Here is a 71,537-nt window from a genome sequence, read left to right as displayed (position 1 = left end):
CTGAGCAACTGAACTGAGCTGACTAAGAAATATATCAAATCAGATCAGATCAGATGAGTCATTCAGTCGTGTCCGACTCTGCATTTGGTGATCTAGACAGTAGGATGGCAAGACTCACTAAACTAGTTTCACAGATCAGAAAACCAAGTAACAACAAAGAATACAGTGACTTGACCACAGCCAGGCAACTGGTTGGGAACATTGTTGCAACCATGATCTAGGTCTTCTAAGTCCCATTACAGTGCCTATTGTAACTATTTCATTACTGCCTCTTCCTTAACTGCCCACCCAAGGAATTTAAATAGGATTATTCTATTTAACCTCAGACCTCTGGGGCATAACCTTCAGGGTAATATGAAGGTCACTGTTCCAAAATCTCACAACCAGGTTTATCCATTTACTGTTCTGTGGGAATAATAGAACCCACCTGTGGGATGCACTTGGAAGGAGATAAGGCAGTGTGGATGTGAAAGTCACTCAGTCATGACTCTTTGTGACCCCACGGACTGTGCAGTCCATGGATTTCTCCAGGCAAGAATACTGGAGTGGATAGCCTTTCCCATCTCCAGGGGATCTTCCCAGCCCAGGGATCGAACCCAGGTCTCCCGCATTGCGGGCGGATTCTTTACCAGCTGAGCCAGGAGTAGGGAGTATTACAAAGGGGCCTCCATTTCCCTGCCCTCTGGGGGCAGGTTTCCCTTTAGAAGAAGCTCCACGGGGAGGTTTATTCTTTCTGACTGAATTGCTTATCTCCAGGGCAGAAGGTGTGATGCATCTGGTGGGGAAGTTGGGAGAAAGAACTGGGCAAACAATCCAGTCTCTTCTTGGGTTCCCTTTATTTCAGAGCTTGTTGTCCACTTCTCTCTTCTGCCTTCCTGAGGGGACAGGAGAACCTGTGCCTCAAGGTGAAACTATGCAACCCAGACTGGGACTTGAACCCATGGTCTTTTAGCTGAGATCACACCTGGTCTCAGTGCTTCTCTGTTGTCTCAGATGGTAAGGATTCTGCCTGAAATGCAGGAGACCCGTGTTTGATCCCTGGGTCGGGGAGATCTCCTGAAGGGAATGGCCACCCACTCCAGTATCCCTGCCTGGACAGTTCCCTGGACAGAGGAGCCTGGCTGGGCCCCAGGCCATGGAGTCAGAGTCAGACATGACTTAGTGACTAACAATAACACATGTGGGCTCAGGACTTAATGAAGCTCAGGTTCTTGATGTCTCACCACAGAAGGAATTCAGTGAGAGACAAAGTGATAGGAAAGAAATAGATTTATTTAGAGAGAAATACACTCCACCGGCAGAGTGTGGCCATTCTCAGAAGGCGAGAGCAGCAAAAGCGGTTATCAGTTTTTATAGGAGTGGTTAATTTCATAGGCTAATGAATGGGGGGAGTGTTCCAGCTATTTTGGGTAAGAGGTGGGAATTTTTAGAAATTGGTCCAGCACCCATTTTTTGACCTTCATGGCAGCTGTAGGTGTGTCATTTAGCTTGCTGATGTGTTAGGATGGGTGTAACATCAAGGCTCAAGGTCTTGTGGAAGTTGCCCCCTCCACCATCTTGCACCCATTTGGTTCTAATCACTTTGTGTCATGTCCTTGGGCTATGTCATTCTTTTAATGGTTGTGCCCTGTCCCCTTCCCTCCTGTTTCAGGCGAGGAGGCCTGTGTTAGTGGTGAGGTCTGAGCAGATACAAAGCCATGTTCTCCGACTTACTTTTCCTGCGCTATTTTGATCTCTGTCTGCTTACCTCCTGCATCTGTCTTTCAACTGGTTCTAAACTCAGGCAGGGAAAATGGATTTTATTTACTGGCTTCCTGGAACCCAAAAAGCAGATAGATTCCTTTGCTTTCCTTGCTCATAGGAGAAGGTGTCCTAAATTCACTGGGAAAAAAAAATGTGTCTGAGCAAAGTTATACATAATTTTTGACGTGTGAACCAAGTTTTAACTTGTAGGTGTGAAAAATGCTTTTATGTAATTATAAATCTAAATGGGTATGGCTTTTCCACTAAAATCACAGTTTTTATTATTGGTGGTTCTGCTGAAATTTGCTAAGTATTTTAGAACTTTCAATATGTCATAAGAACAAACTGGATATAAAAAAAGAACACCTGATGAAATGGAATAATAATTATAATACTAATAAAATATTACTAAAGTTGGAAAATTGGAAGTGAAATCCCTCTCCCTTTTAAGTTAGAGCCTCAGAGTGATTAGCAGTAGGGAAGTTCTGGGATCCTCCTCTGATGTTAATTTTGATACAAGAAAGTCATAGGCCATTTGGGCTGTGAATAATTTTTCTTTAAATTTGTAGTATTTCTTACTGAGATCTGGGATCTCTTTCACGCAAGGGAATCAGCATATCAACTCTGAACAAGATTAGCTGTAGCTCAGTCACTCAGTTATGTCCGACTCTCTTTTGACCCCATGGACTGTAGCCTTTCAAGCTCCTCTGTCCCTGGGATTTCCGAGGCCAGAATACTGGAGTGGTTGCCATTTCCTACTCCAGGGGATCTTCCTGACTCAGGGATTGAACCTGCACCTTCTGAATCTCCTGCATTGGCAGATGGATTCTTTACCATCGCACCACTTGGGAAACCTCCTGAACAAGACCGAAAGTTACTCAGTTGTGTCTGACTCTTTGTGACCCTGTGGACTGCAGCCTGCCAGGCTCTTCTGTCCATGGTATCCTCCAGGCAAGAATACTGGAGTGGGTTGTCATTTACTTCTCCAGGGGATCTTCCTGATCAGGTATCAAACCCTGGTCTCCTGCATTACAGGCAGGTTCTTTACCATCTGAGCCACCAGAGAAGCCCCTAGTCTGGTAGATATTGGCTGATTTACCTTTCTCCTTTGGCATCTCAAATTCTACTCTCCTCTGCCTTTCTTTCTGCTCTAGGTCTCCTTTGCTTACTCCTCCTCTTCTGCCAACTCTTTAAATGCTGGAGTTCGTGGTTCTCTTAATTTCTTCTTTCCTTTTCTACAAGGATCCTCATCTACACTCCTTGCATTGAGGGTTTCTAAATCTGTACTTGCCACTGGAGTTATTCTCCTGAACTTCATGCATATTTTCAAATTTCTAATTGCTGGAGGCATCACAGCTGTCTCAAACACAGCATGTCCAGAACTGAACTCATTTTGTGCACTCCTCCCAATATTGGGAGATTTCATGTGTAAAAGTCAGCCTCTCTTGAAAAATTGGAAAATCTGATAATACTGAGCCCATGTGACTACAGCTGGCTGGAGGTGGGGAGTAGCTACTCCCTGTAAAGGAGGCCAGTGGTCTCCTGTTGTTCAGTCTCTTCCTCTCCCTTTATCCTATACCTGGCTGACTTCACACAATAAATTCTTGGCCTGGCAACTGTAGATGTTTGAGTCTGTGGCCATGATCTAGGCCATACTACACCATGTGATGAATAAAGAAATAAACTGAAGAAACAGACAGCATAACTCTTTTTATGTTCTTGCTGAAATCGTTTCAGCTTTGGCCATTGGGAACTCTTTCAGATTGGCTCCTCTGTCCTTTTGACATGCTTCATCGCTTTTATCTTTTTTCAAACTTCCTTCCTGTTTGGCATTAGAAGATATTCCAGACTCATACTTTCCCTCCCCAGTCCTAGAGAATCAGCCATTTCTCCTTTTCTAGGAAAATGGTATTTAGAAATCAAAATCAGGGTGCTGGGTGTGCTTATTGCTATTAGAATACCATTGCTTCTAGACCCTCTCAATGGACAAAGCTAGGAAATATACATATATATATATATATATATATATACACTAAGCTATGTATACACACATCTATCTATCTGTTCATCTATAACATGAATTTCTGCTGATGGCCCTAATTTAGCACCCCAGGGCTCATTTTAGCTTTCTCTCCTTGTTTATAACATTTTCTTTAATAATGAGAGACCTGGCTCCCATTATCTAGAATTATTTACTTATTTGTTTGAGCCTACTATTATGAATTAAATCGTGTTCTCCTGAAGTTTATATGTTGAAGTCCTAGCCCCCAGTACCTTATAATGTGACTTTATTTGGAGGGCGTCTTTACAGAGTTAAGAGGTAAGCAAGTTAAAATGAGATCATTAGGGTGGGCTCTGATCCAATATGACTAGTATCCTTAAAAATAGGGGAAATTTGGACACAGACACATGCAAAGAGGGAAGAAGATGTGAAGATACAGGGAGGAGATGAACATCCACAAGCCAAAGAGAAAGGCCTGAAACAGATCCTTTCCTCACAACTGTAGATTTAAAACTGTGAGAATCCAGAACTTGCGAGGCAATACATTTATGTTGCTTAAGCCACCCGGTCTGGTACTTTGTTATGGCAGCCCTAGCAAACTAATACAGATTTTCTAGTGTACAGGGAAATTAGTTCTGAAATTCCTAATACTTAGCCCTATGAGAAACAGACTTACCAATCAGAGTACAAAGTTTGTGTATAGCTCTTTTTGCCTTTAGCCTTATAATATCTAGTCACAACACTGTTTTCCAAAGTCAGTTCCTTGTCTACCTACCCCTTCAATCAATGAGGTCATATTATATATTTGTAATATAATAGTTTGTCACTGCCTGCATTCCATCCCAGGATTTCTCAGCATCTTGGTTGGTTTTTAAAATTTTGAATATAGCAAATGGGTTTTGACAAATGCATCATGTCCATTTGGCTTCCCTGGTGGCTCAGAGGCTAAAGAGTCTGCCTGCAATGTGGGAGACCTGGGTTTGATCCCTGGATTGGGAAGATCCCCTGGAGAAGGAAATGGCAACCCACTCCAGTATTCTTTCCTGGAGAATCCCATGGACAGAGGAGCTTGGTGGGCTACAGTCCATGGGGTCGCAAAGAGTCGGACACGACTGAGCGACTTCACTTTCACTTTCACCTGTAGAGTAGATGAGTTTCTACTCTAAAGTATTCCCTCCCTCCACAGCACCTTCAGAGTCAACCCTTTACCACTCCTGAAACCCTGGCAACCAGTGGTATGTTTTCCATCCCTATAATTTCACCTTTTCCATAAGCCATATAAATGGAATTATAGAATATATAACCTTTTGAATCTGGCTTCTTTCACTAGCAAAAATTCATTTGAGATTCATCCATATTGTTGAGTAAATTAGTAGCTTGTTCCTTTTCATTTCTGAGTGGTATTCCATTGTAGCAGTATTTATCGATTCACTTGTGGAAAAACATCTTTATTGCTTCTGGTGTTTTGCAATTATGAATGAAGCTGCTATAAATATTCACCTCCAGGTTTGTGTGTGTATGTGCATGCATGCACAGTTTTCAATTCACCTAGATAAACACCCAGATATGAGAAAGCTGGGTCATATGGTGAGTGTATATTTCATTTTATAAGAAGCTGTTAAACTGACTTAATGACTGTGCCATCCTGCATTCATGCCAGCAATAAATGAGAGTTCCTGTTGTTCCACATATATACCAGCACTTTGTATTACCAGTTTTTTTTTTTTTAATTTGAGCAACTCTAATAGGTGTGTGATAATATCTACTTGTGGTTTTATTTATTCAATCTTATTTTATTTTATATTTAGCTACACCGTATGGTTTGTGGGATTTTAGTTCCCCAATCGGAGATTGAAACCAGGCTCTTGTCAGTGAGAGCACGGACCCCTAACCCCTGGACAACCACCAAGGAATTCCCCTGACTGTGGTTTTTATTTTGCAAGCACTGCATTTTACAGATTCATTCCTGTTGCCATATTACGTCCCGTGTTCTGCTGTATAATTCTCTATGATGTGCATCTGCCACATTTCACTATCAATTCTCCCAATGACAGACACTCCGACTTTCTCCAAAAAATACCATGAAATTTATTTTCTTTATTCATTATGATCTCAGAGATTTCAGTATTTCTTTACATTCTTTTCATCATCAAGTTATTTCATACACGAGGGAAAATAATATCTAAACAAATATTCAAACAATATCCAAAGCGTATCTAAAAATCTTCTTGCATTGACTAGATTCTCAACTTTTCTCACATAAACTCTGTGATAAATGTAGACATGATGCAGTTGTCCTCAAAAAAGAATGATTTATTAAAGTATTGTGACTTCTATTTTGTTTTCAATGACATTTCTTTCCTTTCTCCCTCCCTCTCTTTCTTTCCTTTCATTTAATCTCCCCCCAAAATATTTATTGAAAATCTCTGCCTGTAGTAGTCATTGTTCAAGCCAAGTGTATACACAAAGACGTGGCCTGATCTGCTGTGGTGTGTGCTGGAGAGAAGGAAACATGGGAACAGACAGACAGACACAGAGGAAAGAGTTGTCTGGAAACAGACAAAGAAGTGTAGCCAGATTGGCCTTGGTGAGCTGGGAAGGATTCCCCGCAGGAGATAAAGATTTGAACTAAATATTAAAGGATTAATAGAAGGGGAGAGCAGAAGGCGCAGAAACACTCCTCATGTTGAGGGTCTACTGCGTAGTTCAAAATCATGAAATGTGGATTTCATGAAAGTAGATAGGGGGACATATGGCTAGAAACAGAAAAACTATACAAAAAAGATCTTCACGACCCAGATAATCACGATGGTGTGATCACTGACCTAGAGCCAGACATCCTGGAACGTGAAGTCAAGTGGGCCTTAGAAAGCATCACTACAAACAAAGCTAGTGGAGGTGATGGAATTCCAGTTGAGCTATTCCAAATCCTGAAAGATGATGCTGTGAAAGTGCTGCACTCAATATGTCAGCAAATTTGAAAAACTCAGCAGTGGCCACAGGACTGGAAAAGGTCAGTTTTCATTCCAATCCCAAAGAAAGGCAATGCCAAAGAACGCTCAAACTACCACACAATTGCACTCATCTCACATGCTAGTAAAGTAATGCTCAAAATTCTCCAAGCCAGGCTTCAGCAATATGTGAACTGTGAACTTCCTGATGTTCAAGCTGGTTTTAGAAAAGGCAGAGGAACCAGAGATCAAATTGCAAACATCCGCTGGATCATGGAAAAAGGAAAAGAGAGTTCCAGAAAACCATCTATTTCTGCTTTATTGACTATGACAAAGTCTTTGACTGTGTGGATCACAATAAACTGTGGAAAATTCTGAAAGAGATGGGAATACCAGACCACCTGACCTGCCTCTTGAGAAATTTGTATGCAGGTCAGGAAGCAACAGTTAAAACTGGACATGGAACAACAGACTGGTTCCAAATAGGAAAAGGAGTACATCAAGGCTGTATATTGTCACCCTGTTTATTTAACTTATATGCAGAGTACATCATGAGAAACGCTGGACTGGAAGAAACACAAGCTGGAATCAAGATTGCCGGGAGAAATATCAATCACCTCAGATATGCAGATGACAGCACCCTTATGGCAGAAAGTGAAGAGGAACTCAAAAGCCTCTTGATGAAGGTGAAAGTGGAGAGTGAAAAAGTTGGCTTAAAGCTCAACATTCAGAAAACGAAGATCATGGCATCTGGTCCCATCACTTCATGGGAAATAGATGGGGAAACAGTGGAAACAGTGTCAGACTTTATTTTTCTGGGCTCCAAAATCACTGCAGATGGTGACTGCAGCCATGAAATTAAAAGACGCTTACTCCTTGGAAGGAAAGTTATGTCCAACCTAGATAGCATATTCAAAAGCAGAGACATCACTTTGCCAACAAAGGTCCGTCTAGTCAAGGCTATGGTTTTTCCAGTGGTCATGTATGGATGTGAGAGTTGGACTGTGAAGAAGGCTGAGCACCAAAGAATTGATGCTTTTGAACCGTGGTGTTGGAGAAGACTCTTGAGAGTCCTTTGGACTGCAAGGAGATCCAACCAGTCCATTCTGAAGGAGATCAGCCCTGGGATTTCTTTGGAAGGAATGATGCTAAAGCTGAAACTCCAGTACTTTGGCCACCTCATGTGAAGAGTTGACTCATTGGAAAAGACTCTGATGCTTGGACGGATTGGGAGCAAGAGGAGAAGAGGATGACAGAGGATGAGATCGCTGGATGGCATCACTGACTTGATGGACATGAGTCTGAGTGAACTCTGGGAGTTGGTGATGGACAGGGAGGCCTGGCGTGCTGCAATTCATGGGGTCGCAAAGAGTTGGACACGACTGATCGACTGATCTGATCTGATGGCTGGAAAAATAGGATGATTCTGCGTGGGATGGGCTTTGTAGGGCTTATGTTGTCATGTAGACATCAAAGAGCCATTAAAGGTTTTATTAAAAAGTTGACTTTATTAGATTTGTATTTTAGAACCATAACTTTGGCATTTAGGCCAGAGGGGGGTGAGAATGGTAATAAAGAGACCAAGTGGAAGTCTATTACATATAATTCAGGTAAGAAATATTGAACACAGACATGGCCTGTTTTCTCACTAAGTTGTCCATTTGTGAGAAACAAGGAAAAAAGTGAAATCTGGGAAAACAGAACTTTATTTAGCATGTGAGTTAAAAAAGAAGAAGATGAAAAAAAAAAAAAAAAGAATCAAAGAGCAACATAAGGTACCCTTGCAGTGAAGGAATCTTGCCTGATGTGATACAGAAACTTACACATAATAACACTGTGTACATCTAAATACACACAAGTGGATTGAAGTAAAACTGGGGAAATCTGAATAAGACTATGGATTGTTGTTACCTTTGTGGTGAACTGGGTAAAGTTTACATGGATTCTTTTATACAATTGTGAGTTAATCTACAACTACTTCAATGGTTAAGCCTCTGAGCTTCCAATGCGGGGGCCTGGCTTTGATTCCAGCTGGGGGAACTAAAAATCCCATACGTCACCTGGTGCAGTCAAAAAAAAAAAAAGCAAAATAAAGATGTTTTCAACCACTCTCCTCTGCAAAAACCTATTAATCCTCTTTTGGATGTAGAGGGGAGATTCAAGGCAACTTTTCCACAATTGCTTACTGAAATTTTGGTTGATTTTATGTTGTAGTTATATAATAATTTGGAAAAAAAGAAAACCAGATTCAAAATTAAGATAAGGTACTAAAATGTGCAGTTTTTAGATAATTATGATTGGTGCCATTACATATTTTATATATTGATTGTGAGGACAGAAAATAAACATTCATTGAGTGCTTAAATGCAATCATTGCTCTGGGGTGGGGGCTTACATACAGTTTCTATTTGATGCTGTCAAAGTGGCAAATTTTATTAGAATTATTCATACACTTCTCAGATAGGGAAGCCTAAGGGTCAGTATGTGTAAGTACTTTTGAGAAGTCACAGTCTTAGGATGAAGCTAAGCCTGTCTTTCAAACCTGTGTACTGTCCTATGACTTAGGGACAGTTCCAGACACAAGACGTTTAAGATAGCAGCTCTGTCACTGATTTGTCTGGTTGAGCTCTACAGTATCTATATCCAATATTTAGAAATGTGGAATATAGTACTTTTCTAGTGTGGATTATTTCAGCTCAGGAAAATATGTTTTCAAATTTGTGACAAGATAGCTTTGATAAAATATTTACCCAAAAAAATGGAGTCGAATATGATTAGACTTCAGGATAGTTCCTTCAACCTTTAAACAAAACAAAACCTCAGTAAGAAGTTTATAATGTTTAATTTTTATGGAATGTTTACTATCCATCAGGTGCCAGGTCAAGCAACTTACATGCTGTTTAACATTTCACAATAAAATAGGCATAAAATGGGCTATGTGACTTCAAAGCCACACTTCCAACCCACTGGGCTACAATGCTGTAAGCATCCGTCAGATGAAAATAACGGGGAATGAAGAAAAAAGAAACTCTAATAAAAAGTTTTGCATGATCCAAAATTACTGACCAGAGCCACCATTTATTGTAAATAAATTACATGAGTTAACTACATTGTGTGATTCCGGGGCCTAAGGGGGTCGAAGCCATGTGAAAAGCTCAGTGGTTTATCAGATCACAAAGAGTCGGATAGGACTGACTGAACCGAATTGATGCTCAGATCAGTCATCTTCTACTCCTTTACGTCTTTTTATTTTCTCCACAGCTCTTTCACTTACTAATATGTAAAAGTATTTCATTGCTTGTCTATCACTTGCCCCATCTCACCAGAACACAAGTTCAATAAAATTAAGAATCATGTCTTTCTTGTTCAATGCTGTATTTCCAGTGTCTCAAGGTGTTCCTGAGAAACATTTGCTGAATGACTGCCTAAATGATTGCCCTTCTCTGGGCTTAAATGGTAGAGGTTTAGATTTACAAACTGTGGTTCAAAGGATCACATTAGCAATCTATTAGCGTTTCATTTCTTTTCTTTTTTTTTTTTTTTTAGCATTTCATGTCTTAGATTGGCTAGGATAAGTGAAAGAAAAGGGAGGAGGAAACTGGAGGAAGGAGCTGGAGAAAAGGGAAAAGAGAATATAAACTGGTGATGATAATCCTTTGAATAGGGGGTGGGAGTTGTCAGGAATTAGGAAGTGTCAGAAATTAGGAGCCTTAGATCAGCGGCTGAAATTGGTGGGATTCCCAAGAGTGGGATGGAAGCCATCATGAAGGCTAATTTCAATTTGGTCTCAGATAGTCAAACCACAAAAGGTTATGCAAAGGAGGTACAAGTTATTTAGCTTTGATTAGACTGCACTGGGGCTTCCCTCGTGGCTCAGACAGTAAAGAATCTGCCTGCAATGTGGGATACCTGGGTTCGATCCCTGGCTTGGGAAGATCCCCTGGAGAAGGGAATCGCTACCCACTCCAGGACTCACGGGATCGCAGAGTCGGACATGACTGAACGAATTTCACTTCAGCCTGCATTGCTCTTGAGGCTGCCAGAGAAGTCAGTGCCAAGGGTACTGACATACTGGGCGCTGGTCTACCTATCTTGTATATTGGAAATTCTTCTTGAGGAGTCATTACTGATGTTACTATAATCCTTGTGAGTTTTACATCATGGTCGAGTAGAATGTCAATGAAGACAAACGGTTGAGAAATCCAAAGAATCACATGTGAAGAACCAAAATGAATGGATAAACTGAGGCATCTGTAGCATAGAGTGGGAAAGACAACTAGTTTCAGTGAGGTTGGGAGCGCTGAGGAAAAAACCTGTATCCTCTAAAGTGGAACTGGGTTAGTTACAATAGACGACTCTAAGTAGTTGGAAGTTTCAAGGACTACAACAGAGAAGAGTTGTTAAAGTTTTTAATCTCAAGGACCCTTTATAGTCTTAAAAATTTAGGAGTCCAAAGATGTTTTATGTGCATTAAAGATAACTATATCGTATTTGAAATTAAGAAATGAGTAGTTATTATTTCATTTTAAACAATAAACCGATTAAATGTTAACAGAGAACAATATTTTATATGAAAAGTAACTACTTTCCAAAATAAAAAAATTGAGCAGAGTGATTTTATGTTTTTGCAATCTCTTTAATGTCTGGTTGAACAGCAGATGACGGGGATTCTAATATTTGCTTCTGTTTTCAGTGTTTCCATATCACATGTCATGTAGCCTCTGGAAAATTCCACTGTGTAATTATGACAGAATGAGTGTCAAAGCAAATAACATTTTAGAATTATTATGGAAATACTTTGACTTCCCCCTTGAAAGAGTACTGGAACCCTCCGACCACACTTTAAGAACCACTGTCTTAAGAGTTAGTATTAGTCAATCCAGCTTCAATTGAAAATAGCCATGAGGTTGGATTTACTTTTTCAAAATGAGGAAACAACACTGTCCTCATTATAAAGCGTCCAGACCATACACGAACATGCCATTTTCATCCATCAAACATACGAAAGCAGAAATGAGGGATTGCAAGTCACGTAAGAGGATGGAGAAGTTGGAATGAAGAGCATCCCCGGAAGCCACGGTAAACCACTGAGTTAGGAAAAGCAAAACCGGCAAAAGACGCCACCGAGGCGGTTAGGAGGAAAGAACTGTTGTTCTTACGGTAAAAAATGGGCGGGGAGAGGAAACGGTTATCCGGGATCCTAGAGTTTGTAGGAATTAGGCCCCGACACGGTAGGAAACTAAGGAGCGCTCGCTGTCCGGATGCGGCAAGGCAGGACCCGGAGGTTGGCCTCCCGCCCTCATCCTTCCCGGTACCAGGCCGGGGTGGGAAGTTGGGGGAGGCGGGGGCCGAGGTGGGCCGTGAGCGAGGCTGGGGTCAGGGCCGTACCCCGGAACGGAAGGGGCGACGAGTTCCTTTCTTGCTAAGAGCGTAGAAAAGAGATGGCTGGAGGCGTCGTAGGGGGCGGAGGCGGGAACCCAAGTCTGGCGCTGCGAGTTTGGAGGTCGCCGGGGGAAAGGAGGAAGGTTCCGTTGCTAGGCGACCGGTCCTGGCCCCGCCTCCCAGTCGCGTCGCTAGGAGACGGGGAGGCCGGGGGGCGGGCGGCGGAGCCAGCCCTGCGTGCTGACGCTGATTGTATATGAGCGCGAGCGGCGGGCTCTCGGGTCTTTTTTAGCGCCATCTGCTCGCGGCGCCGCCTCCTGCTCCTCCCGCCGCCGCCCTGAGTCACTGCCTGCGCAGCTCGGGCCGCTCGGCTCCCCGCGCTCGCCACCGGTAACGGGCTGGGGCCCGACGGAGAAGGGAGGGACGTGGAGGCCCCGGGCGGCCCGCGTGAGCGGAGGGGTGAGGGGGCTGGGGACGGCGAGCGGGGCCTCCGGGGCCGTCCGCGGAGGCCGGAGCCCGAGCCGCTGTGGGAGCTGTGACCCCGCCGGCGGAGAGGGCCCGCGGCTCGGCCGATGCTTCCCGGGAGAGCCGACCGGGAGGCGCGTGGGGCGGGGGAGCGTCGGCGCGGCCCGGGAGGGTCCGCCCCGGGGCCCTCTGAGCCCCGTTGGCCTCTCCGCGCCCGCGAGGGCGCGGCCCCGGCGAAGCCCTGGCGCCCGGAGCGGGGAGGCGGCCGTGCCGCTGGGAGCCGGGAGGCGCCCGGGGCGCAGGCCGAGTCGGGGTCTGCAGCCCACAGTCGCCGCGACGCCCACTCCCTGGAGGGGAGGCCGCGGGAGGAGAGAAGGAGCCGCGGAGGCTGCGAATTCCGACGGGAGGGAGGGGCTGCGCGGGGACCAGGCCCCGGGGCGGGGAGGGGCGAGGAGGCGGCGAGGCTCCGGGCTGCCCGCCCCCGGGAGGTGGCGACCCGGCCGGGAGGGGAACCCCCGCGGCTTCCCGCTGCACGTGGCCGGGGCCCAGGCGCGGGTGCAGACCCCCTTCTGGTAGCCCTCCACTAAAAGTTGAGGAGGTGGTGGGATGCGAGGGTGAGCAGGAAGCCAACCAGTCCAGCTCTTGGGTTTGCAACTCTTCTCTGCTTCTCGTTCATCTTAATCTTTTTAGGTACCGCAAGAAAGAGTGAATGTTAGTTGATGGATGAAGGAGCGGGGCCTTCACTGCTAGGATTTTTAAGAATTATCGCGTGTAAAGCACTTACGTTAGCTGTTGTTAACAAGAGATTCTTTTGTGTCCTCTCAAGTACAAATTAGAATTAGGATGGGTATCTTGATCAGGGTTTTTTTTATTTGGGAAGCATTGGTCGTAATTAGTCGACTCCTGAACAGTGGAAGTAAATGATTTGGTCTGCAGTGTCTTTTTAATTCGTCGAGGGCGTCTGTTGCTTTCTTACTAGTTCCTTTATTCCCGTTCCCACTGTAAGATACTTAACTAGCTGTTTGGTGTTTAACGTTATGGTGGAGGCGTTATGGGGTGAAATGAGACGCACAAGTAAGCGTATACTGAGCCAGGGTTGTAACCTGCTGCCTCATCAGTGCTTCATGCTTTGCCCTCAAAAAAAAAAAGAGGCCGGGAAAGGAGGCGGGGAATGAAGGCCTGTCGGGGAGGGCTGGGTTTTTGGAGGAAGAAAGAGCCGGGCACGTGATGTCCTCAAAGAGCCCCAATTTTATTCTGTTTGATTGTGGGTTCTGTAAGGACTGCATTTTAAAAGCTCACAACTTACACTGCTTATCTGACTTCAGGAGAGCTGAGCTGGAAAACGAAATTTGCCATTTTTGAAAGTAGGTGGCATCAAAAATACTTTTTCAAATTAGTGTTTTAGGTCCTGTTTTGTTGTTAGCTTTAATAACTACTTCTGTACTTATTTTCCTTAGGAAGTAATACACCTTACCTTTGATTGGATAAAGGAAAAGCCTTATATTTAGAATAACTTACTTAAAGCTGACAGGAGGTAAATGAGGTTTACAGTGACCTTGTGGGACTGATGTCTCAGGCTTATTCCGAAGTTGTCAGATGAGTTCAGATGAGTGGCCCAAATCTAAAATGGGCCTTTTACTTTTTAAAAAGATTGGTCCTTTCATACCAGTCTGAAAATTTTCATAAGTTTTATTTGTTGTAAAGTACCTGTTTTTGATATTGGACCTATTGACAGGGAAAATTGTTAAGCTGATACTAAATGTGACACGATTGTCTTTGTCATCTAACGATTAAAAAAACAAAACCCACACGTGTACCAGAACTAACTTAATCCACAGTGCTATTGCTTGTTTTATTACTTACTCAACTTGCCCATATTGCCTTGAGATGACTGATTCTGAACTCTACCAAATGTATTCAGTACATATCCTTTTGTAGGAAAAGTGGCTAAAAAAGGTAGAATCTGTTTGACTTCAAGGTATGAAGATATCAGAATTAAACATTGCTTTTCTTTGTTTTCTGCTTGATAATTTGAGATATTAATGAAAGGCAATGAATCCTGATCAATTTAGGAAATAAGGATCAATCTGTTCATACCCTCAAGTCTAATCAAATCTGTAATTGCTTATGTTCTTAGTTGATTCTTTGAGTAAATATTTTAGCTCCTATTTGGACATATATCTTATATCATGAGCCAAACAGGCAAATTGATTATTTGATATAAATTGTTGAGTGGTTATGAGTGTTCTGAAGAAAAAGAGCTGGAAAGTAGGAGATAGAGGAGTATCTATAACCTCCTTACATGAAGGAATTTGTTAAAATTATGCTAATACTAAGTCCCATTTCGTACTAATTCCATCTGAATAAGTTGGGCAGATGAGCACTGCTGTTTTCACTCATCCTTGTAAGTTACTTAGTACTTGAACTGCAGATCAGTAGACCACATTGCTGGACTTGCCAAGTGGTCTCAGCCCAAAGTTAGTTCTGGTTACCAACTCTGTTTTCTACTGCTACATAGTTTGATATATTTTTACTTGTTCAGAAGTTTTATACATTTTGATTTTTATTGGAAAAGGGGGTCATAATTTTGAAGAGTTTATTAATTACTGTGAAAATATTGTCTCAGATACAGAGGGTACAGACGAATACAACAGGCATAAAATAATAGGATTTCTTGCATGATTATTCAGGCAGTGTTTTAAAATTATTCTACATATATATAACTCAGTGCTCCTAGAGATAAGTAGTATCAACATTTAAATGAGGAAACAGGTACAGAGCAGTTAAAGAACTTATTATCCAAGGTTACATAACTGAGAAATGATAGTTTATAATAAGGATTTTATATTGGTTTAAAGCAAGTTCCCTTGACTTAATTGTTGTACTATACAGTATATAGGGCTTCTCTCAGCTCAGTTGGTAAAGAATCCGCCTGCAGTGCAGGAGACCTGGGTTCGATTCCTGGGTCGGGAAGATCCCCTAGAGAAAGGGATAGGCTACCCGCTCCAGTATTCTTGGGCTTCCTTTTGTGGCTCAGCTGCTGAAGAATCTGCCTGCAATGTGGGAGACCTGGGTTCGATCCCTGTATTGGGAAGATCCCCTGGAGAAGGGAAGGGCTACCCACTCCAGTGTTCTGGCCTATACAGTCCGTGGGGTCGCAAAGAGTTGGACACGACTGAGCGACTTTCACTTCACTTTATAGTATGTATCTGCTTAGAATTTAAAAGCACTCTTTCTTGGGTTCCACTGGGCTTCCAAGGACAGTTAAAGCACTTATAGTCATGAAGATTTCTTCCAATATATGTCTGATATTGTGAATACCTTGTAGTTTTGTTAATTTTCACCAGATTATCAGTCCATGTGTGTTTCTCTGCTGTTTGGTCAGATGGTACTATAGATAATGCGATTACTTGAACAGAAGATAGTGTTCTCAAATAGTGTATTTGGCTTGGGACCCGTATAAAAGTCAGTTCTAGATTGACTTGGTATCTCTGAAGTGAAAAAGTGAGCATAAAGAATGAGATGTTCTAGCTACGTAAAGAACGAGATGTACTACTACTACGAGGTTGTGTTGGAATCAAGTACTGAGCCCCTGGCCCACCGAAACTGTTGGTAGAACAGCAGTGTCCAAAATACAGGTTTGTTTAAAATGCATTCAGCTTGAGGTAGGTCTCAGGTAAAGGGAAATTCTTTTTTTGGGGTTTTACTGGTTCCCTTGAACCTTTTTGCTTTAAAACGTGTGTGTCCGTGCACACTCAGTATCGGGCTCGGTTCCTCTCTAGAATTTTCCAAGCAGGAATACTGGAGTGGGTTGCCATTTTCTCCTCCAAGGGATCTTCCACCCAGGGATTGAACCCAAGTCTCTTCTGTCTCCTGCATTGGCAGGTGGATCAGTTACCACTGTGGGCTTCCCCGGTGGCTCTCAGACAGTAAAGAATATGTCTGCAATGCAGGAGACCTTGGTTTGATCCCTGGGTTGGGGAGATCCCCTGGAGAAGGGAAAGGCTACCCATTCCAGTACTTTTGACTGGAGAATTCCATGGACAGAAGCACGCTATAGTCCATGGGGTCACAAAGAGTTGGACACAGCTGAACAACTAACACTTGTTGTAGTTTTCTTTTTGTTATCCTTTAAAACTTTTAAAACTTTACTTTAAATTTTTGATTGTGCTGCGAGGCTTGTGGGATCTTCGTTTCTCAACCAGAGGTGGAACCCAAGCCCTCACAGTGAAAGTGTAGTGTTCTAACCATTGGATTGCCAGAGAATACCCCCAATATGTAGTTTTTAATGATTGGCTATTTCACTGTGAAGCAGCTATTTTCTATAAAGGAATATAACTAGGTTATATAATCTGTGTAGTGGGTGATAGGGTTTGGCTTTTGGAATAGTGGAATCGGCATGGGTATTGGAAGTCAGATTTTAATTCCTAGTGTTTTCATTTGTGTGTGGCTGAGCAAGTTGCTTACCGTTGTATCTGCAAACAAGAGGAAAGTCTGTAAGTCTTACAGAGTAAGCTCTGTAAATGTTACTTTTCTTTCCTTCTCGTTGGAAATAAGAACAGAATCAAGTATACTGGAATGGTAGATCATTTGATTTCTGGACGTCTAGCTTTAACATAACCACAAAATAATCAGCTAACGATCTGATTGAATTACTCATTTCCACCTCTTTCTCCATTGGAAGATTTTCTTCATGTTCAGGTTTTCTGGTTAAGATTTGCCTTCAGTCTTGTTATGAACCCTGTCTTTACATTGAGATCTGTAACACTGAGTACTGGGTTGAACTTTTTATTGTAAATGTTAATCCTTAGGAATGTTTCTCCTTTAAATCTTTTTTTTTTTCCAATGTTAGTACAATGATACCAGCTTTTGGTTAAGGATTGTATTTTACCTTGAAGCTGTTTGTATTCTTGTTACAGATGTGTTTCTTATAAGTTGGATGCAGTTGAATTTTCTTTAATCTGATAGTTCTAAAAGGGAGCCTTTAGTTGATTTATGCAATCACTTTGATAAGGTTTAATTTTAATTTGTGTGTGTGTGTGCTTTTTATTTGTCCAACCTGTTTTTCTTTTAGATTGATGTAAAAATAAGTATAGCTTCCCCAGTGGCTCAGTGGTAAAGAATCTGCCTGTAGTGCAGAAGTTTTGGGTTTGATCCCTGAGTCGGGAACCCACTGCAGTATTCTTGCCTGGAAAATCCCATGGACAGGATCCTGGTGGGCTCCAGTCTATGGGATCACAAGAGTGATCTGTTTCCAAACTTTTGGGGTCACCCTAGAAATTACAACGTGTTTATTTAAGAACAGTAGAGTAATCCATTTCCTCCCCACTTATTCTCAGTGCTGACTTAATATTATGGTAGTTTAAATTTGACACATTACACAGGGGTAATATTTCTTTTAAAATATTTATTTTGATAGTATGCTAATATCCTTATTTCCTCTCATTTCTTGTGTCTTTAGACCTTCTCTTTGGGATCACTTGACTTATGCCTGAAAAATATACTTACAGAATTTATTAATGAGAGTGCTGGAGATATTTAGCCTGAAAGTACCTGTTTTACCTTCTCAAAGGATATTTTGGTTGGGTGTAGTAGTCTAAGATCCTTAGTTACTTTCAGCACATTGAGCACACAGACCATTCCGTCGTCTTTTGGTGTCTGTTGAAGAGAAGACGGCTGTCAGTCTTTTATGCGTTTGACGTTAATCTGAGTCTTTTTTCTGAGTCCTTTTGAGGGGCTTCTGTCTCGTCTTGGATTTTCACTGAAGCATCTTAAGTGTGGGTTTTTTATTTCGCTAACTGGGATTTATAGACTTGTCTTCCATTAGTTCTGGAAAATAACTTGGCTATTTATTTCTTCGAATATTCTGTCCATTCTCTCCTCTACTCCTAGAACGTCTTAAATCTTTGTTAGACTTCATTGTATCCTAAAATGTCTTTTCCATAGTTTTTATTCTCTAGTCTCTGCCATACTTCGGAAGATTTCTTCTAAGCTCACTTTCAAACCGCTTAATTCTCTCTCCAGCTGTGTTTGGTTTACTGTTAAACCTGCCCATTTAGTTTTTTTTTTTTTTTTTCTGTTATTTGCTTTTTTTTTTTTTTTTTTTCTGTTTTTGCTTTCTGTTGTTTTTATTTCTGGAAATTCTGTTCTTTGCCAGGTTTGCTCTTTTCACCTTTAGTAAATGAGTTTCTTAGAGATACTGCTGCAGACACATATTTTCAAACTTAACAGGCATGGTTGTTTTGTGTGTGTGTGTGGTCTTTTAGACAGTATTGAGGTCTTCCATAGGATTGACGCCTGTTGCTCTCCGTCGCCCCTGTTCTTGCAGATGACTTCATGAACTTCGTAAGGTCTAGCGTGGTGCTCTCACTTACATCTGGTTATGCAGGTGCCTGGGAGTGCTGATGATGGCTCTAAGCTCACAGCTTGAAGTTCGGGGCACAAGGCTGATGAGGTGGATTGGGGTTTTGTCCTGGAGAACTCGTTGATTATCTCTGAGAACATAGCGCTTTGAGGTTTCTGCTTAATTTGGGAAGGTTGCTCTAAAGATTCCCTACCTTGGCAAGTCCAGGGCTTTCGGTTTCCGCAGACCGTTCGCATCGGAGGTTGGCAGGTTTCCCTCTGGGCAGAAGTAGTTTACTTATCCTTTTCCTTCCTGTTTTGCCTTCAGTTTGGGGTTAGTAATTTCTTATTATCTTACTTTTTTAAACAAATATTTGATTCTGTACTTTTAATTAATTTTCATTAGTAGAGTTGGTCTGCATAATCTAGCTTGTCACTTCCAGGAATGGAAAGTCTTCAGATCTCTTAGAAAGCAAATTCATGTCTGATAAGTAAAAATCTCACTGATTTTACTTCTTAAAGTTGTTGACTTGCAGTTAAAAAAAAATCTGTAGATACTAAACTAAACTTGTGTTTTTTGATGTGATCTGATTGCCTGAGACCACCTGTCTCAGAACCTGGTTTCTTATTTAGAATTTTTTTTTTTTGCATCTACTCTCTCAGACATGTTAGTTTTGAATCTGGGTATGGGAATTGGTCCATTATTTTTATTTTTTTAGATTTGTTTGTAATTTTAGATTTATGGGAAAGTTGTAGAGATAGCTTAGAGTTCCCATTTGCCCTTTACCCAATTTTCCCTAATGTTAATATCCTACATTACCAGGGTGCATTTACTGGTCAGTCTGTACATTAATCAGAACTGAAAGAATCTGATTTTAGCCATCATGCCAGCTAATTGTTTTGTGAAGGATAGTTCAAAATGGACAGATTGAAAGAAACTCTGTGTTTGTTGAGTATTAATTAGATATCAAACAGATCTTTTACATGAATTTGCTTCTTAATAAGAGAAACCAATGAAGGAACCATTTTCTTCTGTGTTGAAGATGAAATAAGGCCAGAAGTTGTTTGCCTGAGCTAAATTCCCACAAAGCTGGTGTTAGCCCAAATGGTCTGACTTCAAAACTAGGCGTTGTTGTGTGCGCGCCCAGTTGTGTCTGGCTCTTTGCGGCCCTGTGGCAGGCTGCAGCCAGGCTTCTCTGGCCATGGGGTTCTCCAGGCAAGAATTCTGGAGTGGGTTGCCATCTCCAAGAGATCCTCCAGCCCAGGGACTGAACTCATGTCTCCTGCATTGCAGGCAGATTCTTTACCACTGAGCCATCAGAGAAGCATACTTTAAAAAATAGAAGTGTATATGACCAAGAAATCTATTACTTTAGCCGGAACGGGCAGATTGGAGAGGGCATCTCTGAGGAAATGAATTGCCCTCCTGTTCTATCTTGAATCTCTGTAATAATGCATCAAAACGATAAGAGTTTGAATTCTGAATATAATGGTAGCAAAGTGGACGCTGAGGAACAGTGTAGCCAGTCTTCCGTGAACATGTTAGAATGTTATAAAATTTTGAATTTAGAAATTTTGGGTGTTTCTTTTTGTTTCATACTTTTTGATAATTGTTGGATTTAGTAGACTATATATTCAAGGGAGCAAATTCTAAACTGTTAGTAAATAGTATCTGGATAGGAAAACCTAATAATGCAGTATGAAATGTAAGCTCTCATTTACTTCTAGTCTTTTCTCTCTCATACACACCTGCTGTTAGGTTTCTGGTGTATTTTTCTAGAAATGTCTTATTCATAAGAAAGTATGTGGATGAGAATGGATATTCGTATATACTCAGGTTGCGTTTTACTCCTGCTTTGTTGCTCTTTCCGTATCAACTCAGATCTGCATCTTTTTTTTCTTTTTTTTAAAAATTATTTTACTTTCGGCTCTGCTGGCTGTGCAGGCTTTTCCTGTGTGGGCTTCTCGGTGTCGTGGCTTTGGTTGTGGAGCAAGGGCACTGCGGTGTGCGGGGTTCAGTAGCTGCAGCTTGTGGGGTCTTCCCGGATCAGGGATCGGACCCGTCTCCTGAGCTGGCAGGTAGACTCCTCACCACTGAGCTTCCAGGGAAGTCTTGCTTTTTCTTCTTCTGTTGTTGTTGTTGTTTTTAATTGCAAAGCATTCCATTGCATGCACATTCCACACTAGTGGTTTAATTTTGCTAAGTAACTGTAGCTGCCATATATGTGTCTGTGTGTATATATATATAAACTTTGTATACTACTCTGAAGGATACAGTGCAGTGATTGGAAAAAGCAGATATAATCCCTGGAATCATGAATGTTATGGTCTGGTCACTGGTGGAAGACAGACCTTAGTCAAATAAACACAATAATCTATAATTACAAACTGGAGATATCTTATGATGGAAAGAAATGGGGCTTTATAAGAGTGTGTACAACCAAGAAATCTTACTTAGCCAAGATGTACAGATTGGAGAAGGCATCTCTGAAGGAGTCAATGCCAGTCTGTTTTGTCTTGAAGAAGTAAAACTTTGAGCGGACAGTCAAAGAATATGTAGGACTTGGATTTTAGAAGAACCTATTAGACAAACGTGACACGTGTACAGGCACTTAGATCCTTTACTTCTGTTTTTTCAGGGTAGGTTCTCACAAATTGAATAACCAAGTCTGGAGATGGACATGTTTAAGGTGTTTGTTATTCCCATAGCCAAATTGCTCTCCAGAAAGATAACAGTTTATGGAATTCCCTGGCGACACAGTGGTTAAGAATCTGCCTGCCAATTCAGGGGACATGGGTTTGCTCCCTGGTCCAGGAGGATTCTACAGGCCTGGATCAACTCAACCCACCCGCCACGACTGCTAGAGCCAAAACAAGAGAATAGCCCCCACTCATCACAACTAGAGAAAGCCTGTGTGCAGCAGGGAAGACCCGGCACAGCCAGAAATAAAGAAAGAAAATAGTTGCTATAAACGGTAGCCATATTTAAGAATGCATATTCACCATAATTTTCCCTGCATTATTGATCTGATAGATCTGAAGCCCACTTGTGTTTCTTTGATTCAATATTTTCATTATTTTTGAATTAGTATATTCGTAATTTTTTGCTAAGTGTTTTGTTAATGCTGACTTCATTAACCAGCATCGCTAGAGAAATACATCAGTGCTGTTAGAGATTATTTACAGTAAATAGAAAATATTTAAAAATAGAGTAGGTTACAGTAGGAAGAATTATTTCCTTTATAATTGTCTAAAGGATGCATGTTGGATTAGTAATAATGCTCCAAAGGATAGCACTTGACTGCTAAAATCAGAAAGTCAGTTTTTTAAAGTGAAACGTGTATTAAACATATTGATATGAGGAATCAAATCTTGTCACTTTTTGTGAGTGAAAGACTAAGGTTTTGGGACTTCCTGGTGGTCCAGTGGTTTAGAATCCACTTTGCAATACAAGGGATGTGGGTTTGATCCCTGGTTGTGGAACTGACTCCACGTGCCACGGAGCTCAGAAGCTTGTGCTCTGGAGGCCTGGGCCACAGCTGGGGGTCCTCGCGTGCCGCATGGCCAGCGAAGGCCTGCACGCCACGGCTGAGACCTGGTGCAGCCAGATTAATAAATAAAATGCTTTTTAAAAGATGAAGGTTTTAATTTTTCAAACATTAAAAACTGATTTTAATGTGGGAGTCTAAGCCTTTTTTTGTTTTGTTTCTGATTAAACTTTTTTAATGGGTCTCAAATTCTGTGACAGATTTTTGGTCATTTCTATTAAAAAGTACTGATTTTAAAAGCTAATAACTTAAAACTGCCACACACAAAACTAATGGTTCGCAAAACAGTCTTCTGAAGGTTTTGCAGTGCAGGTACCATTAACTAGACTTTTACTGTAAAAACACCACTGATACAGCCTGGGGCGGCCCTACGGGGGTAATGCTCATGCAGCCTTGGGCTCTCTGGGCACACTTGATGGCCCTGCCAGTCCCAGGTGCCGCCTCTTGTCCGCTGCTTTGATAATACTGCCAGCAACTGCCTGTCTCATGTCACGAGCAGCAAAACAGCCAAGAGGCAGATAGATAGGCCGAGAAACTCTTAACACACATGGCCTTGCCAGGAATCATCTCAGTGATGGCCGCATCACCAGATTTCAAGAATTCGGGGCCACCTTCTAGCTTTTTCCCAGAACACTCGGTCTTCAGTTCAGCATGCTTGCATTAGAGCTGTGTGACAGTCCAGCACTGATTTGGGCCTGGATGGTTCAAGATCGTCACCTGAGCTGTGAAGCCAGCTGCTTCCGTTGGCGGGTCATTTTTGCTGTCACCAGCCACATTGCCACAAAGAACATGTTTGACAGACATGTTCTTGAATCTCACATTGTCCACAGGAGGGCCATTAATCAAAGCATCATGGTGCATTTCAAAAGACTTGTTTCCTTGACTGGAGCAAGGTGACCACATTGCCAGGTTTGAGAATACCAGGCTCTATTTGACCCACAGGGACAGTACCAGTACCAGTACCACCAATTTTGTAGACATCCAGGAAGAGCAAACCCAAGGGCTTATCAGTTGGGCAAGTTGGTGGCAGGATGCAGTCTAGAGCCTCAGGCAGTGTGGTTCAGTGGGCATTGCCATCTTTATGGGTGACTTGGCATCCCTTGAAAGGCATAGTGGCACTTGATTCCAGCAGTGTTGTCACCATGACAACCAGAAATTGGCACAGATGCTTCTGTGTTGGGATTGTAGCCAGTTTTTTTATGGAGGTGCTGACTTCCTTAGCAGTTATCTCTTCTGGCTATAGGGTGGCACAGTGCAGTCCATTTCGTTACCTCCAGTGTAACGAAGGTTCCACACCCAGAGAGGAAGCCAGAAGGGCCTGCTCGTGGGTCTGCCCTTTCTTGGAAATACCAGCTTCAGATTCGCCAGCACAGGTGCCGGAATGTGCCTGGAGTTGTGTTTTTGATGAACTCTCTGTGTCCTTGGGGCTTCCTTGGTGGCTCAGTGACAAGCTGCTTGCCAGCGGGGGAGCTGTGGGTTTGATTCCTGGGTTGGAAGGGTCCCCTGGAGGAAATGGCCACCTATTTCAATCTTCTTGTTTGGGAAATCCCATGAAAAGCAAAACCCCATCAACAGAGGAGCCCAGTGGGCTGTAGTCCATGGCATCTCAAAAGAGTCTGACACAGCTTAGTGACTGATCAATCACTGTGTCCCAGGGCGTCAGCTAGGTCACAGAGTACTTGCTGGTCTTAAATTGACACAGGGAGATATCACTGGTGATTGATAATCACTCGTGTTAGCTTTCCGATTGTCCTAGACCCAGGCGTACTTGAAAGAGCCCTTTCCCATCTTGGCAGCCTCCGTTTGGACTTTTCAGTGGTTCCCGGCTGAATCCCACAGCGTTTGTAGATCAGGTGGCCAGTAGTGGTAGACTTCTCTGAATCTACATGTTCAGTGACAACAGTGTTGACTTGGGTCTTCTTTCCCATTTTTGCTCAGGTTTAGTGGTGGTTTTTATGACACCTGTGTCCTGGTGGCAAACCTGTTGTGAAAAAACTAAGCTTATTAAAAAAGTAAATCTGCATTACCGGCACTCAGCTGTTTTTCAGTCTTCTCTAAGTTAATCCTGATCCTATAGTGTGAAAGAGTGTAGGATATGCTTTGGCCAGTCCAGCATTCAGAAAACGAAGATCATGGCATCTGGTCCCACCACTTCATGGGAAATAGATGGGGAAACAGTGGAAACAGTGTCAGACTTTATTTTTCTGGGCTCCAAAATCACTGCAGATGGTGACTGCGGCCATGAAATTAAAAGACGCTTACTCCTTGGAAGGAAAGTTATGACCAACCTAGATAGCATGTTCAAAAGCAGAGACATCACTTTGCCAACAAAGGTTTGTCTAGTCAAGGCTATGGGTTTTCCTGTGGTCATGTATGGATGTGAGAGTTGGACTGTGAAGAAGGCTGAGTGCCGAAGAATTGATGCTTTTGAACTGTGGTGTTGGAGAAGACTCTTGAGAGTCCCTTGGACTGCAAGGAGATCGAACCAGTCCATTCTGAAGGAGATCAGCCCTGGGATTTCTTTGGAAGGAATGATGCTAAAGCTGAAACTCCAGTACTTCGGCCACCTCATGTGAAGAGTTAACTCATTGGAAAAGACCGATGCTGGGAGGGATTGGGGGCAAGAGGAGAAGGGGACGACGGAGGATGAGATCGCTGGATGGCATCACTGACTGGATGGACGTGAGTCTGGGTGAACTTTGGGAGTTGGTGATGGACAGGGAGGGCTGGCGTGCTGCAATTCATGGGGTCGCAAAGAGTCGGACACGACTGAGCGACTGATCTGATCTGATCTGATCTGAACTGCTTCGTCGCTTAGTCACGTCCCACTCCTCGGACCCTGTGGATGGTAGCCGGCCAGGCTCCTCAGTGGAAGTCTCCAGGCAAGAAGACTGGAGTGGGTTGCCATGGCCTCCTCCAGGGATCTTCCCAACCCAGGTATCAAACGCAGGTCTCCCACATGGCAGGCGGATTAGTTACCGTCTGAGCCACCAGGGAAGCCCTAATAACCAAGAACATTATGGACGAATGTGCTGACATACTCAGGGTAAGCTGGAGGCATGGTAGTATTCAGTGATGTGACATTAAGTGCGTTCGAAGGGATGGGGAATGTTTACTTGGTGGATCTGGACCAGAGCTTTATAGCTGCCATTGAATAGTTTAAAGGGCTGACATTTAATAACCAGAATTATTAAACTTAGGGGGAAAAGAAAAGATCTCCAGGGGATCATGAGTGCAGTATGTGGCAGATTTTGGCTTTTAACATGAATTTGATAAAAATAACTTAAAAAATCAAGTGGGTTTGAGAGAAGTAAAGCATTTTGTCTGTGTGTCGGACTCTTTGCAACCTCAGGGACTGCAGTCCACCAGGCTCCTCCGTCCATGGGATTTTTCAGGCAAGAGTACTGGAGTGGGTTGCCATTTCCTTCTCCAGGAGATCTTCCTGGCGGAGGGATTGAACCCTGGGTCTCCCGCATTGTATGCAGATACTTTACCATTCTAGGCAGATGCTTTACCGCCTGAGCCACCAGGGAAGTGCATTTGTCCATACAAAGAGGCAAATGCTTATAGCGGCTCTATTTGTAATACCTCCTCCCCCCAAAAGAAAACCCAAGTGTCCATCAACAGCTGAAAACTTAAACATAGAATAGAATGTATGTTTTCAATGGAATACCACTATACAATAAAAAGTAATGAACTATGTGGTAAGTACTACAACAGATAAATCTCATTCTGGATGGAAGAAGCCAGACCAAGGGGGAAAGTACATACTCTATGATGCCATTTCTATAAAATTCCAGAAAATATAAGCTATAGTGACAGAAGGCAGAGCAACGCTTGCTTGGGATGGGAGGCAGGAAGGGTAGGAGGGAGGTATTCTAACAAGGCAGGGGTATATTTGTTATCGTGACTTTGATGGTTTCATGGATGTATATATATATATGTTTTCATCAGAACACCTCAAGAGTACTGGGAGGTACTAAGCAGCCCAAAAATTGACCGTTCATGGTTAAAGGAATTTGAATAAAGACTCTTTGTATTACTCTTTTCCTGTGATTCTAGCACACCTCAGATTCTTTTAGCCAACAGTGCTGCTGTAAAAATCCTTGCCCAGTAGATTCTGAATGCCAAGTAGTAACTTTCCTGTTTTAAGTAGCATCCTCTGAAGAATTTACTTCAGTGACTAGTGTCAGTGTTCCACCTCCTGGCCCCTGTTTGTTTTTAAACACTTTTAACGGGAGTGTATATATATATACGTGTGTGTGTGTGTGTGTGTGTGTGTGTGTGTATAATAGCTTTAGTATGGTATTGATTTAAAGAGCTTTGGTTTCAGATGTTTTTACTGGTTTTAAATAAATTGTATGTTTTCTTTTTTTAACATTGATATTTCTCTCCATAGATATTTGGCATTTGTACAACATGGCAGACATCGACAAGTAAGTGACAGAAAGTTGATTCTTTTTTCAGAGATTTGGCTTCACTGTGTACTGTGTGATTTAATTAACAGCAGTACTAATTATGTATTATGAAAATGTAATGACTAATGCTTAGTACCTACTATTTTGAAAGTTGGGTACAGTGTATCCAAGACAAAATACAGTATACATAATCATTGTCATAAATATACTAAACCATTTGTCGGTGTTTATTCTTAGGAAAGTGCTGAGCACAATAATGAGTCATAAATATTTGGAGAATTCGTTTTTTACCATTTCTCAAAGATTTTACAACTTGAACTGTAAAGTATCGTACATAAAGATAAGTTTATAAAATTTAATGTGTAGAGTTGAAAGAACAACAGGACACTTGTGTGCAAGTTTTTAAGAATTGCAGCATTACTCTTAGAAGCCCTGTGTGACCCTTCTCATTTGCATCCTCCTCTCCAGATGTGTCAGTACTATCCTGGCTTTGTCTAGTTTGCTTCTGTTTTTCTGTAGAGCTTCAGCCCCTACAAATTCTTAATCAGTATTTACTTTTGAAACTCTTAAATAGCAGTCACAAACTTAGCTGTGTAAAGAAAAATTGCAATATAGCTGAGAAGTCAAAAGTACGAAAAGAAAGACTGTCTGGGTCATGGTCTGCCTTCAGCTTTCCTGAGTCTTACAAAGGCTTATTTTGAAGAAGTCCCTGGGCGAGGTCATACATCCTGGAACCACAGGTTTACTGATGTCAGCATCTGGCAGGCTTCTGGTGCGGATGGATGTCTTGCGGAAGTATGGTCCAGGAGAATGGGATGAGCGGCACTGTTTGTTGCTATTTGTAATTCCATGGTAGGCTGCCAACTCAAAGGAGTAGGTAAAACAGCCTTTCAGGATGAAGGGGTTATAATGTGATTATCCGCAGCTGTTGTAGGCAGCAGAGCATGGAGGTGGGAGGGAGGAGACTTTATTACAAGGGCAGCACGTTCAAGTACGTCTAAGAATCTGGCCAGTCCTCTCACGCACACTGATCCTCATTAAAAGGAGAGTGGCAGTGTGGTGTCGCTGAGGAAGGCTCTCAGAATGACGGTCTCCTGAGTCACGCTGCCCGGTGTGGCGTGCTTGACCTTGGCTTCACCGTTGTCACTGTGCATCTCTTTTATCTTCCTGGGGTTTCTTTTTCTCCTCTCTGGAGTTTGCTATGTCCCATGTTTTCTTTTTTTGTACTTGTGGTTTAGCACCTTGGAAGAGTACGAGGGCAGTGAATTCTTTTGAGATGGCATGACTGAAACGACTGTTTACCTTCTGCTTGATGGTTTGGACATGGCATTCTAATCTGGGAATCACTCTTCTTTAGGATTTTGAAGGCACTGCTCCACTGTCAGCTTGCTTCTAGTGTTGAATTTCAGAGTCGTCATAATTCTTAATCACTTGTATGTGAGACTTTTGAATAAATACAGACATATGTATCTATTTCTGGAAGCTACTCAGGCTTCAGAGTTCACAGTTTTTGACATTGTTAGGTTTTATGCCTCTTGTGTTAGGCATACAGTGGTGGACCCTTTCAGTCTTGCAACTTGGTATCTGTCAGTTCTGGGGCATATGCTTGACTTCCTTTGTTGAATGTCTTCCTGTTTTCTATTTCTGGAGCTTCTCTTATATGTTGGACTGCGTTTTGCTCTAGTTTCTGCCTTTGTCTCTGCTCTTCTTTCTGGACAAAGCAGAAGAAACTATCTTTTAACTCCTGTGTTGAGTTTCTAAATTTCTATTATTTTAGTTTTCAAACATTCCTTTGCTCCCTGTTCCTGTTTTATAGCATCTTCTTATTTGATTGATAATTTCTTTTCTCTGGATACTCATTCCCTTGTATTACCTGTTAAAGTCTTAAATTTTCTTTCCCTCTGTTTTGGTCTCAGTGTAGGAGGCTTTCCTCAGATAGGAAGTAATACTTGTTTGCTCATTAAGACTTGGGTGGAGGGAATGCTTAGTTGAAGGATTTTTTTTTTTTTTTTTTTAAAGTTAATTGGAGAGTTTGAGTGTTGGGGAGGGAAAGACTTACCAATTTAGTATTTAATCAATTTAATACCCATCAGGGTGGGTATTTGTTGTGAGAATCCCCAGTGTTAGAATGGTACTTTTTTCCTGGGCTGGTCACACAGGCCAGTGAAGAGTGTTTGGGGGGCTAACTTGGGAGAGGGCAGCTAGGGAGGAATGTCTGTATTCCGCATTCTAGTATGCTTCTCTCTGTGGTCCTCTAGTCTGACCTCAGTTCCCTTTCCAAAGCAGAACCTCTTCTGCTAGAGAGAGCATCCTAAGATTTATCAGTTTGCTTATCCTCCCTGTTTTATCAACCTTCACCACCAAGCCCTAGTTCTTTAAAGACACTGTAGGCTGGTTCTCAGCTCTACTACTATGGACTTAGATTTCAGTTGTCCGTAAATTTGTTGGCTCTTATTTCCCTGTCCTTCCGTATTTGTTTTAAAACTTCTTTATCATAATCTTAGTGGAGATTTTAGAAGGATTAAGATCAGTTGAGTATGTGCAATCTGCCATCTAGCCTTCATTTTGTTTTAACGAAAAAAGAAAGAAATTGGTTGTGATAGCTTGATTCTGCCCTACCCCCTCCCACTCCATTATTTACTGTTGGATGCTTGTGAGCTCTTAGCAGGGTAGGAGGAGAGAGGATCCTTGTTCTTCACAGCAGGAGTCAGCAGACTCTGTAAAGGATCTGATCATAAATATTGTAGGCATTTTGGGCCATGTGGTCTGTGTTGCAGCTCTTCAGCTCTGTTATAGTGCCACCAGGGAAGTTGGGCTGTGTGAGAGAAACCATAGACAGTAAATAAATAAATGTGGCTGTGTTCCAGTAAAACTTTATTTAAAGAATAGAAATGGGCTGGATTTGGCCATATGACAGTTTGTGGACTCTTGTTTTAAAGCTTTAAGGTTTAGATGTTCAATAAGTGATTGAATGAGACGACACCTGGGGGAAGAACTGTTCCACATTATCTTTAGTTAGTGACCTTAGCTCTAAATATGCTTAATTTTATAATAAAAGATACTCCCAAAATAATCTGTGTTGCTTCTGATGGGAAGACTGCTTTTTTCCCCCTTAGTTGACAGAAACAGATTTTTGTAGAATACGGTTGACCTTTTCTGTAGTTGTTACTGTATGAAAATTAGGTCATATTTGTTCCTATGTGCAAATTAAGTTTTCAAATGCTTTTTTAAGATATGAAAGCAGCTGATTTTCTAAACCAAATACTAAAATGTAGAATTACATAAGAAATTGTATGATGCTCTTTATATTGACTTAGATATCCCTGTTTTAATACTGATTGTAATATCATGTTCAAAAACTAGAATTTTAAGATGAAATTGGAAGGATATTGTTACTTTCTCCTAGTTTTACTCTGAGCATGAAGTAGACTCAGATCTTCCCCTTAACTTTTACTGTTCTTCCTCATCTCCACTATGAAGTAAAGAAAAAGGAAAGTCCAAAGACAGATACAGGCTTATGTGGTTGTTCTACAGCTAAGAGAGATTCAGGAGCCTTTTGTTTTTCCAGACTCCTGTATTTATTCTTAGCTGGAGACTTCTTCTCCAGGATGCCTCGTGGTCCGACATGGCTGCTGGAACTAGCCATTATATCCCTGTTGTAGGAGAGAGCAATACCAAAACAGCCTCAGCTGTTCACCATCCGATTAAGGAGGATGGTAAAATTCTGCATTGCTTCTCCTTTTTATCTCACTGCCAGAATTTGGTTATATAGCCACATCTATCTGAAAGGTAGGCTGGAATACGTAGACTTGTTAGATTGATGTATTACCATCGCATATAAAATCAAGAGTGCTGTTACTAGGAAGAGTGAAATCAGTAGATATTGAGTTGGAAGCACGTACTTTCTGATGTTATATTCTGAATCACAACCCATCAAACCACATTTTTAGCTTAAAGTATAAACTTTATATTTGAAAAGCTTTTAAATGAAATATTAAGTACTTCCAATTTTTACTTATTTACATACGAAGTTTGAAAACTGGATTATCTTTTAGATTTCTTGTTTCATATTTTTGAAAGAGGCATATTAACCTAGAAAATGAATTGAAGTTTTCTATAATTTTTTTTTTTTTTTTTTTGGGTAATTGGTACATTTGAACCTTGGTGTGATACTATAATATTATAGCAAAGAACAGTCTGAACTTGATCAAGATTTGGATGATGTTGAAGAAGTAGAAGAAGAAGAAACTGGTGAAGAAACAAAAATCAAAGGTATTATTTTAAATTACTTCAGGAGCCAGTGATTGCTGGCTCACATCTTATACAGGACAGTAATAAACGCCATTCTCTTTGAATACCTGTCCACCTTCCTGATTAGCCACACCCACAGCAGCAGTTTTGCCTGTGAATGTATGTTTGGGATGGGGAGGGAGAAATGGAAAGGAAGAGGGAGATGGAGGTGGAGTGAGGGAGATGGAGGTGGAGTGAGGGAGGAAGGTATGGATCTGCTGACCCATCAGCGGTCACTGTGGCCCTCTACTGCTGGTTTGACATCATGTCTTGTCAAACAGTTGCCTATGAGTTTTATCTGAATTTAGAAGTGTCTTAGGTAGTGGTAGGAGTTGTTGGTAGTGGTGCTTCTAAACATTAGCTTAGACTTGAAAAGGTTTAACGTGTAGAAAATATGTTGTATGTATGTCTGTCTTTTTTTAATTCTTTCTAACCAACCAAAAAAAGAACATTTATTAAATGTAGACAAAAATCACTCAACATTTTCTTTAGCGATTTATTTTTAAAAGGGGTAATAATGGTTAGTGGGGAATTATACTGCTTTAGGGTATAAAGGGGCAAGAATATCAAGGTACCAGATGACTTGACTTCCATTTTTAGGCCAGAATGAGGTTTATTGTGAGAAGACTACTGAACTAATCATACAGGACTGTATCTTTATGGCCATATTGGCACTTCTAAAAGTATGTTGGTTATCACAACTGTATATCATTGAAGAATCAAATTACTATTAGAAGTAAATTGATCTATAAAGACATAAACTGGGAAAATTGATGCAATTTTTTTATAAAGTCTGTATTGACAGAGCAGATGAGATAGCAGAATAGTTTTGCACAAATGTAGCTTATTTTTGGATGGAGTGTTAATTTTTAGAGGCCATCAACCGAATTTTGTTTGGCTTTAGTTACAGCCTTTGACCGTCTCAACTGTTAACTCGGTTCAGGTGCACATAAGCACATGCACAGGCTCAAGGAATCATTCAGGTCATTCATTTGACCATCTTTCTCCCAGGCTTGAAAGGGTCACTGTTTTTGCAGTTTTCTTATGTGTTGTCTGACTTCAAAGGGTTATCAAAGATCACAGATAGGCATCTCGGTGAATCTTTGAACTTCTCAAAACACAAGGTGGGTAAAACACATAGGAAGAGAAAGGATAGTGTTCAGAATAGTTGTGGCAGTGGCCTTGAGAAGTGGTGGCCTTAGACATCTTTAGGAACCTGAACTTGTTCTGTACGCTAGATTTTCCTAGAGTGAATTTTCCTTACCTTGCTGTTCGTCTCTACTCATACCAGAGATTTATGGGCTAGTCAGGAAAGCTTCATGATTGGATTGCCCTATTAAAATAGCATAATACATTTTCATAAAATCCTTCTTTCGATGCCCTTTTGTTTTTTTTTTTAAAGCGCGTCAGCTGACTGTTCAGATGATGCAAAATCCTCAGATTCTTGCAGCCCTTCAAGAAAGACTTGATGGTCTGGTAGAAACACCAACAGGATACATTGAAAGGTACACGTTCTTCTTTTTCATAGTCTGTCTTTCTATAATCAGCATTGCAGGTGAATATTTTTAAGGTCATCTGGGACTTAATGTATGTCGCAGTGGAAAAGCTAATGTTCATTATAGGATTATTGGGAGTTTAAAATTTTGCTAAGTACCAATTTAGAGTTGGTCTTTTAAAGTTTATTTTGGTTCATCTCCATAGGAAGTATATGAATCTTAAATCATCCCTGAGATTTGTTTAGAGATTTGTTAGAAATGCAGAGAATTAGCAGAAATACAGACTTCTTATTTATTTCATTGGTGATAAAAGTCATTAGTAATAACCCAAGTATCTTATTCTGCCTCTGATATTTTTTACACAACTTTGACTTTAAGATCTGCCCACGTTGCTGTCTCTCTGTACCTTAGTCAGTAGTTTCTCTGTGTTCCCTGGCTGTCTGTGATGTTCGTCCACCATGCTTCACTGTATGCTTTTTCTTTGACGGCCATCTGGATTGTCTCCAAGCTCCATCATCACAGATGCCATTGTGATGGTCATCCTGGTGCATGTCCTCTTAAGGGGTTGTGTGAGAGTTTCTTTGGAGTATGTACTTCTCGGGGGGATTGATAGTTATAGGATATGCAAGCCTTCAGTACTTCCAGAATATGTGAAGGTTGATTTAGCTTTGTGTCCTTGCCAGCAGTTGGCATCATTCAGCCTTATAGTTTTTGTCTTTACCAGCCTAAAGAGATGCAGGCTCCTTTTGTTTATTTGTATTTTCTGATTTTTAATGAATTGACGTTCTTTGCATGATAATTGGGAGTGAGCCTTTTAGGTTGCTCATTTGTACCCTTTGGCCCATTCACTTGTGGGGGTTTACTGTCTTTTTCTTGTTTTGTAGGAGTTCTTATGTGTTCTGGATTTTAATCCTTTCTCAGTTTTAGACTTTGTAACTAATTTTTGTGTCATTTCTATTAATTTTGTCCATGGTGTCCTCCATTAAATCCTTAATTTTTATGTTCATTAACTTTTTTACCTACGTCTTATTCTTTTGAAGATGTATTTTCCTTGCTCCTACGTTTCCTATTGACTTGATTAGTTTTATCTTCTACCTTTAGACCTTGAATCCTTCTAGAGATCACCTTTCTGTTTCTTAGTAAGTTTTTATAGCGCTTCACTCCACGGTTCCTTCTTTCCCATTTATGTTGCCACCTTTAGCACACATCAGATCCTTCTAAGCGCCTTTGTCTCTGAGCAGCACTCCTCTCTTGCAGCAGCGGTCTTCATTGTTTCTGCCTGTTCTTCTGCCATTGTCCCACTTACTGACTCTGGCTTTAGAGTAGGTCTTCATATCTGACAGTTGCTTTCTCCTACCATCTCTCACCCATCATGGAACACACTCTTAGGATTGATCTTACCATCTGTAGCCCGTTAGCCCATGTATGGTTGAGGGTGAGTTTATTAGGGTTTTCTTAAAAAACAAACAGAACCCCCAAAATAAAGCAACTCCAATTTTGATAGGAATTCCACTATCTTTTTGGTATTAAATTGTCTCATCCATGTCCTTGTATTTATTCAGATCGTATTCTGTATTTTATTACGAAGTGTTCTTAATTTGTATTGTTATTGTGACTATTATTTTTTACTGTATTTTCTGTTTGACTTTTTTTTTTCCCGACTCTTGATTTTGTTATTCAGTGTATATGTATGTGTACTGTGCTTAGTCGCTGAGTCACATCCAACTCTTTCATGACCCCACGCACTGAGTCCCTCAGGCTGGTCGCAAGAATTCTGGAGTGGGCTGCCATTTGAGTTGTTCATGATACAGGAGTGCTATTGATTAGTATTAAAGTTGATTTTGTGTCCAGAAACCTTGTTATTCTTGTTGTATAGTAATTTGTTCTTTTATTTTTCCCATAGCCCCAAAGTCTCATCTGCAAACAAGGGCAGTTTTAATTCTCATCTTCCACATTATATCACATTCCATGGTAATTTTTCTTTCTTGATAACATTGGCTAGGACTTTCAATATTGTGTTAAGCATTAGCATCAAAAATGAGCATTCTAATCTTTACCAGAATTGAATGTATAATCTCTTCACTAATTTGGTATCTATTGGTGATTTTTTAGTGGTCTTCTTGTCCTTTTTAGATTCTGATGATCTTTTGACTTTTTCTTTGAATTTACTAATTATATATTAAATATATACTTCTGGAAATATGAGTTGGATACTTAGGGTGGGTAGTTACCTTATTCACTAGTGGAAAGAGCTTACGTGTGCTGGTAAACTAATGTCTTCAGTTTCTCTTTTGTCAATTGTGGAGTTTTATTTTCTAAAAAATATACATTTTATCTAGGTGTAAAATTTATTAGTATACAGTTTGTACTTTTAAAAAATCTTAATTGTCCCTTCCGTATTCTGTACTTTGTATCTTCATTAGTTTTTCCAGTTGTCTCAGTCTTAATGTTTTTAAGAACAGGCTTTGATTTTCCATTTTCATATATTTTTGTTATTGCTGCTTTTTCCCCCCTTGCCTTTAACATTATTTCCTTATTTGGGTTTGCTCTATTCCTCTTTCCAGTTTCTTGATTGCATGTTTAGTTCAAAAAACCTTTAACAGCTATAAAACTTTCTATAAACGTTATGGGTATGTTCAGTGTGAAGATCTATATGCCAAAGTCAATAGCTTAGGCATATTAGTTGTACTGTTCAGATTCTCTTTATTTCTGGTTATTGATTAATGCTTTATCAGTTTCTGGGATAGATGTGTAAAAAATGTTCATTCACTTAATTTACCTCTCTCTTATTATAGTAAAATAGCTTATAATCTAATAGCTTTATTTACCCTTATTGATCTCTTAAATTCACCGATAATGTACTTCCTGTAGGTTTCTGTTTTTTTTCCTTCTAGGCAACAGTAAATTTTACCAATTTTTAATTCACCTATACCTTATGTGACATCTCCTGGATTTTTTTTTTTTTTTACTTCCTCAAAATTATTTTTAATGAATATGAGTGTCTGTGGCATATTTCTGGAAGCCTCTTAGGCAATTTTTATTTTACTTTCATATCTGAAATTTTGCTTGGTCTTCATATCTGAAAATTTTAGGTTCAAAGTCTTAAATATCACTTCATTTTTTTTTCTTCTATATTATAGGTTCAGAGTCTTAAATATCACTTCATTTTTTTTCTTCTATATTGTAGGTTCAGAGTCTTAAATATCACTTCATTTTTTTTCTTCTATATTGTATATTCTTGTTTCCTTTGAAGCCTGATGTCACTTTGATTCCTTTTCCTTTATAGTTTATTTGCTTTTTTCATTAATACCTTTAGAATGTACTTGTCTTTGATAGTTATATGTCTCAGTAACGTCTCAGTTCCTTGAGTAAGGATTTTCATATTTCTTTAACTCTGAGAAATTTATTATACACATTGCTTCAGATAATCTACCTTCCTTCTCTTTTTCAACTGTTAACATTTATCATCCATGTCTCCATATCTTCTAGCTTTTCTGTCTTTACCACTGCCTGTCTGAGAGCTTTTAAATCTCATGGATTTTTTTGCTTCAGTTGAACCTCTATTGTTTATCTTATTTGTTGGTTGTTTTAGTTACTGTATTTCTAATACTTAGTATTCCCACCTTGTTTTACAGTTCTTGGTCTTGTTTCATAGTATCTATCCTCCTTCATCCCTTTAAATATATTTACATTCTTGTTTAAATTCTTCATGTGTCTAATAATGCTTTAGATGCTAAATAGTTCTTTCTTGCGTAGTACTCAGGAACCATCTAGTTATTCTGATCTTATTTCTTTGGCTCACTGGGTGATATCAGTTACTCCTGTGAGTATCGAGGGAGGGTTGGCGGTTAGACTTTGGTTTTGACAGTCTCATGGGGTTTAGAGAGAGAGGGGACAGGATGAGCTTGAAGAGAGCTCCCGTCACCTCAGTCTCATGGGGTTTAGAGAGAGAGGGGACAGGATGAGCCTGAGGAGAGCCCAGTCACATCAGTCTCATGGGGTTTAGAGAGAGAGGGCTCAGGATGAGCTTGAGGAGAGCTCCCGTCACCTCAGTCTCATGGGGTTTAGAGAGAGAGGGGGCAGGATGAGCCTGAAGAGAGCCCAGTCACATCAGTGTCATGGGGTTTAGAGAGAGGGGGGACAGGATGAGCCTGAGGAGAGCCCAGTCACCTCAGTCTCATGGGGTTTAGAGAGAGAGGGGACAGGATGAGCCTGAGGAGAGCCCAGTCACATCAGTGTCATGAGGTTTAGAGAGAGAGGGGGCAGGATGAGCCTGAGGAGAGCCCAGTCACCTCAGTCTCATGGGGTTTAGAGAGAGAGGGGACAGGATGAGCCTGAGGAGAGCCCAGTCACCTCAGTCTCATGGGGTTTAGAGAGAGAGGGGGCAGGATGAGCCTGAGGAGAGCCCAGTCACATCAGTGTCATGGGGTTTAGAGAGAGAGGGGACAGGATGAGCCTGAGGAGAGCCCAGTCACATCAGTGTCATGAGGTTTAGAGAGAGAGGGGGCAGGATGAGCCTGAGGAGAGCCCAGTCACCTCAGTCTCATGGGGTTTAGAGAGAGAGGGGACAGGATGAGCCTGAGGAGAGCCCAGTCACCTCAGTCTCATGGGGTTTAGAGAGAGAGGGGGCAGGATGAGCCTGAGGAGAGCCCAGTCACCTCAGTCTCATGGGGTTTAGAGAGAGAGGGGGCAGGATGAGCCTGAGGAGAGCCCAGTCACATCAGTGTCATGGGGTTTAGAGAGAGAGGGGACAGGATGAGCCTGAGGAGAGCCCAGTCACCTCAGTCTCATGGGGTTTAGAGAGAGAGGGGACAGGATGAGCCTGAGGAGAGCCCAGTCACCTCAGTCTCATGGGGTTTAGAGAGAGAGGGGGCAGGATGAGCCTGAGGAGAGCCCAGTCATCTTAGTCTCATGGGGTTTAGAGAGAGAGGGGGCAGGATGAGCCTGAGGAGAGCCCAGTCACCTCAGACTGTGGGCTGGCAATTGCAGACAGTTTCTTGGGAGGAAGCAGTCTACTTTGGTTGTAATTGTTGCTCCTGGATTGGAGTTGGGGGAAGAGTGAGTGCTTACGGCTCTGAGCACGTCCAGCTTTCATCAGCTCTTTGTGTTATCATAAGAACTGGGTTCTCTGAAGGGTGAAGGGGACTGCAATGAGCGTTGAAAGCAGATGCAGTACTTAAAAGCTTTGCTGCACAAAAGTTTTCTTCCAGCTTGACCTCACCGTTAGTTACCTACTCTGGTTATCACCACCACCCATCCCTGTCTTTGAAGTTGCAGTCCGCTCACCCTGTCTGTACCAGTTAAAGGCAGCCTGCGGTCTTCAGAATTTGCTCATGGGATGTGTGTGCGTGTGAGTGTGTGTGTCTCAATTTGCTCACGGTGTGTGTGTGTGTGTGGCTCCATAAAGTTTCTAGGATTGGTGGTCTTTTTTTTTTTGGACATGAAGTTGAGGGTAAAGCTAGGTGACCAAGTTCTTTGACCGCCTTGACAGAACATTTTACTTTCAAGGATAAGAAATAAAACTTGATACTTGAGGTTTTTGTTTTTTGTTTGTTTTACTTACCTTAAGTGGCTAAATAAGAGACTTAATTTGATTACAACAATATGTCTATGGCAGGAAATTTTTTTTTTTAGCTTTTGATTTTTTTATTGGAGAATTGATGATTGTGCTGTGACAGTTTCGGGTTGACAGTCGAGGGACTCAGCCATACATTTACATGTATCCATTCTCTCCCAAATTCTCCTCTCATCCAGGCTCCACATAACATTGTACAGAGTTCCCTGTGATACAGAGTAGATCCTTGTTGGCTATCTATTTTAAACCTAGCTATATGTACGTGTCGATCCCAAATTTGCTAACTCTCCTTTCCCCTCATGCTTTCCTTCCTCTCTGACAACCATAAGTTCATTCTCTGTGAGTCTGTTCTGTGAATAAGTTCATTTGTATCATTTCTTTTTAGATTTTACTATAAGGGATGTCATACAATATTTCCTCTTCTATTTTACTTACTTCACCCAGTATATCAATCTCTAGGTCCATTCGTTACGGCAGGAAATTCTAACCTGGATTTTGGATGTGTTGTACAAACTGCCTGAGTGAATGTTTTTTGGGTTTTAGAGGGATTCATAAGTTCAGTAATTTTTTGAGGGGCTCATAAACTAGGTGTGTATATTCTTTTTTTTTTTTTTAATCTATGTCGCATAGTGGATCATATGAATTATACTTCAGGAAAGCTGTTATTTTAAGAATCCCCCTCCCCTCTTCATAAAATACTATGTACTTATTTAATGTAATTTCAAATTCCAAATTAAATATTGAGAGTAAAAAAAAAATAATGCTGTAGGATACCATTCTTTTTCCAGAAAGAGATATGGTCCCCTCTTTTACTGTAATAATAATAGACACAGGTGAGATATGCAGTTGACCCTTGAATAAGGAGCTAATCAGTGTATAACTTTATACATAGTGTATAACAGTATATAAAGAGTCGCCCTTTGTATCTGATTCCTCCATCTCCACGGATTCAACCAGCCACATACTGTATAGTACTGTAGTATTCACTACTGAAAAATGTCTCTATATAAGTGATTCAAACCTGTGTTCAAGGGTCAACTGTACATACTTTATTTGTGTTTATTCACTGATTTTGGCAAGCCTTGTGGCCTGTGGGATCTTAGTTCCCTGACCAGGAATCAAACCTGTGTCCCCTGCAGTGGAAGCTCAGAGTCCTAACCACTGGACTGCCAGGGAATTCCCTCAGTTCATATTTTAAAAAATAATTCAGGTTATCAGGATAGTCAGTTCATGACTTTTTAACTGTATGAGATAGACTGTTTCACACCTGAGATACCAGCACTGACAAGCTCAGTGCTAAGGTGTGATTACAATGAAAGATTAAGGATTTGTGATACAGTTTACATTTTCTTACAGTTTAAATTTGCTACCTGGTTAAATTTGCTCTTTTGAAATGCTTAATGGTCATGAGGTCTATATTTGAATGTACCTTTTGCTTCAAATAGGAAACCTGTCATTCACTAAAGGCTTCCCAGGTGGCTTAGTGGTAAAGAATCTGCCTGCCCATTCAGGAGACCCAGGTTCGATCCCTGAGCTGGGAAGATCCCCAGAGGAGGAAATGACAACCCATTCCAGTATTTTTGCCAGGAGAGTCCGTCCTACAGGCAGAGGAGCCTGGCAGGCTGCAGTCCATGGGGTCACAAAGAATTGGACATGAATGAGCATGCATGTTGCTAACTATGAGTGTCATTCACTAACTTTTATGCATCAATTTCAATATGACAAAAGTGACTTGTGTTTTACTGTGATGCTGTATAATTGGTATTTTCTAACCTTTCAGCTTGCCTAGGGTAGTTAAAAGACGAGTGAATGCTCTCAAAAACCTTCAAGTTAAATGTGCACAGATAGAAGCCAAATTCTATGAGGAAGTTCATGATCTTGAAAGAAAGTATGCTGTTCTTTATCAGCCTCTGTTTGATAAGGTAATGTTTTCTAATACTTTATCTAAAGTTCAAGTAGATAATAAAGCTTTGAAAATATAAACAAACTTTTGTTAGACCTCTCAGCAAAATGGTTATTAAAGATATTTGGGGAAATTATCAATAATAACAATTCAGCTTGTAGTATGAAGTCATTAAATCTATGAGTGTTAATGAGACACAATTTTTAGCTTGGATGCCAGAGTTTTTATGCAATTTTTTTTAATCGTTTCAGCGATTTGAGATCATTAATGCCATTTATGAACCTACAGAAGAAGAGTGTGAATGGAAACCAGATGAGGAAGATGAAATTTCGGTTGGTATTATTATCTTTAGTATGTTTTTATACTTTGGGAATATTTCTTTTATTGTGAGATGGATATGCGTGCAGATGAGCCACTGTTAGCCTGGCACTGTCTATACCCAAATTTACTTTTTCCTTGTATTTTTATAGTACTTAAAGTTTATAGATTGATATAAACTTTTACTTTGAACTTCCTGATGACATACAAAAGGATTCTTCCCATTTTTTGAGTGGAGGTGAAGGCTTCTAAGTGTCCTGCCCACCTTTATAGATAGCAGGGCTGTGACACAGATCCAGTGCCCTGTTAGGTGATCTCTTTCTCCAGTGTTCATATTTTAACCTTGATTAAGAGAATATATTTTAATTAAGAAAACCAGTGAGTGAGGCAGTAAACAAGGTTTATGTTTCTTTTGCTTTTTCTCTTTACTGTGCTTAATTCTTTTTATTCCATGAAGCTAAAATTTTTTTCTGTACATCTCATGGGTCCTAGTAGCTTTTTTTTGGGAGGGATATGGTATAGTGAATATTTATAGAAGTAAAGGTTTGCTGTGGGTACAGCATTGTTTACACAATTAGACTAGAATTTCTTTGGCTGAATGTTAGAATTAGTTGATGGTTTGTTGGGTCCTGAATGTAAAACATTTTATCAAGATGTCTAATCTAGGTATCCAGCATTCATTAATGCTGTCTTTTATTAAGGAGGAGCTAAAAGAAAAGGCCAAGGTCGAAGATGAGAAAAAGGATGAAGAAAAAGAAGATCCCAAGGGAATTCCTGAGTTTTGGTTGACCGTTTTTAAGAATGTTGACTTGCTCAGTGATATGGTTCAGGTAATTTTATTCATAAAACACCAGTTTACCTCAAAGAGTAAACCTGTGGAATTTAAATGACTGGTTTCTGTATTGTTGACTTTTATAGAATGATTGCCTTTGAGGAGAAAAGAGTGCTCCAAGGCTTATGGGAATCTTAGTTCCCTGATGAGGGATCAAACCTGGGCCCTTGACAGTGGAAGCATAGAAGCCTAACCACTGGACTGCAAGGGAATGCCCATGATGGCTTTCTTTTGAAAGAGCTATTATTGGTAGAAGGGGAATTGCAGCTTTGATTAATGTAATCAAATAAATTCATTTCCAAAAATTAAATAATGAAACAGTTTCTTACATAATTGCTCATTTCACTGTAATTCTCACATAGCCCTGTGCCTCTTGGTTTTAGATGGCAGAGTATGGAGGTTATGGTGGGTTGTTTGATTGTCTGACCAGAGAGACTTTTTTCACTCTGAAACTATTCCAAGGAATATTTGCATTGTCGAAGAACACTGTAAACATACGTGTGTGTGTGTGTGCGCGCGTGCGTGCGTGTGCATGCCCAGTTATATTTGAGTCTTTGGGACCCCATAGCCCACCAGGTTCCTCTGTCCATGGAATTTTCCAGGCAAGAATACTGGAGTGGGTTACCTTTCCCAGCTCCAGGGAGTTCTTCCTGATCCAGGGCTTGAACCTTAGTCTTGTGTCTCCTACATTGATAAGCAAGTTCTTTACTTACCTATTTTAATAATTGTCCTTTTCTCTGGGAAACCAATATAGATGTCACCTTCGGGAAACTTTGCTTCTCCTAATCTGAATCATTTCTTGGGCCACTTTCATCTGCATTATTACTACCTTATGTTGTGATTGTTAATATCATGAAAAAGAAACTATCTCAAAACAATGACAGCTTATTGCATTTCTGTTTTTTAGCAAAGTAGTAAAGGAACAAGAAGCAGCTGGAAATGGTAGCAATTATGATCAGAAAACATTTTTAAACAGTATAAGGCATAAAACCTGGAGAGTAAATTTTAAGGTTCATAATTATACATAAAACTTCAATAAAATGTCTCGGTTGGTTAAATGCATATCGTCCAATAGAAGAACTCTAGTCTTAAAATGCCATTTAGATACTCGTTTTGATCTTTTTTTTTTTTTTTTTTAATTTAAAGGAACATGATGAGCCTATTCTGAAGCACTTGAAAGATATTAAAGTGAAGTTCTCAGATGCTGGTCAGCCTATGGTAAAAGAATCTTGAAATATTTCCAGTTTTGTAGCATTAGATGTTTACATAGTAGATCAATGGAACTTTCTAAAGAAAGGTGACATTCGACAATTAGACAAGGGAGTGAGAAGAAATTGAAAATGATATTTGGTACTTTGAATTGTTAGTCGGAATTAAAGTTTGCATGTTGATAGTTGTGATGCTGTATTTATTCCTTTTCCTCCCTCTGATAGTAAAAATCACCCATTTTTGATACTGAATTTAAAATGTATTAAAAATAACAGCAAAGTGAATAAGAAAATGCTTATTCTGTATTAAAAAACATGTGTCTAGAAAGTAAATAGAACAGAAGGTGTTAGAGGGTTCTTCCTTCTTCATTATGGAAGATGAGCCAGCAGCTTTTCCCTGAAGCCATCAGGACTATATGGAAAGCATGGGCAGAGTTTCTGTGAGCTGTAGCACATGCAGCATGTTCTATTACATGTGCTAAGGTTGGCCTTTGCTCTGTCAGTCTAAGATTGAAAGTCCTCTCTGGGGAGATGGCGGGAAGAAGGGAGAGACTGTTCAGCTGTACCTAACCTATTTCATAAACATGTTACTAAACAGTGTAAGCTGAACTAAGTTTTGCTCAGTTTATTTGGTGCCATACATTGCTTTTAAGGTAATTTGGGATTTACGACTTTTTCCCAGAATAGAACTTTGTCACTTAAAATTTTGTTTATAGAAATCATACATTAAGCTTTATTTACTAAAGCATTGAAATTTTATCATGGAAAAATTTAATTTAATGTGTTTTTTTTTTTTTTTTAAGAGTTTTGTCTTAGAATTTCACTTTGAACCCAATGAATATTTCACAAATGAAGTGTTGACAAAGACATATAGGATGAGGTCAGAACCAGATGATTCTGATCCCTTTTCTTTTGATGGACCAGAAATTATGGGTTGTACAGGGTGAGTTTCATTTTAGTACTTTAATAGAATGCTACATCTATTTTTATTTTACTTACGATATGTGATATTATTTTCTAGTGTGTCCGCTTGGTACACACATACATACATAGTTTATCTCCAAATATTTCAGTAAGATGTTTTCTGAGAAGAGCTTAACCATTTTTGCAGGATTTTCCATGGACCATAATAGATATTTTTCCAAAGGAGTACACATTTGAATGTATTATATTGTGAGTTTGTGGTAATTATAAATACACTTATTGAAAAAATTTGTTTAGAAATAAAAATTTTCTCTCTATACTGCTACAGAAAGCAGCACAAATTTCCCCCTCTAAAATTGGAAAATAAAACATTTACTTAGAAAAATGTCAGCTTTCCAGCAATTGAAAGTAAATGCGTTAATTGTGATAGACATTCTTTTCCCTTTGTTTTGGAAGGTGCCAGATAGATTGGAAAAAAGGGAAGAATGTCACTTTGAAAACGATTAAGAAGAAGCAGAAACACAAGGGACGTGGGACAGTTCGTACTGTGACCAAAACAGTTTCTAATGACTCTTTCTTTAATTTTTTTGCCCCTCCTGAAGGTAAATAGCATTTTGCTTTGAGTATTTATGGTTGTTTTATTATGAGCTCTGTTTAACTTTTTACTCATTTGGATTTCTTTTCTCAATTTTGCAGTTCCTGAGAGTGGAGATCTGGTAAGCTGAATTGTTTATTTGTTGAATTGTTTACTGTATATAAAATTAAAGGACTGTATATGTAAAATTAAAAGACTGGTTCTCAAATGTGAGGAGTGGGGAAGTGGCCACTAGTATTTTGTACTGAGGCTTTCTAATGCAGAGAAGAGGACCTTTACACATCTGAAAAATTACTCCTTTGAAAATGCTTTTGCTGCTTCCACTGAGAAATGGTGGGAGGCTAAAGATTTTCTTTTCTTTTGAGACTTGCAAGTACTGACGTGAGGGATTCAAGTTTTCAAACTATTAAGTTTTCTTCCTTATGGAAAATGGAGTGTATTAAGTCATTTATACTGTTTAGAAAACACTAATCACATTCTGCTTAGATTTTTTTTCTGTAGTTATTATTCCAGTAGAAATGTGGTTATTTTATATATGTTGATCATATAGCTGAAATGTGCTTGGCATGCAGCCTGGAATGAGGAACAGCCTTTAAGAAATCTGTATATGCAGTGTAGGCTAGACATGTTTTGAATTTGGCTTAAGTTTATTACCAAGTATTGATGGTAACAAAAGACAGTCTTGAGTAGTTACGGATAGAACATCTCTGTCTGCGATTAGAAGTTTTCCTTCAAAGTCTTCTCCCCTAACCCTTCAGTGTTTTGTTGTTGTTACTAGATGAGATTGTGTTGATGGATCGAAAATAAACATTCAGGATTTCACAGAGTATTTACTCATTGTTTAGTATCACAGAATTGGAACTTTAGTCTTGTGGAATAATTTTAATTGTGAATAATGTCAGCAGCATTTCTATGCTGTACTTTGCCATTAAGTAGTAATCCGAGACTGACTTAGTCTTTATCAAGTAGGACTTCATGACATTTGGCACTGCCCAGCTGCTTGGATAAGTCTCTTTCAGGAAGTATGAAGTGATCCTCTCCGGTCTATATTATGTGCCATATACATAATTTTATTTATAAGAGCCTGAGATCCTTCCTTTTATTCCATTCGGTGTTTTCAGTAATATCTTTAAAAGAAAATTGCAGTCATATAGCAAAGTTGCTATTGTAACTTTTAAACTAGAGGAAACTAAGCAATGATCAGTAGGCACACTGACCTAACATTCTCTTTTTATTAAAAACCTGTAAACCTAAGGCACATGTAGAAGACTATTTGACCATGCACACATGAGCTACTTTTAAATGTTTGAAGTTGAGAGTTTCTATGAATGATTTAAACTGAGCAGTCCCACATATGCCAAATTTAGTAAGTTATTACATTTTGTGGTTCTGTTTTTCCTTAACAGGATGATGATTCTGAAGCTATCCTCGCTGCAGACTTTGAAATTGGTCACTTTTTACGTGAGCGTATAATCCCAAGATCAGTGTTATACTTTACTGGAGAAGCTATTGAAGACGATGACGATGATGTGAGTGAATCTGAATCCTGCAGTGAATCCTTTGGTGAGGGTGTGGTAGTCAGAACTGGGGAGAGGTTTAATGAATAGATGGAGCTGTTAAAAAGCAAGACAGAATAATTCAAAATTAGGCTGATTACTTACATCCTTTTTGGTAACCTCTTTGGTGTTTTAAACAGATTCTCTTAGAATCTGTGTGTTTGGTATATTGTAGTTTTATTTTCCTACTATTAGGAAGGCTACTTTGAAATAGTAAAACCTCAGTATGTTGGGTTAGTGTTGTAAATCCATTACATGTTTTTGACCAAACAAATCATAACCTTGGACAGAATTCTGATAAAAATCTTTATTAGAAAGCATGGAATTTTTATTTATAGAAATACAAAGTTACAACTTAAGGTAAAAATAGGTTGTTCTCCAATATTTTGGACATCTTTCTTGTTAAGTGGCAATCATTCCAATAGGCTTTAGGTCCTTTTACAGACAAGTAATATTTACAGTCATAGTTACCTGCTCACAGTTTACCCATGATTATCCTGTGTTCTTTATTTTTATTTTTTAAGTTGTCAAATTTAGATCATGGCACTGAGCTGCGTGACTCATGTAGCTATTGTCCTTGTTTTAATCAGTTGCCAAACGGAAGTATTTTTTCCTTTTTTTAGACATTAGTGGATATGGTGGTGGATATTAAGTAAATGCTACATTCAGATGTTAGCTTCATTCAAACGTCATCTTTTTTTCCCTTTTTTAGTATGATGAAGAAGGTGAAGAAGCGGATGAGGTAATGTTTACCAAATGAGCAAATAATTCTCTGTTTAACACATTGAGAAGCAATTGAGTGACTTATGTATTCCATTGGTATATTCATTATTCCATGATACGGGATAAAAACGTTTTTTTTTTGGAAAAACGTGGTTTTAGAATTCTACATCCAAGCAATGTATGTATGAGGTTTCAATAAATAAACTGCAAAACTCAGAACACTTTTTTTATTTCAAATAATTCTGTTCTGCTGCAGGGTTATCAGCTCTTTGAAGAAGTCAAAAGCTGCAGTAAACTTTTTCAACGTTGGCTGCAGTAAATCTTTTCAATAAAACCTGTCTGGATGTCTCAAGTTGTGTTGGGAAATTTTTCATATTAGAAGCTTTCAAATTAAATTGCATTGTCACCAAACTCTGTAATCATGAAAAATCTGTTGACTTATAGAGTAACTTGTATTAAGTTCTCCCTACATTATGAGCCATTCCTTCCTCCTGTGTACCTACTTCATGGATGCGTTTTGAACTTTAATATAGGAAGGGGAAGAAGAAGGAGATGAGGAAAATGATCCAGACTATGACCCAAAGGTGAGCAAAATTAGTGCTGTTTTCTGTTAAATTTAAGGCAGGCTAAATATGAATTGATGTTTCTGAATATAAAGTTTATTTTTGCCCATTAAAGCCTTTAATAAATCCTCACTGGCATTTCAACAGTACGTGTAATTTCAATGTACCTTTCCTAAGAAACTTTTATTTTTGGTTCTGACCTTACGGTTTTCATAGTTTCAGCCTAAATACCCCTAGGATTCTATTTTAATGGTGCCTTATCTTGGGCATTTTTAAGCATTCAAAATTACTTATGCTGGTGTTGTTTAGGATGTTTTCTCTTCTAAGGAAAGCTTGTAAACAGTTTTAAATCATCTGAATGCAGAAGTGCACAGAAACAGGAGAGCAGCGCTCTTAGGTTCTCCCAGTCGCCTCTTCTCCATACCCTAGTCTAGTCTTCCTGTTCCTAGGAAGGTGTCATATCAGGGTCAGGAAAGGACTTTATCCCCTACAAAATGCTGGGTGTTACCAGGATTCACTTGAAACTTCCAGGTTCTCTTTAATGCGTTTATTCATTTGCTTATGCTGTAAAATACCCAGAAGATGCTTTAACCTAGTCATCAGGTAAGAGAGGGTAGTTAAAAAATCAAATATTCTGACATGTCTGTATTGGTCTTAACAGCTAAATATGAATGAAATTAGTATTTTTGAAAGGCAGAAACAATTGGTAATATGACTTAAGATAATTTGGTTATTTTAAGATTATACTTTAATGTGTTTCACTTTATGGCGTTCATTCTACAGTGTAAAATCAGGACTTTGTTTTAGCATTTTTGTGACTAATATTTGAGTAATTTGCTATAATTACTATGCCATTTTTTAAAAATTTGGCAAAAATTTTGACAACATTGAGATAATGTGATAATTAAAATAATTATTATTATTGAAAAAATTAACTGAAGCGGATAGAAAAAGATAGATTGACTGTTGTTTTCCTTTAACAGAAGGATCAAAACCCAGCAGAGTGCAAGCAGCAGTGAAGCAGGATGTATGAGGCCTGAGGATAACCTGCACTGTAATAGCCTAAACACAGCTATTATTTACTTACAGCCTTATGTTTTTGTATTTTCTTGGTAGACTCAGAAGTTTTTTTTAAAGGAAAGGAACTGATATTTTAAAGACCAAATTTGTTCTAATTAGCATTTTAACTAGTTTTTCTGCCAGCTGCATCGAGTGCACAGACTCTCTCACGCATGTTTGTCCGTTGCTATATAGTTTGGTTCTTCTTGGAGTATTTTTATCATGTAACTGATAGATTAAAGCTATGAAAATGAACAGAACTGTGAAATGAACCAGATTTTTTTGTCTTGCTAAGTTTTTTCCTGAAGAACCAAAATATTTTTTCAGCTGGTTGAATGGGTTTAAGTTTGCTTGCAAGAGCTGTGCCTTTCATTACTTTGTTACAGAAATACAATGACTTGCATTAAGACAATTCATCGTTCAAAAAGCAAAACTTGTCAAGACAAGTATATGGTTAAGAATTTCCAGTAAGCCTACACCTGATAACTTAGATTAACAGGTTTTTGTATGTCAGGTGACACCATTTACTATAAGAAAAGCTTATTAACTAATAGTATGGTTATTGGTTATCTTAGGGAGGTGAATAAAACCTAGTATTTTCAGAAGTTATGCCTCATTATTTTTATTTTAATTGTACTTTTAAAATTTAACCTCCATTAATTAAGCATCTTTTCTTTGTGGTAGGATCTACCTTCTGCTTCCATGGAAAGGATGAATTTACATCATTTGACAAGCCTATTTCAAGTTTTTTGTTGTTTGTTTGTTTGCTCATTTTTGTTTTTGCATCCTAAAATAAAAATGTCATATAATTTTAGTTCTCAAAAGATAATGTCTTAATTTTGTACTAAGTCAGGTAGAAGCAGAGTCCCAGCTCAAATTATGTACCCAGTTTACCATATTACTGAAGAAAAGGGTGCCGAATTTGGAAGAGGTACTACTACATCTACTAATAAGAAAGTATTAAAAGAAAAAAAGACAAAAAAGTCTTAAATGATTTAATGGTTTTCATAGAAAAAGTGAAAGGTTAAATTTCATTTCCTTTGGTCATAACTAGACTGAAGGCCCCAAGCCTCTACAGTTAATTCCAATTCTTAGTGCTTAAAGTGTGTCATTTACTTACCTTGCCTTTTGCTTTACTGTGTATTAAAATGGGTAGTACTGTTGACTTAACTACCTCACAGATGTGTTAAGGCATATTAAGTTAAAAATTTTATGAAATATTTCTAAGTTGCATTAAAAGCTCAAAACTTTGGACCTGTTGTACCACAAGTATATGATATTCAGCATCTTAATTATACCAAGGCTTGATATGAATAGTTAACTGGTAAACCAAGTTTAAGAACCTTTATTCTGGATCCAGTCAGGTAACACTTGTAGATCTTTGTGTGGCTCCTGTTTCAACAGAAGTAGGTAATGAGCAGCTGTTTCAAGGGGTCCTAGGATTTTTTCCAGCTACTTTAATTTTTGACTATATTGTAGTTAATACTATAGATGTCATGGGACTAAAGTGGAAATAAGACCATTGTTAGAGGGGGAAAATGCCATTAAATTAGGGACTGTAGAGCCACATTTAAAATACCTCAGGCTAAATACTGTTAATTTTGGGGATGAATATTAAAGGTTTGACAGAGTGGACTAATTGGGTTGTAATTACAGAATTACAGAAATACAACTAGAATTCCTGGTTTTAATAAAATTACATTGGGCTCATTTTTAGAGGTGATAAAGCAAAGCGTCTGTTTTAAAAATTTAGTATTAAGGTCTTAGAATATAAACACATTTTGTTATTTGTATAGTACTATCCATTCCTCCTGAACTTTTAATTAACTACTGGAAATCCTTAACCAATTGCAGTAGTTTATAAAAAAATGCCATGAAAACACCTTCTGTTTGTCCTCTTTATTTTCAAAATGATTTTGCTTGTTTTAATTAGACATTCTGCACTGATTTTTTTTTTTTTTGGTACCCATAGCTCATCTGAATACAGCCTTTTCTGAACTAAAAAATTTTAATCTGAAGATAGAATCCCATTTTTAATGAACTTAAAAGTAGCAGCAAAACCATTCCTTTAGGAAATAGCTGTTGCCAAAGTGAAGAGATAACTATTTCTTGTTATATATCAAGGGGGAATACGGTCTGCAGAGGAGTTTTTTTTTTTTTTTTTTTAATGTTGGAGATTCAAGGGATATCAGTGTTCATCAGTGCCATTTCTCCAGTTTCAAAATGGTTTTATTCCATTTTAGAAATTTGACATGTAATTTGAAATCCTTAATAAAATTTGCATTTAATTTTATAAAATGTACTGGTGATATTTTGGGTCGTTTTTGAAAAAGAATGAGTATATATACTTCTTTTTTTTAAGAAGAGTGGAGATATTTTGAGTAGGCTATTCTGTGCTTAGGCCATGATGGCCTGTAAAATTTGTAATTTTAAGAGCAACTTCCTAAGCCCTGCTAAGTGGAGTTTGTCACTGGAAGACTAGAACGGAAGGAATTTCATGTTCTGCAGATTATGCTCTCAGTTACTACAGATGTTTTTGAGGCCCTTTGAATTCTATCTTTACATTTTCAATTTATAGTTTTCTGTAGTCCAGGCTGTGACCAAAAAGTTCTCTCATTTCTTTCTAGAAATGGTAAAATCCCATACGAATACCTCCAAAGTAATACACTTAAGATTTTTTTCTATCTTTATGGTTACTCAAATATGGTAATAAGCAGAGAACAACAGTTCCATAAATTGATTAGCTTTTGGTTTAACACGGCTCTCTGAAAGTTACCTAGTTCACTGAAGCCGTATTAATATTTATGTGACGTAAAAATGTCTTAGTGTGAAATTGGCTTACATAGCAGTACTTTTAAAAAATGGGATTCTACCTCATTCCTTTATAACACATTTAATAGCGACACACAAACCTTAAAAGGACACGTTAGACTTGATAGAAATACTTTAATAATTCTGTGAACAGGTTAATGGTATTGGTTGGTAGATGATGAGGTCTTTAACTGAATTAACTTTATATTACTGCTGCTTGTAAAACATATGAATTTGTGGGTTATCTTGAGTCGTAGGCCATTCCCATCACTGAATAATAAAACTTTTGAATTATTGTTTGTGAAACCTCATCGTACCATGCAGAAATACTAAAATGATTCAGATATTCTTTGAATGCTTGGTTTTAGGGCTTGGTTTAGAATTTGAGTCCTATTTTTAATGAGTTAGTCTTATAAAAAATTTTAGCCTTTATATTTTTGACTAAGTCAAGCCAAATGTTGTTTTAAATGTACAGAATTAATGGATAGTATAGAACAAGCATACATTTCTTTATAGGAACCTTAGGAAAAAGAAATCACATGCTAATGTAGTTTTTAATCTTCTGCACTGTATATATAATTGTGAACTGGATTTTGTTTTGAAAATACATGTTTATAATTTAGGTAGTTTGCTACTTAAAGCACTAAGTCTCTAATAGCTGAAAAGTAAATGTAAATGATAATGGTGAAATTAACATAGATATATATATAGTGGTGATTTTATATACTAGTTTAAAAATACAGATGCTAAAAATTTAACTTGGAGGAAAAGCCAAGTTCTTGGACTAATTAAGGTTTGCTTACTGACTTCAGAGAAATGGGAACATCTTTGTTGGGATGTGGAATTACTTTTAAGGATAAATGTTTATTAGAAAAATTGATGTATTCAGTTAATTATATTTTCAAAAATACAATATAAGCTGTATCTTTTGTTTCTTCAATTTGACATTATACTGTACTTTGTTTCTCAGCTTTTTAAAAATTTGAGGTATTGACGAGTTTTCTTAAGTGCGAAATAAATGAGAAATGGAGCTTAACAACTTAGCAACAATAAATTGCCAGCAGGAAATAAGTTGGTAATCATATTGCTTAATTTTCATATTGAAAAATGAGAGTTTTAGCTTTTGTAGAGTTTGATGACTTTGAAACTCAGCACCTCTAGCATCCCACCTACCTGGCCTTGAGCAGGTGCGTTAGCCTTGAGCGCTGCTTTCTCCGCACTCTGCGGGCTTGCCGCCGCCTCTGCCTCTTGCATCCTGTGAACTGTCTGCTGCTCACGGGTCATACCCAGCGGTGGGCTTGCGGAAGGTCCACTGCTGCTTTTGTTCCACTTCTGCCACCTTGGTTCTTCAGAAAGGCTGTTTTTAAATTTAAAAAGCAAGTAACTGGGTATAAGTGTTGAAAAATGCCAGAGGTGGACAGATCTCATATCAAGAATTAGTGGTATTAATACTCATGTTTTTTTAATTAATGAACTTCAGGTAATTGTGGTTTAGAAACTTACGGAGTGGTCGTGTCTGCTAAAATACTCAAATCTTGTGCTTTTAGCTGGGAGTACAAATTTGTGTAGCAAGGGGTGGAGGATAGAGCAACTGAAGGTGAGCATGGACTCATGAAGTTCTTGAAGTAGAACTGCCCACAGCAGCTGAAAGGCAGTAAGAGTGGGAGACTTGCGGGGACCGAGCCATGGGAGGCTCCAAGTGAGGATGAGGATGACTTCAAGACTTGCTGTCAGCTGTTTGTAAAGAACATTGGGGCTGGCTAGAGGCTAGGACTAAAGTTAGAGTAGTGTGTCAAAGTAAAGAAGAGTAGATTCAAGGCTATCTGCAGTAGATCTCCTTAAATTTCCAGGTTGCTTTTTGTGGGGGAGCCCTTATCAATATTGCAACTTTTCTCAACTCTAAAATTATAATCTTTAAAAGAATTCCTACATATTCTTTGACACAAAATCGCTGTTTATTGACTTTCTGCTGCTGCTGCTGCTGCTAAGTCGCTTCAGTCGTGTCCTACTCTGTGCAACCCCATAGACGACAGCCCACTAGGCTCCTCTGTCCCTGGGATTCTCCAGGCAAGAATACTGGAGTGGGTTGCCATTTCCTTCTCCAGTGCGTGAAAGTGAAGTTGCTCAGTCGTGCCCAACTCTTAGCGACCCCATGGTCTGGAGCCTACCAGGCTCCTCCGTCCGTGGGATTTTCCAGGCAAGAGTACTGGAGTGTGGTGCCATTGCCTTCTCTGACATAGTTGTAAATTTATGCATATATCTTTTTCCTAAGCTATTTTGCAATGTTGTAGACATTGTGCCCCTTTATCCTCTAAACACCGTATTCTTTCAGTAGGATGACATTCTTGGAAATCACAGTACAGTTAATCAAAATCAGAAAATTTTACAGCATACAATTCATTTTGATGCTTAAATCATCTCAGATTCAATCAATGGTATCCTGTTAAAGCTGGTTCCTGTGCTTTCTGTGTGTCCATCATTTGCACACTTGTATACTTGATAGCTCAAAAAGATTTCTTGCACTTCAGTCTCAAAATCATTTGCTGAGTCATGTCTGACCCCATGGACTGTAGCCCACCAGACTTCTCTGTCCAAGGGGTTCTCTAGGCAAGGCTGCCTGAGTGCGTTGCCATTCCCACTGCCCAGGGGATCTTCCTGGGTCAGGGATTGGAACCCGTGTTTCTTGCGTCACTGTTGTAAGCAAATTCTTTACCACTGAGCCACCAGGGAAGCCCTTTCTGGGTTCAGCATGGGCTTTTTTGGTCCCGCCTCTGAAACGGGCTATTTGCCCAAGGATGCCTGATTCCCTTCAGTGGGAGTTAAACTTGGAAACCAAGTCTAGATGGTGAGTTTGCTTGTTCCTGGGATGTTCTTTTTTCTAAGTCCTTTCAGGTGAGTCTTAGGAAATATAGTAAAACCTTAATACACAGAAAACCTCAAAGTTAATCCAACATATTAGGATTTTACTCTAGGCTTACTCCAGTACATAATTGTAATTACCTTCAAGCAGGTAGGGTTGGTAATAACTGATCCAGCTGGGAATTATAGGTGGGGTTGCTCCATAGGAATAAGAAACCATGAATAAAAGTGGAAACACTCAGACTAAAACCTTGTAGCCCTAAACAAGTACCGTAACATCTTTCTAGTGAGTGTGGGAGTAAAATAGTTGGCACGTTGGGTAGTAGAATGGTTACAAGTTTGGAGTTCACTTGTCCTTTCAGCTTCGTTGTTGTGATGTCTTGTGAAGGGTTGTGGGCGCTGAGAGAACACACTCGTTGAAGTAGTTCAAAGTACATAGAATGTGATTTGCATATGTTTTAATACATAATGAGCAACTAGTAAACGTGTCTCCTAAACATAAGAAAACCTAGCATTTGGATCATCTTGGATAGTTGATTCTGACCGTTTCGGAATTGGTTATTTTTTCTGTTTTGATGTTTGGTTGGGTCTAAAGGCAAAATGGCTATTGGCTAAGAGGTGGCCCTCCTTGGAGTACAAAAGAACCCTGAGACTAAGACTGGATAATAAATATAAATCTGTGTCCCCATTTTGAGGGATTTTTATGTTATATAAAGGTAAAAATAGAAAAAATAATTTGTTACTCTACGTAAAGTCAGTTTTTAAAATTAATATTTTTAAAATGCTGATTTATTGTCCTTTGTTAAATCCAGAAGTCATATAGAGTAAAATTAAATGAAGTTCGGTCCCAAACTTCCAAGCTGTCATGACTCAGCCCATCTGACTCCATCCCTAACATTTATTTCCCTCGATTCCTGGACGTGGTGGTGGACAATGAGACGCGTGTCTGTCTTCCGTCCAGATGTGGTTTTAAACATGGATCAGGCTTGTTGTCTTTGCTGTTCAGTTGGTTTGGTGAGTGGACCCAAAATCTTTAGGACAACTTGAATGTCAACAACCTGTCCTGTGTAACTTGTATTTGTGTTCTGTTTCAGTTATGCTTGGCTGCCTTTTCTTTCACTTCTACTGAGTCTTATGTGCATTTATCTCATTAGCTCAACAGTCTCTTTTTGCATTGAATTAACATGTACTTCATTTGGTTTCTTAGTTCTTACCTGGTTTTAACAGTTCAAGAAGTACTACTATAGGAATGCTTGTTCACTACTGGATTCCCTAGCTTCTGGTCTGGGGCCAGCAGGGTGATAGATGTACAGAAAATTTTTGTACAACAAATGCATCAAACAACTAGGGTTTATTTGGTTGCCTCCCAGTTTACCACCTATAACACTGCATGGGGCCGTGTAGTAGATGAAGTGATTGATTCTCAGTTCAGTCACTTCTGTCAACCAAGATGCTCTAAGAGCCTTTGTAGTTGCCACGTTTCTGCATACTGACTACATACGGACTTGTTTTGAAAAAACGAGTAAAACCACAAAACTAGACTGCGTATATTCTGTTGTCTCAGTGGGAATGTGGAGAGTTGAATCAATGATTGTTGCAGTTACCTAGTATTACAGTACTTAACAGAACCACTCTTCAACAAGATTTATTTTTGCTGACTGCACTTGAGTAGTTCATTTTGTCTCTACAGAGCATCATCAGGGGGCAACTTTGAAAGCTGGGGACTAGGCTCAGGTGGTCAGTGCTGGATGGGACTTCAGCTGGGATGTGGCCAGAACTCTGCCTAGACTTGGCTCCATAGCATGATGGCTGGGTTTTAAGAATTAGTTTTATCGTTTCTAAGTCATCTCTTCTGTTGACCGTTGGTTACAGTCAAACCCGCAAAAGTTTAATGGGAGAGGTCTCAACATCTTGCTGGAGAAATGATAAAGTTTGGGGAAGGTGAGAGGAACTGGAATCTTGTAGTGACCATAATTTGTCTTTAGAAAATACAGTTGGCTGTAACAGTATTGATAAGAGCTGCAAAGTTTCCCAAATACGTTAAAACATGAAGAAAGGTTAAATTATATATTGTATGCCAATCTATGGAGAAAGAATGTTTTACTTTATCATACTGCACTCATAATTCGAATTTATTTGGACAGTCAAGATTATGAAGGTCAGACGTGGTGGCTCAGACAGTAAAGAATTCCCCTGCAATGTGGGAGATCTGGGTTCGATCCCTGGGTTGGGAAGATCCCCTGGAGGAGGGCATGGCTACCCACTCAAGTATTCCTGCCTGAAGAATCCCCATGGACAGAGGTGCCTGGCAGGCTACAGTCCATGGGGTTGCAAAGATTACCAAATGTACACATAATTAGATCATTCTGGACCATGATAATGTCAAGCTTGATTGGTAAAAGAACCTCAAATTCTAAGTATAACTGACCATAAAGTTCAGTCACCAAGTCCTGTCTGACTCTGTGACGCCGTGAACTGCAGCACTCCAGGCTTCCTTGTCCTGACATTTTTTAGCATAATCTATGTCGTCATTTCAAAAGTCCACTTCAGAAAGCATCCATCTTGTTGAAAACTGTTTGCCACTGCTAACAAGAGTAAGCAAAAATTCTATGGAAAGAATCGTAATCTAATAACAGGAACAAAAAGTTAGACATCATTTCTCTATTGTTGATGTTCAGTCACACAGTCGTGTCTGACTTCTTGCAATCCCGTGGACTGCAGCACGCCAGGCCTTCCTGTCTTTCACCAACTCCCGGAGCTTACTCAAACTCATGTCCGTTGCGTCGGTGATATCCGACCATCTCATCCTCTGTCGTCCCCTTCTCCCGCCTGCAGTCTTTTCCAGCATCAGGGTCTTTGCTAATGAGTGGGTTCTTTGCGTTAGGAGGCCAAAGTATTAGAGTTTCAACTTCAGCGTCAGTCCTTCCAATGAATATTTAGGACTAGTTTCCTTTAGGATGGACTGGTTGGATCTCCTTGCAGATGCATATACAACCATACCATAAAGCATGCATTTCTCTTCAAAGGATGGGTGTGATCCATAGTTAGAAGTTCAGAAGGAAGTTTCATTGCTGTACTGTTTGTATTTCAGACAAGGTAAGACTTTGCATTGTAAATTTTCATCAGCATCTTTAAAAAAAAACCAAATGTGTATTCAGATATTTAAGATAATAGGAAAAATGTTTTATTTAATACTAATTGAGGATGGTAATTCCCTCTCTGTATGTAGGATAAAAGTTAAAATAATAATGTTGCAGTTGATCTGTGTTGGAGTCTGTTTGATGGCAGCTGTTTTGGCCTTTGCCTGTGTTCTCACCTGTGTGAGTTTCATCCTCTGCTTTGCTGTGTTTGACACATGGCTTCTGTTTTTGCAGTTGCTTTCTTGTCTGAAATTGCTGCTGCCACTCTGATCCATGATGTGCAGGTTTTAGACAGCAGGGAGCGCTAAAGCAGGCAAAATTCACATGCCGTCCTAAGGGATAACTCGGTGCTTCCAGCATGGGGGCGCGGAGTGGGGCAGGGATCTGGTTAATGTTGTAGACCCTGGGTTTCTAAAGCCAAAGTGAAATTTGTTGTGAGAACGGAGGCTGGGATCACAGCCACGCCAGCTGTGCATGCTGAAGAGCTTCAGGTTTAGAAAAGGATTGAGGATATCCTGGAAAACAGGAAGCAAACAGCTGCATTTTGGAAGTAAGTAAACCAGTTCCAGAAAGGTAACTTAGGCATACAGCCTGAGGATGACTTCTGACTGGAGTCTTATCCATTATCCAGGGCTTTTAACTGTATCCTAGCAGTGTTTTTCCCAGAACCCCTGCTTGCATAAGAGAGAGTGAGACAATGACAATGACTTAAGCAAAAAGGTAAATAGAATCTCATTAGAAACAAGAACTAAATGTTCCAGTTGTCTGACCTGCTAAAGGATGCTGATTGTTAAATCGTTGTAGTCATGACCTGCGTGGTGATTTTGCTGTTGCCTCAAAGATGAGGGTTTGCTTTTCCTGATAGGTTTAGTGGCAGTGTGTAAGCTTGCCATAAAAAGTTCTATCTTTTGGTTAAAAAAAAGTTTTTTAATGTTTCTGAGCCTGGTCATGCATAGAGTTCTCTCTTTTGCTCTTGGTTTTCTGTCAGTTGCCCTGTCATCTTTGAGCCATCCTCCACCTTCCTATCCTTGGTCTTTAAAACACAAGTTCCTCTTCTAAAGTAACCTTGCATTTTATCACATCACCCAAGCAACTTTATCATACCATCTTTTCTCTTTATCCTTAAATTTTTGAGTTACCTATACTCTCTGTTTGTACCTTTCTTCCTTTACGACCTAAAAAACCTCTCTGCTTATTTACTGATTTACTCATTTTTTGGCAGGTACCAGTAATGATCAGACAAACATCTGTTCTCAGACTGTGTGCTATGTTGGAAAAGAGGGAGTTCCCCGTGTAATTTAGCCCCTTCAGAGAGGTTTGCAGACTGGCTGTCTATGAACTATTTGAGTTGTAAACAACAGAAGCATTTACCCAGTTTGGGTAGAATTGGACTTAGAACATTAGGTGTTTAAGGCTCTAGTTACTGGAAGGCAGAGGCTAATCTGCCAGCGCAATGCTCAAAGTTTAAAAAGTTCCAGCGCTTCCACTGTCTGCCGCTGGCATACCTGGTGCTTCTCTACTGCTGCTCTGCCAGAATTCAGAGTATCATAATTTTGCCTACTCAAATGTAGGCAATACAGAGCTGAACCTCTGCTCTGTTTCGTTTACCTTCATATTTCCATTTATCACTTAAAAGGTATTATTACCCTAGTAAGTGTCTTTAGTGAAGATTCTCCTGGACTCAGTTGCTGACTGTGTTCGGTAAAATGTCTTTAGCCTGTGTACCCTGTTTTGAATGTTAGTGTATTTCCAGCCAGAACTAACATTTAGTCTGAGTTTGAGCGCCGTCAGATGGCACTTAATCAGCAGTTTCCACCAAGATCACTGTGCTCCTAGGTACAGTGATGAAAGTACTAACCCCAGATTGGAAGTAGTGCAGAACGATTAGGAAGGAATTAACTCAGCCTAAAGAAAGCTAAGAGGTGGCATATACATTGGAAAAATTAGATGTTGCTGAGGATTTAGAAGAGCAAAGACAGAACAAGTAGACAAGTGAAGATAAGTTGAGCGGAAGGAAATGAAAATGCAAGTAGGGCTTTACAGTCCTGCGGAAAGCTTTCCATGCTAGAGCAAGGAGTTAGGAAGTGCTGTTACATGAATAGGGGGTTGAATGTTTCCTCTTCTATGAACAGAAATATTAGCAGTGCAGGATATTAGTGTGGATTCAAATGGTTGGACTCAAGCGGTATTACAAGGGCATGCGTGAGAAATGAGAACCTAAAAATTAGGTTATTGGCAGAAAGGACAGAGACAGCTGATTGACAGTGCTGTCTGTGAACCGGTTACAATGACTGTTGAGAATTACTGTTGACTCGTGTAAATCGCTCTAAGCTGTGTTACACAGATTGGTCACTAGGAGGCAGAGTTCATCAATTTACAGCGAAAAAGGAAGGGGACTGGAGGGCCACATCTGTGAAAGCCGGAGAGCTCTGTATACAGTCTTAAGAGTTGTTTATTAAGCTTTTCAACTTGGCATTTTTATACAGTATTTTTACTGAGTAGAGTGTTTTAAAATGAAGAGATGAATGGTTAAGAAATCTAAAATGCAGTCTGAATGTGGGCCTTTATACACTGATGAAGATGACCTGACTTGTATTTTTATGACTTACTTGGCTTTTGCTTTTAACTGTTTCTTAAAAGATATTTGAACTCTATCTGTCTAAGCTAATGACATTTTTCATGAGTTTGTTTATATTTCAAATTAGGAAGTCTGTAGATTAAAAGCTTTACAATCTGGTAATCAAGTACACACTAAAACTAAGTTCTGTTACATGTCTTTAAGCCAGTATTGATTAATGAACTTTCAAGCAAATATCTGACAAGTCAGTCAGCTAAGAAACTGCTTCTAATTCTGTTCCATTACTTTTTTTTTTTTTTTTTTTAATTATTCTTACTAGCAAGCAATGGGCTTCCCTGGTGGCTCAGATGGTGAGGAATCCATCTGTAATGCGGGAGGCCTGGGTTTGGTCTCTGGGTTGGGAAGATCTCCTGGAGAAGGGAATGGCTACCCACTCTAGTATTCTTGCCTGGGTAATTCCATGGACAGAGGAGCCTGGTGGGCTACAGTCCATGGAGTCACAAAGAGTCGGACATGACTAAGCAACTGTAAAAAAGCAAGCAATAGTGTGATATATAAATACGTCTCAATATTAAGTTGCATGTTGCTTGGTAAAAGGTTTGTGGGACTTATTTTAGATAGCATTTGTAGATGATAAAAAAACCCACAGCATTAGTCACTCCGTTGCGTTCGACTTTCTGTGACCTCATGGACTGTAGCCCACCAGCTCCTCTGTCCATGAAATTCTCCAGGGACTTCTGGTGGTCCAGTGGTTAAGCCTCTGTTTCCACTGCAGGGGGTGTAGGTTCCATCCCTGTTTGGGGAATGAAGATCCTGCATGCCACACTGTGCAGCCAAAAAATAACAAAAACTATTCACAGAAAAAGTTCAGAGAGGCCTACCATGTATAGTAGTAAATCTGTTTTTTAAACTAATACCAAATACATGTATTAGTATGGCAGGTTTTAGAAGTTCTTTTCATAAAGTTTTCTTACAGTTTGACAACTTTAATAGGATGCATTATGAAAATCTGTCAAGTATTTTAAGACATTGATTTTCTTTTTATGACAGATACGGGCTTTTGTGTCAATTTAAAATTTCTACATGTGTTGAACTTCTGTGTCAAGAAATGTATTAGGTGATCAGGACACATCAGAACAATGATCTTTGCCCTCTTGAGCTAGATTGTCTAGGAATGGTAACACAAGCAGTAGGCATTATAAATTATTCATTATGTTAGGAGGTAATACAGATACATGCTATGAGGAAAATTAAGGGAAATTCATAGTTGCAGTTTTAGAGTGATTATGAAAGTCTTCATTGAAATGACATTTGAGCAAAGATGAAGAAAGTGATTGGGATGACTTAGAGATTATATTATAGATGATAAGACAGCAAAGGTAGAATCAGGGAGGCAAGTTAGGGGGCCATGGTGGTAATTCAGGGGAGAGGTGATCAGGGTGGCAATGAAGCAGAGAGATGAACAGAATATAGATGTAATTTGAAGGCATAACTGATGGGATTTCTTGACTCAGCTTGTGGTTTGAGTACTGGAAAGTGAGTCAAGGGTTCATGCAAGGCAGGCATGCTTCTAAACATTTCCCGTCCTGGGGTATGTGTGCAATGGAGACACCAATGATTAAATATCTTAAAAGTTCATTGAAAATATGTCCCATGCTACTGTTTAGCCAAATACCCCTTCATAAGTATGCGGAAGGCCAGGTGTGAATTTCAGATCCTTAAAAGTCCTGTGCCAGAGCCTTCCTTACAAGCAACCCGGTCCTCTGCCGGTGTCCCACCTTCCTTCTCCTCCCACCCCTGCCTCTGATTTGTATGGCAGGGGGCCTCATGCACCTTAGCCTGCATGCTCGAAATCTGTCCACTTCCTTACACACCAGTGCACACAGCGGTGACAGAAATTGCTGAGGTCATTTCAGCAGGGTGTTTGGAATCCTGAATACCTGGAGCGCAGTCTGGAGTGAATATGAGTTCCCAGATAAATGTGTAATACTGGTTCTTCAAAGCTCAGGGCTTCTTTCAGTTTGTTTTAAGGGCAGCACCGTTCGATGGGTTTTGGTTTGAGCAGCTGTACAGATAAAATCGCCGTGTACCAAGAAGGGATTGTAGGTAGGTAGAACAGGTTAGGGTGAGGAGATAAGCACATATTTGAGGTCTCCATTAGACACCCAGTAGTAGAAGGAAAAAAAAAAATTGAATTTACAGTAACAGTGGCCTGGAATATATAAAAACTGAAGGCAATTTTTCACTACAGCTATACTAACCAGCAAAGTCTTCAAAAACCACAAACTTTAAATGATTCCAGACCCTTACTGAACCAATTCTGTCTAGGAATTATGATTAATATATAAGCCTATGGACAATCAAGCCAATTGTATATAAGCCTATGGACTCCATCCTATGCAGCACACTATCTTATTTTTTAGCAGAAGCTCTAGGAACTGTGCTTTCTGTGACCAATAATCCCTTCAGACGTTTCCCTCTAACAGACTACTCACTAGTAGTCTCACCAGTATGTGTTCCCTTGCCCAGGTTGCTGCCTTTTTTTTTTAAACGTTGGAGATAGTTTTTGTTTTATTCTTTAGTAACAATTAGTTGGATATAATTTGGGGAGTCTTGGGCATACAGATGTTATTGAGAATAACACTGGGTGGGATCAACATGGGAGTGAGTAGAACCACGTGCTGCACTTTGGGGCAGTCATTGAAAGATTGGGAAGAGGAGGCAGAGGAGTCAGACCATGCGACTAGGGAGGGAGAAAAAGCTAAGTGATGTCCTTGAAGCCAGTGAAGAACTGTATTCTAGAGCAGAAGGTGACCAGCTCTGTCAGATGCTGCTGGTAGACAGCTTGATGCAATTGATTATAATACCAGTTTTGACTTAGCCGTTTCAGACTTGTTTACCAGAGCAATGGCTTACTTGGCTTTCTAAACTGCAGTAATTTTTAAGTGACATCTGTAGGTTTTCATTATCTACACCTGAAGTTGTGGGGGAGAGAAAGGGGGCAATTATTTCCTGTTACTCATTTTCTGTGAAATAAATTGTCTTTACAAATGGTAATATGGCCATTTTTATGAGTTGGTGGTGACTGGTGAAATTGAAGTTAATCAAGATTTCTGTATTACTGAGATTTCCAATAATCAGTTGCACTGTGTGGTTGGAGAGCTTCCCAAGTGGCACAGTGGTAAAGAGCATGCCTGCCAATGCAGGAGAGAGAGGTTCGATCCCCTGGAGGAAATGGCAGCGCACTCCAGAATCCTTGCCTGGAGAATCCCATAGACAGAGGAGCCCGGTCTGTGGGGTTGTGAAGACTGCAGCCACGGCAGCACACTCACAGGTGGTTGGAGAAGGCAAACTGGACGACCGGACTGTTGCCTAAGTTATCAAATAGCCAACTGGAGATCCTGATTGTTAAAGTCTCTAGTTATCTAAGAAGTACTTTTTGAAATTATGCTGTTTGGTTAGACGTTTTTAAGTAATTGAGATAGAATGCATTTGATGCATACGGATAAACTGCAGGTTAGATGACGCCAAAACATTCAGTTTCTCTTAGGAAAATGGCTTGGGTTGCCAGGATATGTCTTTTAGCCAGTCAATTTTGTATTGTATCATTTTTCCATATGAAATGTCTTTTCCCCACTACAACTGCCTCGGAGACTGGAAGCAGTTTTCTAAAGGAGCTGAAGAATGGCATTCTGTTAAAAAGATGAACAGCTGGTCATGTGGAAATTCTCTGGAATGCTCACTTGTCCTGCAAAGGCAGGGGAAAAACAGATATCAGGTGTAGTGTTTGTCATTGTTATACAGAATTGTTTTACTAGAGATCTTTACATGATTTTAATCGCCTTTCTCCTACCAAGACTGCTTATCTATCAACAGTGTGAAGGCCCTGAGAATGCTAAGTGCAGTTCAGTGGGTCTCAGGACTGCTGGAATTTTCTGTGCAAAACATTGTTCCTTTCATCAAGATTCAGGACCCTCCCGTGATTAAAAGTTATCCTTTGTTCTCGATTACCTTGGGATGAACCTCGAATTTCTTAAGCGTGACACAGAAAGAATTTGACTCTTGAGGGGCTCTACAAGCTCATCTGTCACTTCTTCCCCCTTGAATTCTTTGTTCCAGCCAGATGACAGACACTACAGATGAACTCACCTCTCCTTTCTTCCTTCTTGAGCACAAGTAGCAGCCTTTCCTGTTACCCTGGCCAACTCTGACTTGTCCATTCCTCATTTCCTTTGTGTAATTCATATTTTTCAGGGTGGGTGCATAGTTGGGATTCTCTAATACATTTTTTTGGTTTCGGTTTATGCTCTTTAATCTTTGTTTCCCAGAATTTCTATAGAAATTGCTTAAATGGAGTAGGAGGGAGCTAGGGGCGAGCACAGAATGACCTTCCCCGGGGTTACACATAAATGAGATTAGGAGAGATGACCTGTTGGGCGTTTGCAAAGAGACGGGTCCGCGGAGGCCAACCGGCCCTTTGGAGGTTAAAGTGCGGAATCTCAGAACCGGATGTTACCCCAATTTGCAGTTACTCTTGTGAGATACTGCGGGCTGTACGGAAGGACTTGCGTCACGTAAGATATGGAGTGCCTGCGCTCCAGGCTCGAAAAAAGGAAGGCGAAATGTCATTTCCAGTGGGTCCCCTTCTATCCACTCCCAAAGGGACAGACGGTTGCTCTAACAATCGCGCCCTCTAAGAAGAGCTGGGTAGTGGCCGTAAGCGAATGTGAGTGTAAAGACACCGTATCCTCTCGCCCTTTTCGCACTAAGATGCCTACGTGGGGTCCGGGGGAGGCATAGTTCGCGGGACTCCGCGGCGAGCGAACCTCAGCCCCAGTTCCTCGCTGGCCCAGGCCTGGACCGGGCTCTGCGAGATTTCGGAGCCCAGCGCGAATCCCCAGGGCTAGTTCCGGAGCGCAGAGGGTCCGCCTGGCGTGCCCGGCAGTCTGGCAACTGCGCCCACTTGGCCAGTCCCATACCCACCCGAGGCTGTTCGCGGAAAGCCCCGTCGGGCGGAGAGGCGCGACGGATGGGGATGGCCTCTCGGCGCCCTCTGTGCGTCGGCATTCTTCGCCCGGCAGTCGGGGCGCCCTCGGCCGCGGCCCCGGGCGCAGGACACGAGTTTCCGGGGCTCGACTCCCGGCCGCCAGCCTGGGGAAGGAGCGCGGAAGCGAGTGGGCGGCGGGAGGCGGAGCGAGGGGCGCGGGGGGCGTGGACGCGGCCGGCTTTGGAAAGGCCCCAAGTGAATGAGGCGCGCGCCGGCGGCAGAGCGCCTCTCAGAGCTGGGCTTTCCCCCGCGGCGCGGGCGCCAGGAGCCGCCTTTTCCGCTGGGTGTCACTCGGGGGTGGGGGGTATGGCCCATTCAAAAGCGCCGCGAGGGGGCCCGGCCAGTGCCCTTCAGTGAGCGCTCGCAAGAGGACGGCAGAGGCCCGGCGGCTCGCAGCTCCGGGACCTTGTGGCGCATCAGGACGCGGCTGCCCTGCTGCCCGGACCCCGAGCCGCCGCCGCCGCCACAGCCGCTCTGCTTTCTGCGCGTTAGCCTCCTCTGCGCGCTCCGGCCCGGAGGCCGCGGGAGCCGTTGGGGCGAGGACGGCGCGCGGCTGCTGCTGCTGCCCCCGACCCGGGCGGCTGGAAGCGGAGAGGCCGAGCCGAGCGGCTGCGCCCCCTATGCCAGGAGGATGTTGGAGAGCAGCGGCTGCAAGGCGCTGAAGGAGGGGGTGTTGGAGAAGCGCAGCGACGGGCTGCTTCAGCTCTGGAAGAAAAAGTGCTGCATCCTCACCGAGGAGGGGCTGCTGCTCATCCCGCCCAAACAGCTGCAACATCACCAGCAGCAGCAGCAGCAGCAGCAACAGCAGCCCGGGCAGGGGTCGGTCGAGCCGTCCCAACCCGGAGGCCCCGCCGTGGCCAGCCTCGAGCCGCCAGTCAAGCTCAAGGAATTGCACTTTTCCAACATGAAGACCGTGGACTGCGTGGAGCGCAAGGGCAAGTACATGTACTTCACGGTGGTGATGGCTGAGGGCAAGGAGATCGACTTTCGGTGCCCGCAGGACCAGGGCTGGAACGCCGAGATCACGTTGCAGATGGTGCAGTACAAGAATCGCCAGGCCATCCTGGCGGTCAAGTCCACGCGGCAGAAGCAACAGCACTTGGTCCAGCAACAGCCTCCGCAGCCGCAGCCGCTTCAGCCCCAAAGCCAAGCCCAGCCGCAGCCTCAGTCCCAAGCCCAGCCGCAGCCCCAGCCCAAACCGCAGCCCCAGCCCAAACCCCAGCCTCAGCCGAAGCCGCAGCCGCAGTCGCTTCATCCGTACCCGCATTCGCACCCGCACCCGCACCCGCATCCGCACGCGCATCCACTACCGCACCCGCACCCACCGCCACTCTCGCAGGCGCACGGCCACCGGCTCCTCCGCAGCACCTCCAACTCGGCCTGAAGAGGGCAGCACCCGGCCCGAACGCGGTAAGGTCGGCGCGGGTCCGGGGAGCGGGTCTGGGGGTGTCAGAGCCGGAAGCCTGCTCACGGGTTCGGCTCTTGGGTGGGCAAGGGAGCAATGAACCTAGGTTTCTGGGAGGTGGAGAGAAGGGCACAGGCTGCAGGCAGCAGAGGCCAGGCGGGGAGGGCAGGCTGAGGGATGCGCGCTGGGCGGGAAGGTGCCCGCAGCCGCCCGCCCCGCCGACCCGCCCGTGTCCAGGACGCGCGCCCCCGGCCGCGGCCGCGCCGCCGACCGCCTCCTGGCGCCCTCGGCGCCGCTGGACTATCCCTGGGCACTCGAGGGAGCGACCCCCGTGTTTGTCTGAGCTCCTTTGTCCGCGGGCCAGGCGCCAAGAGAACTGGGTCTGATAGGAGTCCGAGCTTCTCACTTCCGTCCGTGTCATTTCTTTCCAGGTTTTGGGGACTTGAGGAAGCGGGACGAGCACCTTTCTATTGTCTTCACTTGGATCGAGAACAAGTCTCCCCGCCCCACACCAAATCAAGTAGTTTGAACAGAACCCGACTGATAACTCGTGATTCCACTTATTTTCTGCATACTCTTCTTCACAATGCAGGAAAGATTTTGAGTCCAGAAGGCTTTATTTATGAACCTTTGAGAGGATCTTCCAGTATGGTGGACCTTCTAGGAGGGATGATGTACTGTAATTTTATTTTAATGTATTTTGACTTATTATTTATTAGTGTTTTTTTTTCTAATGCTTGTTCTGAGACATTTCTGAATGTAGGTCATTTTCCAGAAAAGATACTTTATTTTCGAAAAGCTATCCTTAGTAAGTTGTAGTCTTGGAAAAGAAGAAAGAAAAAAGGCGGTACAGAGGCACACAAGAATTTATTCATTATTCCTAGGGCATTTTCAGAAGGTCTGACACTTCATTGTTATTCCAGGTGGTTGAAATTAAACTCTGTGATATTATGTGGGGTTTTCGTTCTGTTTTTTTTGTTTTTTAATTAGTTTTTTTCTCCTTAGACATGTATTTTGTGTAGAACTTTTAAAGAAGTTAAATGTTCAGAATGGTGTAATTATAAAAATCTAATTGCTTTTCTACAAGGAAATCAGTAGTAATGATATCTAATTCAAAATATTTAATACATAACCCAGTTGATGGCAAGATGACCGTATCCTGAATATACAGGAGGACTTGGTCTGCTGTAGGAAAAGCCTTGCTTAGATTATCTTTGTGTGGAGGGTTTAATAATGAGTTTTCTATGATTTCAGAGTATGAGTGCATTAGATGTTTCATTTCAAAAAACGTAGTGAGGGAGAAGAATTATTCCAGTTGTTTGAGAGAACATTTGTGCTCTATCCACAGTAGAAATTATCCTTCTTCATGAGCTTGGCACACTTGATGTGAACTGCATTTCCTGTCCTTTTTTTTACTTTGTTCTAGAAGCATATTCTAGAATCTCATAGTTTAAAATACAATTTGTGAATGCTTCAAAGGACTGGGAGTCATAGCTTTTTGTTTTTGTTCTGGGAATGTTGACCAGGGACCCGACTGTTTTGCTCTTTGTTGCTCTGTGAGAAATCCAAGGGTTATATGTTTCGTTGTTAGGTTAACTAAACTCAGAAATTGAAAAAGGAAGGACTGGATAAACACTGGATTTGCAGTAAGAAAACAACCCAGTCTTGTTCTAGCAGCAACTTTCAGGAGTCCGGGGTGTTGGAATGGTTGGGGGAAGAGGATGTGCTTTTAAAGGTAGAACAAACCCTCTTCTGTGTGAAATGAAAAGGATGGTCCAAATCTACACGTGCAGATGCTACTTCAGTTTAAAAAAGAGCCATAGATGCTACCAAATCCTCTTGGGGCTGAAAGTCACTTCCTGTCTTGCATGGGTTTCCTAACAGCTCTCTGTTTTCCATTTTCATTTCACAAAGTCTTGATCACTATTTTTCCAGCTTCTAAATTGGAATGGTCAACCTTAGGCCACTGCTAAGTTCTATAGTCTGGAAATGAAAATAGACTTTGATGCTAGAGGCACCTTTATTCTCCCTCCATCTAAAAAGGAGTTTGAAGGTCAAATTGCTTCTCAGTGCACTATTTAAATGATGAAAATTTGAGATCCAAAGAAGTGGTGAAAAATAAAATTCAATCAAGGGGCAAGCAGAACTTACGTGGGCTCCCACTTAAAGGCGAAGTTGCAGTTGCGGGGGGAAAGAAAAAAAAAAATATATATATATGATAGGCAGTTCAGAGAGCAGATCTCAAAGAGTTCTTAAGTCAAGTTTGGTTTGATTTCTTTGAAACTACTGATATGTTTTTTAATAATACCCCATTGTACTCTCATTTTAATAAATGCAGATCATATGACCCCATTAAACCACAGCTTTTTTCTCAGATGAAAGGATTTTTTTTCAAATTCTTGTGCTATAAAAAAATTTAAATCTGTAGCAAATACTTATAAAATTAAGATTCAAGTAGGCTTTTAAAAGCACTTGGATGTTGTTAGCTTACAAAAATATGCCCAGGCTTCCTCCTAGCTGCTAGAATTTTTTCTTTCTCACAATGGCTCTGGCTCATAATGCGGCCATCAGAATCATGGTTCCTGGTTTTATCTTTCCATAGCCCTTAGTCCTTGTTCTGCTATGATTGAGTTGACTCTCCTAGTGACTCTCTAGTCTGAACCCTTCTTAGTAACTGTGAAAACTGAAGTTAGAAGGGAGAGTAATAGGGTGGTTTTTATTATGTAACTAACACTTATTATGGGTTAATTATTCCAGAACAACAAACAAAAAAACAAGTGTACTTAACAACACACAACACAAAATAGCAGGTGCAAATTATTGAATGTGTCGGTGGCTTTGTGTTACCTGTAAGAAAACAATACAGACCACCCAGGGTATTCTGGACACCCTAGGATCTTCCCAGGTGGCGCAGTGGTAAAGAGTCCGCCTGCCAATGCAGGAGACGCAAGAATCACTGGGTCTGGAAGATCCCCTGGAGGAGGGCATGGCAATCCACTCCAGCACTTTTGCCTGGAGAATCCACGGACAGAGGAGCCAGGTGGGCTACAGTCCGTGGGGTCGCAAAGAGTTGGACACGACTGAGCACACACACCTGAAAGGTTTTCTGAGGCCTGGCAAATCACCTTCATGGAGGCAGATAAAGATACTTCTTTCGACCCAAGAAACGGAAGGAAAGGATAGGTCCAATAGAAAACCTACCTCTTAGATAAACATAAAATGTAAGAAGTTGGGAAATTAAAAGGGATGTTCCTTTGGGAAACAACTTTTTGTCTTTGAACTTGTGTTGGCACGAAGCCTCTTACTGAGTGAGCTCAATAATATTTGTTGGGATGAATGAATGAAAGAAGGGAAAGATGTGTAACTTCCCAGCACCCAGGAGATAGCTTCTCTGGCCTCACACAGTGCTTCCTTTACTTGCTATCGTGCCATTTCCTGAGGACAACTAGTGCCGGGACAGGCCATGCACCATGGTGAAATTCCTTGGACATACTTTCTTAGTGGAGACCCACACAGATCTGCGTGTGCCCGGAGTACTGAGGTCAGAGAGAAAATGGATATAAAGGGCCCTTTCAGAACGAGCATTTCCCTCATGGAGGAAGGGAGGGTTCTCTCATCGTGTTAGAAATCAAACCAACTTCATAATTTGGTTTCATACGTTTTTTTCATAGAAGCGAAAGTAAAAAGCAAGTCGCTCAGTTGTGTCTGACTCTGCGACGCCATGGACTGTAGCCCACCAGGCTCCTCTGTCCTTGGAACTCTCCAGCCAAGGATATTGGAGTGAGTTGCCATTTCCTTCTCCAAAACAAAAGCAAAATGAAGCCCAACTTGTTGTTGAGAAGAGTTCCTCTTGGGACTTACGTGGTGGCTCAGTGGTTGAGACTGCGCTTCCAATGCAAGCGGCGGAGGTTCAATCCCTGGTCAGGGAACTAACATCCCACACGCCCTGATATGTGGCCAAGAAAGTATTAAAAAAAGAGTTCCTTTTAACACCTAAACACTGTCAGGAAGTCTGGCTTAAGTTGAGAGGCCTGTTTTAACTCTCTTTTGCCAAACACTATTAAAAATTTCTCATTTAAAGCTGACACTCTATGAGTGTATGAGTTAGTTCAAACACATCACTTATTTTCTGTCCCCTGGGAAAGTGAATTGGTTTTAATTTAGCTCCAAATGTTTACACCACTATGTTCATTGGCAGGTTTACAAGAGAGATCTAAGACCTGAATGAAACTGTAGCAATCTTGTAGAAAATAGAGCTTCATAGGTTGAGGATGGGCCTGAGAGCCTCTTTTCCTTTTTTTAAACAAATGTCAAATTAATTAGTTTTGCTTTACCAACAAAATGCCTCAGTAGAATAAAATTTAAATTTGGAAATTATAGAGCTCAAAATTGAATCCATTGATGATTTTTTAAAGAGAAATACACTATTTACCTAAAGCCACTTAAGATGTATTCATTGTAGAATTGCATTGGTTGGGTTTTATTTTTCTAAATTCTTGACAATTTAAAGGGTGAATTTTGATCTGCAGTGCTGAACGGCTAATCTGGACTTACTTAAGATTGGATGACAAAGTGATGTGACTTTGTTGGCAGGATATCTGCCAAATAGAGTATAGCGTCCAACAGGGTTTCTTGGAAACGGCATTATTCTCTGATGCGGGAGGCAAGTGGACTCTGGACCATTAGAAGCAGCTACATAAAAACTCCTGTTTTGAAGCTGGCCTCCCAGTGACCAGCTGGGTGGGTGGTGAGAAGCAGATTTTTAACAACAGGTTGTCCTTCCGCATCATTGTATTTATTTTGAGAAGAAAGATAATTGTCTGTTACATTCCCCTATCAGTTTTCTGGTTAAAGTTTCAGAGTATGCAAGTATCACCATGAACCAAATGCTTTACAAGCTATCACATTTGTGAACTTAATGAAATGGTCATAATTTGTGTAAATATGTCTTTTAAGTGATGTTGGAGAGTTGTGATTCATAGTTCATATTTTCAAAATGCATTCCATTTCAAATAAAGTATCTATAGAGGTGATTGACCTGTGGACTTTTTGAAGGCCTTGTTCACCTGTCCCATACACTGCGTGTCCTTGTGGGAAGAAGACTGTTCTAAAGGGCTTGGCCACTGTAAAGGACATGATGATTTGGGGAAGAAAAATACCTTTTTTAAAAATATTGTTAACTGTGCCAGATCTTAGTTGCAGCATGTGGGATCTAGTTCCCTGCTCAGGGATCGAACACCAGGCCCCTTGCTTTGGGAATGTGGAGGCTTAGTCACTGGCCCACCAGGGAAGTCCCTGCAAAAGACCGTGTTCTGAGGTTGGCTGGGCATTTTGAATATAGGATATAGAAATTCACTTGGATTATTTGGTGAGATAATTTTTGCCTTTTGAGTGCTAATGGATATGAGTTGCAATTTTTCTATAGTGCCTGGAGGATAAGTAATGGTCCTTAGTGAGTTAGTTTGGAGGAGATTCCTTCTGGAGTCCCAGAGAAATTTGAGTCCTCCTGGGTCCCTTGCCAAGGTGAAGCTTTGACTCTAAGAGAATCGTCTCTCAAAGTGGTATCTATAAAACTTGCTGTTTTGTGTTGAGACCAGAAAAGAGACTCAATTCTTTAAAAGAAAATAGTGTAACTTGGCCCACAGTCTCCTTTGGCATCCAAAAGTCTTTAAATCTTAAAAGACTTTAAAATATGAAATTTGAAGGCATTCTTTTTATCTCTTAGAATAGTCTTACACTGAGAGCTTTATTACTCCACTGTTCTTGTTTGGTTTTGTTTTTTCTTTGGTTCTGCTCAGTTGTGC

The 71,537-nt window shown here is 40.7% G+C and overlaps 2 protein-coding genes across 29 annotated transcripts; both read left to right on the top strand.

Moving 5' to 3' along the window:
* The first annotated feature begins 11,844 nt into the window (after positions 1–11,844).
* NAP1L1 (nucleosome assembly protein 1 like 1) lies at positions 11,845–48,717 on the top strand. Of its 28 annotated transcripts, none has more exons than XM_086398747.1 (17): positions 12,362–12,468; positions 13,869–13,907; positions 26,833–26,869; positions 31,038–31,123; positions 32,544–32,646; positions 39,993–40,134; positions 40,367–40,447; positions 41,135–41,263; positions 42,412–42,483; positions 43,277–43,416; positions 43,854–43,999; positions 44,094–44,113; positions 45,399–45,521; positions 46,261–46,290; positions 46,805–46,855; positions 47,818–47,888; positions 48,578–48,717. In XM_086398747.1, exons 3-16 carry the CDS (start codon positions 26,853–26,855, stop codon positions 47,851–47,853), a joined length of 1,176 nt encoding a protein of 391 aa, XP_086254873.1. In that variant the 5' UTR covers positions 12,362–12,468; positions 13,869–13,907; positions 26,833–26,852; the 3' UTR covers positions 47,854–47,888; positions 48,578–48,717. The 28 variants fall into 28 exon arrangements, 22 of the variants coding, with proteins under 22 accessions (XP_086254890.1, XP_086254880.1, XP_086254879.1 ...); XM_086398749.1 differs by having other exon boundaries at positions 12,362–12,537; XM_086398754.1 differs by lacking the exons at positions 12,362–12,468; positions 13,869–13,907 and adding an exon at positions 11,848–11,980.
* Positions 48,718–61,850: 13,133 nt separating this feature from the next.
* PHLDA1 (pleckstrin homology like domain family A member 1) lies at positions 61,851–70,766 on the top strand. Its single transcript, XM_086398745.1, has 2 exons — positions 61,851–65,738; positions 66,165–70,766. The coding sequence occupies exon 1, from the start codon at positions 64,528–64,530 to the stop codon at positions 65,710–65,712; it is 1,185 nt and encodes a 394-aa protein (XP_086254871.1). The 5' UTR covers positions 61,851–64,527; the 3' UTR covers positions 65,713–65,738; positions 66,165–70,766.
* The last annotated feature ends 771 nt before the right edge of the window (positions 70,767–71,537 follow it).

The sequence above is a fragment of the Bos grunniens genome, chromosome 5, assembly GCF_055505025.1.
Source record: "Bos grunniens cultivar Pamir isolate PY7600 chromosome 5, Bosgru_T2T1.0, whole genome shotgun sequence".
Taxonomy (NCBI): Eukaryota; Metazoa; Chordata; class Mammalia; order Artiodactyla; family Bovidae; genus Bos; species Bos grunniens.
Note: the sequence above shows the minus strand (reverse complement) of the source record. Positions and strands in the feature narration are given on the sequence as shown.

Coding starts and splice junctions, on each gene's coding strand:
- NAP1L1 (XM_086398754.1), top strand. Junction 40,135..40,366: donor ATCAGCCTCTGTTTGATAAG/GTAATGTTTTCT, acceptor TAATCGTTTCAG/CGATTTGAGATCATTAATGC. Junction 44,114..45,398: donor TTCCTGAGAGTGGAGATCTG/GTAAGCTGAATT, acceptor TTTCCTTAACAG/GATGATGATTCTGAAGCTAT.
- PHLDA1 (XM_086398745.1), top strand. CDS start 64,528: ATGAGGCGCGCGCCGGCGGCAGAGCGCCTCTCAGAGCTGGGCTTTCCC.